This window comes from Salvia splendens, chromosome 20, assembly GCF_004379255.2.
Source record: "Salvia splendens isolate huo1 chromosome 20, SspV2, whole genome shotgun sequence".
Lineage (NCBI taxonomy): Eukaryota > Viridiplantae > Streptophyta > Magnoliopsida > Lamiales > Lamiaceae > Salvia > Salvia splendens.
The window spans coordinates 5637814-5709902 of record NC_056051.1 but is presented as its reverse complement, the minus strand read 5'-3'; the positions used below and the strand labels follow the sequence as shown (position 1 = coordinate 5709902).

General features: G+C 42.3%; 3 protein-coding genes and 1 long non-coding RNA gene across 6 annotated transcripts; all 4 read left to right on the top strand.

Moving 5' to 3' along the window:
• The first annotated feature begins 29691 nt into the window (after window positions 1-29691).
• Window positions 29692-34067, top strand: LOC121781353 (probable leucine-rich repeat receptor-like protein kinase At1g35710). The gene is made up of 6 exons (XM_042179096.1): window positions 29692-29710; window positions 29809-29880; window positions 30992-31135; window positions 31602-31673; window positions 31848-31994; window positions 32080-34067. The coding sequence occupies exons 1-6, from the start codon at window positions 29692-29694 to the stop codon at window positions 34065-34067; spliced, it is 2442 nt and encodes an 813-aa protein (XP_042035030.1).
• On the top strand, window positions 29843-48870 carry LOC121783029 (receptor kinase-like protein Xa21). 3 transcript variants are annotated; one of them, XM_042181066.1, is made up of 6 exons: window positions 44300-45107; window positions 45194-45331; window positions 45431-45502; window positions 45690-45747; window positions 45853-47838; window positions 47950-48870. In XM_042181066.1, exons 5-6 carry the CDS (start codon window positions 45897-45899, stop codon window positions 48093-48095), a joined length of 2088 nt encoding a protein of 695 aa, XP_042037000.1. In that variant the 5' UTR covers window positions 44300-45107; window positions 45194-45331; window positions 45431-45502; window positions 45690-45747; window positions 45853-45896; the 3' UTR covers window positions 48096-48870. The 3 variants fall into 3 exon arrangements, with proteins under 3 accessions (XP_042036999.1, XP_042037000.1, XP_042036998.1); XM_042181064.1 differs by having other exon boundaries at window positions 45690-47838; XM_042181065.1 differs by lacking the exons at window positions 44300-45107; window positions 45194-45331; window positions 45431-45502; window positions 45690-45747 and adding an exon at window positions 29843-29901 and having other exon boundaries at window positions 45769-47838.
• Window positions 44399-45761, top strand: LOC121781352 (receptor-like protein 34). Its single transcript, XM_042179095.1, has 4 exons — window positions 44399-45107; window positions 45194-45247; window positions 45431-45502; window positions 45748-45761. The coding sequence occupies exons 1-4, from the start codon at window positions 44399-44401 to the stop codon at window positions 45759-45761; spliced, it is 849 nt and encodes a 282-aa protein (XP_042035029.1).
• Window positions 48871-51964: 3094 nt separating the features above from the next.
• Window positions 51965-52921, top strand: LOC121781019. The gene is made up of 2 exons (XR_006046123.1): window positions 51965-52106; window positions 52202-52921. It is a non-coding gene; the product is annotated as an uncharacterized LOC121781019 (long non-coding RNA).
• The last annotated feature ends 19168 nt before the right edge of the window (window positions 52922-72089 follow it).

Below are 72089 nucleotides of genomic sequence, written 5' to 3'. Positions count from 1 at the left end.
CACCTCGGCCGACCGTCTCGGCCGCCTGGCTCGGCACCTCGGCCGACCGTCTCGGCCGCCTGGCTCGGCACCTCGGCCGCCTGGCTCGGCACCTCGGCCGACCGTCTCGTCCGCCTGGCTCGGCACCTGTCTCGGCACATGGCTCGGCCCTGGCTCGGCACGGCTCGGCACCTGTCTCGGCACATGGCTCGGCACCTGGCTCGGCACTGGCTCGGCGTCTGTCCCGGCGTCTGGCTCGGCACTGGCTCGATCATGTGTACACCCGTTTTTCCCCAACCAACGATTCTCAAACCCTATACGACAACCACACCACACATTCTACATCCCAAAACACACCCAAACACCTGGGATCAACCCTTCAACACTCTCCACCACACTGCCCTAGGCCGAACCCTAAAACTCTCGGCCAACACACACGAAACCCTCGAACCAAACGCTGATTCCTCCGAGCCATCTCTTGGCCAAACACACCCACAGACTTCACAAAAACGAAGCACTCAGACACACCCCCATTGCACACACATACATCACCCAGAACACACAACTCGCAGAACTGCGCAGTTTACTTGCGAAAATCATAATAAAATCATACGACCTCCAAAGAAGCTGAAATTTACACACCACACCCAAGACACATCCAAGTTTATACAGTTAAAATTTCGTATCAAAAGGAGATCTTTTGCTCAGTCGAAAAGGGGTCGGAACCCACTGTCAGTTATCACCGAAAACATGTTCAACACAAACACATAGCCACAAATCCTATTCGACATCTAAACCATCCAAAAACGTCCTACATGCATGTTTTTCGAAATTAACATGAGTTAGGGTATCGGGTTACCTTTCCCGGATAGTTCAACGTAATTCACACGCTTTACTTCTTTTTCCGACTCCGATTCACAACGAGAGTGCGTAACACCTTGAATAATCCACCATTCGATGAGAGGGAGTGAAAGAAAAAGATGAGAACCGAGAGGGAGAAAGGAGAGAAGCTTACCGATGAGAGAACCCTTCGAGAGAGATGAGAGATTGAGTGATGAGGGAGGGAGAGATTGAGAGAGAGTAGATAGCCACGGTTGTGAGGAGTGGGAGGAGGTTGAGAAATTAGTGGGAGAGGGGGGGGGGGGGGGGTTTCGAAAAAATAGAGGAAGAGGGAGAGGAAAAAAAGAATTTAGTTAATTAGGATTTTAATTCATGATTTATTAATTATCCCAATTATAAAATGCCTAGGTAAAATATATCCCATCCACAACAATAAAATAAATCAATTAAGATTTTCCACACCATGTTTTAAACAAGAAAACACAAAAAGATCAACCATTAATTAAAAGAATAAAAAAATTCAAAAAAAAAACATAAACATATTTTTTTTCGGATGTTACATATAATATGTGAGATAAAAAAGCTATCTATAAACTATGAAAGCAAATAAAATCCTAACCACTAGGGAAAGTAAATCAAAATATAATAACTAAATAATAAAACATAAAATAAGGTAAATAATTATACAGAGAAATTATTAGCTCCCTTCCGGAATAAAATAAAATATTAGGTCCCTATCAGGATTTTGCGAGTTGTTAGTTGATGAAGTTAATTGGAGAGAAAAAGAGGTAATGTAAGTATTAAATGAAGAGAGAAAAAGAATTGAATATTTAATTGGAGAGAAAAAATGGTAGGATATATTAATTGGAGGGAGAAACTTACCAAAAATAGAAATGTTTCAGTCGCCTTTGTTGGAACAAAAAGGAAAGCGTGTCATCTTAGCTGGGACGGAGGGAGTAATAAACACAAAGATTAATAATAACTCACTTCATCCCACATTCTTGAGTGACACGAGATTTTAGGAGGAATTGTTATGGAGAATAAGTAGAGAGGAAAAAGTAGTTAGAATATTTTAATTAGGAAAAAGTAGTTAGAATTTTTATAACTAAAAAGTTAACATCCTGGGTGGGATCTTGAATGGAAGAGAGGGATTACTTGCTTATTTGTTCACTTCAGGAGGGGGTCAAGATTCCGTTGTCGAGATCTAAAGATTTGTGGTCGAGATGAAGATCAAAGATCATGAAGTGGTGATTGAATCCAGTTTACGCTTAACGTGTAAATACATATATCGATTAATTATGTGATTATATGAATTAATTGCGGATGTTATTGTATCAAATATAAATGTTTAGATGTAAATCAAACAATCATCTTGAATAGATCTTCCGCTGTAAACCCCAACAGCAACGACAAAGAAGCTATAAACACACCATCACCATCAGTGCCAGCACCACCATTGCTGCCTGATGCCACCTCCACTCGATGCTTGACCCGATGAAACCAGTAAGGACCCTCAAGGGGCTAAAGATCGACGCTATTGTGAGTGCCCGTACTTTCTTAATTTCGTATTAAAACTTGTGTTATTTCAAAAATTCATGTTTGTTAGAAAAGGGAGGGAGTATAATGTAAATAAGGAGTTATATACTAGCAAGGCCTGCCATATAGTGCGTGCTGGGCCGACACAATAAGGCCAAGCCTGAAAACCGAACAAAAAAGAATCCTTGGACACGAACACAACCAAATAACGACAAAACACAAATGTAGACTAACATTATAATTTAAAATGAGATCACATTCTTGAATTCCAAACTCTTTAGTGAGACAAGGCAGGGAGTGAAAATCATGGCATTAAAGAAATACCCTGCATTTGCATCATTAAACATACCTACTCGTTGAATAGTTTTTGTCTTGTTGGAGTAGAAGATGAACCGATCTCCATTCAACAGCATCAAAATGTCGCCATCTTTGAAAACTTTGATAGGATAAACAAAATTTCCAACCGAACCACGATCAAATTCAAAACCAATAGTACTCAACTTGTATTCTATGGTCCAAGATTCCTCAACTCGGTATTCTTTCATCAACCAGATGATAATTTCATAGTCCTGTACGTAACAAATACATAGACAGTCCCTAAAAACAGTCAATTCAAAATAAAACCTCTCGTCTCCATCTACAAGAAGAGCTAGAGTTAGAGCTGGAGGAGGAGAGAAGATACTAAAACATTCTGTTTCGACATCGAAACAACAAAACAGATAGGAGGGTTGAATAAAATCAGTTACAATATAATGGAGGTTGCCATTATATTCCACGTGTCCATAATGAAATAATATGAAACCATAAGCGGCGCCGGGTTCAACTCGCCTCCATATTCCTGTTCCGATGGTGTATACTTGAAAATAGTCGTATTCAGAGGAAGCCCGACAGAAGCAGACCACCTTATGTTGCCCACTTATTTTGCTCACACAAAAAGCAACCATATAATCAAATAAGGTGTGTTGCTTAGGACAGCATAGCACGATATATTCACGAGTGAGAGGATTGCATACGCGAAGAGTTTCAGGATTATAGGTATATGAGTATAGAAGCAGCAATCCATTAGCAGCGGTACATTCCATTGCACTGATTCTGAAAGGGATATCGAAATCTGTGAGAGGAATGTAGTGAAGATCATGGCTCTCCAAATCGGCTTCGTCTTTGTCTTCGATCTCGAAAATCGTGCAACGAGATTGGTTCCTTGATGATTGGGCGAATTTTTGATGGTAATAAATGCAGGTAATAACTATAGATCACGACACAGAAAGTTACGTGGTTCGATTTACTGAGGTAAATCTACGTCCACGGGAAGAAAGGAGGGCAAATTTGTATTGCTTGATCTGGATTACAGCTTACAACACTGACTTGCTATATGAGATTCGATATCTAGAGAGCTCCTTCGTCTATCTGATCTAAGTTCTATTTATACATGTGAACCAAGATCGTGGCTTCCAGGTTGACAACTGCTTCATACCACTAAATAGATCGTGGGTGTGGTGGAGGTCGTGGAGGTCCTGCATGGGTCCACTATCCAAGATCGTGGCTTGCAGGTTGACAACTGCTTCATACCACTAAATAGATCGTGGGTGTAGTGGAGGTCGTTGAGGTCCTGCATGGGTCCACTATCTCCTTGTTCGGTCGAATACTGAGACCGAACTGCTGAACTTTGCCGATCAGCTTTGGCCGATCTGAGAGTAGAGCTTGATTGGTTCTTTTGCCGATCTGAGAGTAGAGCTTGATTGGTTCTTTTGCCGATCTGAGAGTAGAGCTTGATTGGTTGGCTTTTACCGAGCTGTAGGCTGCGACCGAACTCTTTGGTTGTGCCGAACCGAACTGAACTCTTTGGTCGTGCCGAACTGATACTCTTTCTTGGGTTTTGGGCTAATGGGCCGTCACTGCTATTGGGCTCGCCATTAGGGTTTAGTTGTTTAGTTCGTACCCCATCACTACCCCCCCCCGAAAAGCGAAGTGAATCACTTCGGCATTTTGGATGAGTGTAAGGGGGAGGCTGACGTCAGGGGACGTGCCATGCGCGTGTCTGCATTAAATGCGATAGCAAATCCGGCCGTTGAATCCAGAAAAAGGGGGATTTGAAACGGCGCTACGGATTTGAAAGGCCTCTGTGAATCTGATAAATATTACCATTTTCCATCATTGGAACACTTTTGCTATTGTTTCTTCTGCATTCTCTCTCTTTTGCGCAAAATTTCCTTCCGCTCCTTCAAGAATTTCTTCAGAACTTCTTCAGACTTTCAAAGAGTAAGAATCATGTCTTCTTCTTCTTCTTCTGAGTCAGGTAGCGGTAGGAAAGGGGGTAAAGGATCTTCTAGCCGGAAAGAGTCCGGGGAGAAGACCGTAGAATACTTTCACAGCATCTTGAGTAAGGACACTGTGATATCCCTACACGGAAAATATCTTCTTCCCGGGGGGAAGGTGGTGATTCCCGACGACGATCATAGGGCTAACTCGCCGCCGGAGGGTTATGCCACCGTTTACGAAGCCTGCTTAGAATGCGGGCTTCGTTTCCCTCTTCCCCCACCTTTTGTAGAGCTTCTTGATTTTTTCCAACTCCCTTTAGGTCAGGTGACTCCGAATTCTTGGAGGCACTTATCGGCCTTTGCTGCCGAACTGCGTAGGCTAGATAAGGATCTGTCTCTGAGGGCAATCCTTAATTTCTTCCAGTTTAAGAGGAAGGGATCTTGGTTTTACTTGATCCCTTTACAGCCCTTTAGAGCCTTTTGTAAAACCAAATGGCCGAAATGGCAAAATCGTTTCTTTTTTTATAATAGGACTTCGGCTTCGGACTTTTCCTGGAGAGGGCCGAAGTCCGTTATTCCTCATCCTCGGGTAGAACCGTTGGACGAGCTCGAGGCCGAGCTCAATAAGATTCCCATGATTAGGAAGCAGTACTTGGAGTCTGAGCTCGTCAAGAGCGACTTCGTGTTCGACTCCTCGTCTTCGGACGACGAGACTGAGGGTGAGGATTTCTTTTTTATGCATTACTGCCTTGACGACGAAAACTAACCTTGTTTTCTTGCTTTTTGGCAGTGAACTTGCTAAACAAGCTCGGTCGCAAATCCTCCGAATCTAAGGAACCGGAGAGGCCGAAAACCACCAGCTCGGCGTCTGATGCCGAGAAGAATCCGAAGAGGCAAAAGACCTCTTCGGATCCAAAGAAGCCGGAGTCGACTTCGGCAAATAGGAAGGCGAAGCTTCAGAAGCCCCCAAGAGCGCCAGAGAAAGACGTGGTCTTGGCGCCTCCTTCGGAACATATCTGTGAGCCCTTTTTATGGCCCACGGACTTCGCCGAGGTGAATTCTCTTCTTGATTTTCTGGCCTTGCTTTTTTCCTGTATTTTTTGTGGCCCCTCGGTTGACTTTTTCCTTTTTCCATTTTCAGAGGAACGATATGCTCAGCAAGCTCGTCGCAGTTGAACTCTCTAAAGCGTCCAGCGACTATGCTGAGATGCAGAGGAAGTTGACTGCTGCTCGTCACCAGGCCGAACAGGCTAGGGCAGACTTTGAGAAGGCAAGGGCTGCTAGGATCTCGGCTCAGGATGAGGCACAGCGGGCAAAAAACGAGCTCATTATCCAGAGAGAGCAGTCGAAACAGAGGGAGGCTGCTGCCGTGGTTGCCTAAGGGGAGGCTCTCCGTGCTTTCGCGGAGAAACTCTTTTTGAGCAATCAATTTTCGGCCTTTGTCGGTGATCTGCTGAAACTGATGACCGATAATGCTGAGCAGGGACCCGAAGTCGTCCTGCCGCTGTATGGCCGAGAAATTGCAGCTCGTCTCCAGAGTCTGCCGCTCCTTGACGAGCTCGCGTCTTCCTCGGTCCTGCTTTCTGCTGACCGAGTCCGTAATTGCCGAGCTGACCGGGACGAGAACATGGAGGCCATCTTTGCCTCCTTGGGACCTGTTTCACCCGCTCCAATTTTCCAAGGAGAGGGTAAGCAGGAAAACGAGGCCGGCAAGGAGACCGAGCAGCCGGATCGGCAGACCGGCGACGGGCAGGCCGAGCAGGAGGTGCAGCAGATCGGCTATGGGGGCGCCGAGCAGGCTGGGGGGAGTAGGGAGGCTGAGGCTGAAGCCGAGGTGGACAAGGAGGGAGAAGCTGAAACCCGGAGGGGAGCCGGAGATGAAACTGGCGGAGTATGATTTCGTCTCCCTTCTCTTAGTTTAGTTTCTTTCTTCCTTCTTGTAAAATGGCCTTGAAGCCCTCCTTGTGTAAAAATTTTTTTTCTTATGAATGAAAAAATTTTCTTTCTACACTCGTGTCTTCGTATAGCTTTTCTTGACCTCTTTTACTCCTGTTATGGTTTACTGCCTGCTCGGTAAGCTGAAATGCCGAACTGACCTAGCTGCTTTGTATTCTTTAACTCTAAGGAGCTGGAGGTACTTCACTGGAAGCGGCTATACTCTTCGGCTTTAAACGAAGCTGAGAAAAAAGCCATAGAGGACCAGATGAAGTATGACGAACTCTTGGCTCGTTCAGTGGAGCTGGAGTCCGACAATAAGGACTTAGAGTCCATAAGGAAGGATCTGGAGGCCGAGCTGGATATTGTCGTCGCTGAGAGGACTGCATATGAGGATTTCATCTGCGGACGCGGGGGAATGAGCATATCTGAAGTTCAGAATCAAGTTGATGAACTGTGGGAGGAGCTTCATGTACTCCAGAGGAACAATGCGCTGGAGAGCTCGGCTTGCCAACAAGTTGTGAAATCATTGCGGCGCTGGGCTTCTCGGTACGACATCATTCTTTCCCGGCGTCCTTCAATCGAGAGATTCCTTAGGCATTTCCCGCCAACAGATGCTCACACTCCAGCTCAAACCTCTGATCCACTTGCTCAAAATCCTACTCCAAATCAGCAACGAACTCAGGAGCAACCGGAAACGTCAAGACGAGAACGGACTGAAGTTCGTAGAGGAGCTGTGATTATGATTGAGCAAGATCAACAAATGCTTCGTGAAGAGACTCTTCGCCGCCGAGGTGCCAGAACTTCCCGGACTCAGGGAAGAGGTGGTAGATCGATCAGAGCAGCTCGTCCACCTACTTATTCTTCAACTGCTCGGAACGCCCGAACTCAGCATCATGAGGATTTTTCGGACAGGTGGCTCAACTTTAGCAACCGTGGACAGTAGAATAGTCCTTTGTAATAGCGTAACGCCTTCTCGTAGGGCAGCGGAGTTGTATGCCGAACAAGACTTAATAAATGAAATTTTTTTCATTTCGCTTCTATCACTGCGTACTTACAGTTCAGCGATTTTTTATTTCATTTACTGTACTCGTCCTCGGTCTTATGAAGTAAACTTCTTTGACCGGACTCGTCCTCGGTCTTATGAAGTAAACTTCTTTGACCGGACTCGTCTTTTGTCTTATGAAGTGAACTTCTTTGACCGGACTCGTCTTTGGTCTTATGAAGTAAACTTCTTTGACCGGACTCGTCTTTGGTCTTATGAAGTAAACTTCTTTGACCGGACTTGGTTTGTATCCTAATTTGGCGAGTTTTATCGCTCGGATCGGACTTTCCCTTTGTCCTAATTTGGCGAGTTTTATCGCTCGGATCGGACTTTCCCTTTGTCCTAATTTGGCGAGTTTTATCGCTCGGATCGGACTTTCCCTTTTTGCAGTTCGTTTCAGACGAACTGCTTGTTTCTTAAGCTGAATTGTGGAGTCTTGTATCTTCCTGAGAAGCTTGGACTCACAATTGTCTTTAATACATGTTCTAAAAAGGGGATCAGCCTTTAAAGAACAAGATACCTCAGTAACATTTGTAAGAGACGACACGCACATAGAGAGACAACGCACATAAAGACAAGTAAAAAAGACGAAAAAGGTTTTAAACTTTTATAAAACGACAAGCATGAAAAACAAGTAAAAAACAAAGAAAGCACATACCCCTAGGACCGAACTAGACACAAGACTGACTGACCGGACTGTCTCTTACAAATGGAACTTCTTGAGGTTGGAAATGTGCCATGTTCGGGGTACTTGTTCTCCTGACATGTGAGTCAATTTATAAGACCCTTTGCCGAGGACTTCTGACACCCGATATGGACCTTCCCATGTGGGTTCGAGTTTGCCCAGCTTTTCTGCTCGGCTTACTTCATTGTTTCTCAAGACGAGATCTCCCACTTGAAATTGCAGCTTTTTCACCCTTTGGTTATAATACCGGGCTACTTGCTCCTTGTACTTGGCTGCTTTTATGCAGGCCAATTCTCTTCTTTCTTCGGCAAGATCTAGTTCGGCTCTCAGTCCGTCCTCATTCAGTTCTGCTAAGAAATTAAGAGTTCGGGGACTGGGTATGCCGATCTCAACCGGAATCACGGCTTCAGTGCCGTACACCAGACTGTATGGAGTTTCACCGTTTGAGGTTTTTGGTGTAGTTCGGTAAGACCATAGGACTTGAGGAAGATTTTCTACCCATTGTCCTTTGGCTTGTTCTAACCGAGCTTTTAACCCTTTCACCAGAATACGGTTTGTTACTTCCGTTAGTCCGTTTGCTTGTGGGTGAGAGACCGAAGTGAACCGCTGTTGAATATTCAGCTCTTGGCACCAATTCTTGAATGTCCTGTCGGTGAACTGAGTCCCATTATCCGAAATGAGGATATGGGGTATGCCAAATCGGCAAACTATGTTCTTCCAGACAAAATCCAATGCCTTCGAGCTCGTTATCGTAGCTAATGGTTCAGCCTCCACCCACTTCGTGAAGTAATCCACGGCAACGATAAGGAATTTCATTTGCCGAGGAGCTTGTGGTAGTGGTCCTACTATGTCTATGCCCCATTGCATAAAAGGCCAAGGGCTTTGCATAGCACATAGATCGGTCTGCGGCATCCTTGGGATATTTGCATGGATTTGGCACTTCGTACATGTCTTGACGAGCTGCACTGCTTCTTGTACCAAAGTTGGCCAATAATATCCCCATCTCAGAACTTTTTTAGCTAAAGCTCTAGCTCCGATGTGGCTACCGCAAGATCCTTCATGAACTTCTCTAAGGATGTAGTCCATCTCTTCTGGTCCTACACATCGCAATAACGGTTGAAGGTAGGACTTTCTGTATAGGACTCCTTCATGAAGTTCATACCGAAGTGCTCGGCATGTGATTTTCCGAGCTTCTCTCTTATCCTCGGGCAGTTGTCCTTGATCTAGATACTGTAAGATCGGCGTCATCCAGTTCGGCGAGCTGGTTACTGAATGTACCTCAGCTTCATCAATGCTTCGGTGTAGTAATTCCTCCACCTTTGAGCTCGGATATGAGGCCAACTTTACTTAAAGTATCTGCTCGGCTGTTTTCCGCTCTGGGAATGCGGATTATCCGAAAATAAGAGAAACTTCAGCTAATGCTTTGCGCTTTGTCCAAGTATTTTTTCATCCTCTCATCTCGGGCTTCACTTGTACCCAGCATGTGATTCACTATGACTTGTGAATCACAATGGATTTTGAGAGATTTGACAAATAGACTTTGCGCTAATTGAAGTCCGGCAAGGAGGGCTTCGTATTCGGCTTCGTTATTAGTAGTTGGGAATAAGAACCGAAGTGAATAAGTTACCTCGTGTCCGTCGGGAGCGATAAGTAGAATACCAGCTCCACTTCCCGTCTTATTCGAAGCTCCATCTACGAATCCACTCCAGCAGTCCGGCGGTTCTACTTCGGATTCCTGGGGCTGTGTTAGTTCGTCATTGGCAGGATTTTTCTGTTCGGCAATAACAGGGATTGCTTGATCGAACTTTGCCTCTGCAAGAAAATCTGCCAAGGCTTGTCCCTTGATGGCTTTCCGAGGTAGATATTCTATTGAGTGTTCTCCCAGCTCTATGGCCCACTTGGCAATTCTGCCTGATGCTTCAGGCTTAGTCAAAACTTGCCGAAGTGGAAGATCGGTTAAGACGCATACCTTGTGAGCATAGAAATATGGCCGCAGTCTCCTTGCTGCATTTACTAATGCCAGAGCAATATTTTCCAGAGGTTGATACCTTGTTTCTGGACCTCTTAATGCTCGGCTTGTAAAGTAGATGGGAAGCTGCTTTAGGCCTTCTTCTCGTACAAGCACCGCGCTAATGGTTTGATCTGATGCCGCTAAGTATAAGAATATCACTTCGGCATCTGTTGGAGCAGAGAGAATAGGAAGCTCGGCTAAATAACTTTTGAGCTCGTCAAAAGCCTTTTTCTGCTCGACTCCCCACTCAAACTTTGGTGCCTTCTTCAACACATTGAAGAACGGCATTTGCTTTTCGGCTGCTTGGGAAAGGAATCTATTCAGTGCGGCTAGACATCCAGTTAGCCTTTGCACATCATGTATGGACTTCGGCGTTGCCATGTTCTGAACAACTTGAACTTTTAGCGGATTTGCCTCGAGTCCTTCCTTTGAAACCCAACAACCTAGAAACTTTCCCGAATCTACCAAAAAGGTACATTTTTGGGGATTGAGTTTGAGGTTGGCTTTTCGCATGCCTCTGACTCCGGCTGCTGTAATTGCTATGCTTGATGGTGCCGATCTGATTGCTCGGCACTTTTAAGCGCAATCTGCAAACACTCTTTTGCTCTCTTTTGATCACCTCGGATGACCGCTATCCCTCCTTTAGTGGGGATCTTGATGGTGAGGTGATAAGTAGAGCAAATGGCCCGAACTGTGTTGAGCCAGTCTCTTCCCAGTATAATGTTGTACGGGGACCGAGCTTTTACCACAAAGAACTCGATCATCGTACTGGAGCTTGTAGGCGCTCTTCCCACCGTAATCGGAAGGCTGATAATACCTTCAGGGCGGGTGTCCTCCTGGGCGAAACTTTTCAGAGGAAGCGGAGCCGGACTGAGGCGAGCTGGATCCACTTCCAGTTTATCGAAACATTCTTTAAAAAGAATGCTAACTGACGCTCCTGTATCCACGAACACTCTGTGGATCAGTTTGTTTGCCACTCCGGCTTGAATGACAATGGCGTCTTGATGAGGAGAGATGGCCGGGACGGGATCGGCATCTGAAAATGTAATCACTTCGTCCTGCTTCAGCCTTTTATGCGTTGGCTCCTCTCGATTGAAGCCTCTGCGCTCTGACTTCAGGGACGATTTAGTCTTCCCGGCTGGGAGAGCGTCAATAGTCTGGATTACTCCATCATATTGCGGCTCGTCATCGTCTTCGGGATCCTGTTGCCTTTTCGGATCCTGAGGAGCACAGTTCGCACCTCTCTGCTTCTTGTTCTTTTTCGGCTGCTTGCTTTGGTATTTTTTTAACGTCCCTGTTTTCACAAGAACATCAATACCTGCAGCCAAATGTCGGCACTCCTCGGTATCGTGACCGTGGTCTTGATGGAAGGAGCAATAATTATCCTGACTTCGGCGCGCGGCCGATTTCGTCATCCGCTTTGGCTTTTCGAACATATCGGAATGCAGTTCGAAAATTTCCGCTCTCGACTTGTTCAATGGTACGAACTGAGCGGGCGATTTCTCAAGATCGAGACGTGGTCCCAATCTGCCTTGTACCGGTGCCCTTTGAATTCTTTCAAAAGGAGTTCGGCGAGGAAGCCTCTGATCGCTATGATCGGGCTTCTTTTTGTCTCCTCTAGATGAGCTCTCTAAAGACCGTTTTCGACGGTCTGCCTCATCGGCACGAGAAAACTGGTCCGCAATGTCCCACATCTCTTGAGCTGTTTGCGGACTGCATTCAACGAGCTTCCTGTAGAGAGCTCCTGGCAGTATTCCATTTTGGAATGCCGAAATGACAAGTAGATCATTGAGATCATCTACTTGTAGGCATTCCTTGTGGAACCTCGTCATGAAGTCGCTAATTTTTTCATCGCGACCTTGACGAATAGAAAGCAGCTGAGCCGAAGTGATTCGGGCTTCCGCTTTCTGGAAGAATCTCCTATGAAAAGCATCCATTAGATCTCTGTAAGATCTAATGTTGCCTTGAGGGAGGCTATCAAACCACCTCCTTGCGTTCCCGATGAGCAGCTCGGGAAACAGCTTACACATGTGAACCTCATTGAGACCTTGGTTCGCCATATTATACTGATAGCGTCCCAAGAAATCATGAGGATCCACTAACCCGTCATAAGTCATTGACGGAGTTCGGTAATTCTGCGGCAACGGAGTTCGGGTGATATCATCCGAGAATGGAGTCTTCAGCGCTCCATACATGGCGAACCCGACATCTCTTCGGTATGGTGGAGATGGAGTTCTCCTGTGGTTCCGGTAACGAGGAGGAAGAGGAACATGTCGGTGGTGAGGATTCTTTCTCCGGGGAGATGCGACACTACTGCGGTAGTGACTTTCATGTCTGGATGGAGAGGGAGAATCCGCCGTTTTCGTCTCCGGCTTTTGGCCTGTTTGCAGGAATGTTAAAAATTCATCCTGCTTCTCGGCCAAAAACAACTTGACAGCCTCGTTCAAATCGGGCTGCTGGGAAGACTCGGTGCGACGACTTCTGGAGTGGCTTGTTCCTTCACCGTGAGAACTGGAGACAGATTTCTCACGAGGCTGTTTTCCAGACCTACGGGCTGGACTAGCTTCCTCATGGTTATCACGGACGGAAGCACGGGTATTATGTGATCTGGTATGCATTTTTTTGGTGGAAAAGGATCAGAAACTCGCTTTTATCACAGATTTGGTTCTCTGGTTCCCACAGACGGCGCCAGTGATGATTGGGCGAATTTTTGATGGTAATAAATGCAGGTAATAACTATAGATCACGACACAGAAAGTTACGTGGTTCGATTTACTGAGGTAAATCTACGTCCACGGGAAGAAAGGAGGGCAAATTTGTATTGCTTGATCTGGATTACAGCTTACAACACTGACTTGCTATATGAGATTCGATATCTAGAGAGCTCCTTTGTCTATCTGATCTAAGTTCTATTTATACATGTGAACCAAGATCGTGGCTTCCAGGTTGACAACTGCTTCATACCACTAAATAGATCGTGGGTGTGGTGGAGGTCGTGGAGGTCCTGCATGGGTCCACTATCCAAGATCGTGGCTTGCAGGTTGACAACTGCTTCATACCACTAAATAGATCGTGGGTGTAGTGGAGGTCGTGGAGGTCCTGCATGGGTCCACTATCTCCTTGTTCGGTCGAATACTGAGACCGAACTGCTGAACTTTGCCGATCAGCTTTGGCCGATCTGAGAGTAGAGCTTGATTGGTTCTTTTGCCGATCTGAGAGTAGAGCTTGATTGGTTCTTTTGCCGATCTGAGAGTAGAGCTTGATTGGTTGGCTTTTACCGAGCTGTAGGCTGCGACCGAACTCTTTGGTTGTGCCGAACCGAACTGAACTCTTTGGTCGTGCCGAACTGATACTCTTTCTTGGGTTTTGGGCTAATGGGCCGTCACTGCTATTGGGCTCGCCATTAGGGTTTAGTTGTTTAGTTCGTACCCCATCACTCCTCTTCAAGCAAACTAGGGCGGGAGGGGGTTTTATTTCGAAATAGTCGGAATCGAGCAGATTGAGCCATGATTTGCAAACACATTTGCTGATTGCAACGCTTCGGAATGGGAGGCGTGAGAGGATGTTGGTGGTGATTTCTGATGGCAGAATTTGGAAGAAATCACGCCCCATTAGTGGAGAACTCTTACACAATTAGAAGAGGCAGAGCAGCTGTGAATAAGAATTGGGGATTTAATAAATCATCTATGATGGCTAGATATCTTTCCTTTATATCATTCGTTTAAATCTTTCCGGTTAGTGTACAGAAAAGAAATCTCCATTATCTTTTTAATTATTTTATTAGTATGTAGATTATCTTAAGCTGACATTTTATGATTTAGAACGAGATTCGATTCTCTAATTTGAAACTCTTTAGAAAGAAAAGGTTAGGAGTCAAAATCATGGCGAAGGTAAGGCAATGCCATGTATCAACACACCCGTTAATTTTTTGTACATCTATAAAAATAAGTCAATTTCCATTAATTGAGAGGACTGACAAAAAAGCCCACAAGGCCCAGCCGGAAACCCCATAATAAAGAAACCTTGTACGCGAACACGACTAGGTAACGACAAAACACAAATGTAGACTAACACTACGATTTAGAATGAGATCGCATTCTCGAATTCGAAACTCTTTAGTGAGAAAAGGATAGGCGTGAAAGTTATGGCAAAAGTAAAGTAAAACCCTACTACTTGTTGAGTAGTTCTTGTTTTGTTGGAGTAGTAGATGAGTCGTCGTCTATGCAGCAACATCAAAATGTTTTCATCTTTGAAAACTCTTGGTCGAGCTCACGCAGAGACATCGGAGAACTTGCAAGCGCAACCCATCGAACCCCGATCCCCAACAGTGGATTGTAGGAAAACATGTGAAACATGTGGAATTTCCAAAAGTCTAGGCTTTTGGCCTTTCACTTACTTTTGGTTTATGGTGTCCCTTAATGCAAGACCTTTGAGGTGGCCTCCCCTATCCTATAAATAGGTGGAGCTTAGGAGAGTAGAAGACACCAACAACAACAAGCATTCTCTATCTCTAGCTCTCTACATCCTAGTTCACATATAGGAGCATTGTATAGCTCGATTCTCGGAACTCCATCAAGTTCGCCGGTGCCTAGCGGGTTTGAGGTGCTTCTACACACTAGGAGGAAGTCGTTTTATCTTTGGGGGCAATACGCCATTCCGTGAGCACTAGCTGGGGCGTAATTTGTCTTGCGGAAAGAGGGTTTTCCTCGACTCGACTTATAAAATTTGGTTTGCTTTATTTCCGTTGTAATTTCCATTCCTCTTTTGTTGCAAGTTTCCTTTCGATTGTAATAGTTAGAGTACCGCCTGTACACGGCTTGGGAATTTCTTCCCATTATTTCTAACAATCGCAATACAAATTAGTGTACTCTTCTAAGACAGGATTATACCAATTGAAGTTGGAGGAAACATGAGCACCAAAGCTGGAATGAAGAAACGAACAGTACCAATGTTCATGAGCTACGAAATGGTTAATTCCTTGAGATCTATTCTCTTGAGAATTGTGTTTATCGTTTGTCAGTTGACAAGCAAGACCAATTTTGACTTGGTAGTAATAATTGGGATGCAGGGGTTGTTGAATATACCAATGCACATATGGTTCAATATAATTGTGTACTTATTGTTAGAGACAATATTGTGCAAATTATTTGAACGTGTTGTTATAAACAACAAAGATCACGAGGTGATCGCAATGGTCTCCGATGTGAACCATGGTAACAATCCAAATGAATGGTTTGTTGATACAGGTGCCACATGTCATGTGTGCTCCGAAAGAAGCGTTTTTTCTACCTACAAATCTGTTGGAGGTAGAAAAGTACGTATGAGAAACCAAGCCTCTTCTAAGGTGGTTGGTGTGGGTAATGTGTTCCTAAAATTAGGATCTGGACCCTTAGGGATGTACTGCATGTCCCAGACATCCGAAATAATTTGGTGTCAGGCTCACTTCTAGTAAATCATGGATTTTCACTAGAATTTGAGTGTGAAAAGGTTATATTGACCAAGTATGAAAAGTTCATAGGTGAAGGTCACCTAGTGAATGGGCTTTTTGAGCTGAATGTTACGGTCATTCACCGTGGAAAATGAATAAGCAATAAGAAAAATGACACATCCTCTTATTTGCTTGAAAGCTCTGACTTATGGCACAATAGATTGGGACATGTAAATCTAAATGTTATAAAAAGATTAGTAAATCTTAATTTACTAAAAGTAGATAAATTTAACTCATAAGAAAGATGTGAAGTGTGTGTTGAAGCCAAAATGGCTAAACTGTCGTTCCATTCGGTAGAGCGAAGCACAAAACCTCTTGAATTGATCCATACAGACGTATGTGATTTGAAATTTGTGCAAACAAGAGGTGGTAAAAAGTACTTCATCACATTTATAGATGATTGCACAAGGTATTGTTACCTTTACTTATTAAGAAGTAAAGATGAGGCAATTGAAGCGTTTAAAGACTTCAAAAATGAAGCCGAAAATCAACTTAATTGTCGAATTAAGTGTGTTCGAAGTGATAGAGGTGGTGAGTATGTAGCTCCGTTTGCAGAATTATGTCATGCAAGTGGTATAATTCACCAAACCACAGCTCCATATTCTCCTCAATCAAATGGTGTTGCTGAACGCAAAAATCGAACACTAAAAGAGATGATCAATGCTTTGTTGATTAATTCAGGATTACCCTAGAACATGTGTGGGGAGGCTGTGTTAACAGCGAATCTTATCCTGAACAAAATTCCACTAAAAAATAGGGATGTAACTCCTTATGAGTTGTGGAAAGGGAAGAAACCTTCGTATTCATACCTCAAAGTGTGGGGGTGTTTAGCGAAGGTAGAAGTGCCACCTCCGAAATAAGTTGCAATAGGCCCTAAAACAGTCGATTGCATTTTTATTGGCCATGCACTTAATAGTAGTGCCTATCGTTTCCTAGTCCATAGGTCAGCTGTGCCTGGCGTGGCTGAAGGAACAACGATTGAGTCAAGGAATGCTATATTCTTTGAGAATGTTTACCCTTGTAAGAGGCAAGAGGATCGTTCTAGTGAAAGAATGATGGATGAATCCACTAGTTCTAATCCTCCAAAAAGGACGAGGTCAAGTCCTGAGGATGTTGAACCAAGACGTGGTAAAAGAGTTAAAGTTGCTAAGACATTTGGTCCCGACTTCATAACTTTTATGTTGGATGACGAACCAAAGTCAGTGGCGGAAGCTTTGTCTGGCCCAGACGCAGCGTGGTGGCAAGAAGCTATCAACAGTGAGATTGAATCCATCATGAGAAATAACACTTGGGTATTAGTAGACTTACCTGAAGGCTGTAAGACTTTAGGGTGCAAGTGGATTCTGAAAAGGAAATATAAGCCCGATGGTACTATAGATAAGTACAAAGCTCGCCTAGTTGTCCAAGGCTTTAAGCAGAAAGAAGGGCATGACTTTTTTGATACCTATTCACCTGTTACGAGAATCACTTCCATTCGGGTGCTTCTTGCGATTGCTGCTTTGCACAATCTTGAGATTCACCAAATGGATGTGAAAACTACGTTTCTGAATGGTGATCTGGAAGAAGAAATATATATGGAACAACCCGAAGGGTTTGTTGTGCCTGGGCAAGAGCGTAAAGTATGCAAACTGGTAAAGTCATTATATGGGTTGAAGCAAGCACCGTTACAATGGCATTTAAAATTTGACAACGTGATGTTGGCAAATGGTTTCACTATCAATGAGTGCGATAAGTGTGTTTACATTAAGAACACAGATAACGGTTTTGTTATTGTGTGTCTTTATGTAGATGATATGTTGATTACGGGCAGCAATAGTGCCATTATCAACGAAACCAAAAACATGTTGAAGAGAAATTTCGACATGAAAGATATGGGTTTAGCTGATGTGATTCTCGGAATCAAAATTAAAAGGAATCATGAGGGAATTGCTCTGACACAATCTCATTATATTGAGAAAGTGCTAAAGAAATTTCACTCATTCGATTGTGAGCCAGCTAAGACTCCATTGGAACCCAACGTGCATTTGAGTAAGCACACGGGTGAGCCTGTAGCTCAAGAAGAATATGCAAGGATCATAGGGAGTTTGATGTTTATCACAAACTGCACCCGACCAGATCTTGCGTGTACGGTGAATAAGCTGAGCCGATTTACGAGCAACCCAAGCAAGGAACATTGGAAAGCTCTGCGTAGGGTTTTGAGATACTTGAAGTATACTCTTAACTTTGAGCTGCAGTACACAAGATATCCCCAAGTACTTGAAGGGTATTGTGATGCAAATTGGATCTCTGATTCAAAAGACTCGTTCTCGACGAGTGGTTATGTGTTCATTGTTGGGGGTGGTGCTGTTTCGTGGAAATCAACGAAACAGACGTGTATTGCTCGTTCCACCATGGAATCTGAGTTTATTGCATTGGATAAAGCAGGGGAAGAAGCCGAGTGGCTCAGAAATTTCCTAGAATGTATTCCATATTGGAAGAAGCCAGTGCCGACAGTAGTGATATACTGTGATAGCCAAGCAGCTATAGGGAGAGCACATAGTGGCTTATACAACGGTAAGTCTCGACATATTCGTCGGCGACATAATACCGTCAGGCAATTGATCACAAGTGGTGTTATCACAGTTGACTATGTAAGGTCAGTTGATAACTTAGCGGATCCGTTAACAAAAGGTTTAAACCGTGATCAAATGCATAAATTGCTAAAAGGAATGGGACTGAAAACCACATCTTAAAAGATGATTATAGTGGTAACCCAACCATACGATTGGAGATCCCATGGGCTTGGTTCAATGGGAAAACGAAGCTATATGAATCTAGTTGTAACACTCGGAAGATTTTTAATCTTCGCCCATTCTTTAGAAAGCATTGAGTGTTGTAACCTGCATGTGGTAAGAGGCTAAGTTTTGACTTTTAATGATTCTTAGAAACCTCGAGGAGGTGGGTATTGCAGGATACCTAGAAAAGAATCACCTATGTAAGTGAAGAAGTGTGGGCCGCTTCAACATGTGAATCACTTATGAATCCAAAGTGGTGTTCCATGGCCAGTAAAGGACACAAACGTGAGAACTGATGAGTTTGTAAATAATATTGTGTCAATATTATTGTCTCGGTATACACTAAGGAGGAATGGTTCAAGGCATCACGTCCACCAGGCCGCCGGTATGCCCGATAGTGTTGACTATGGAAAGTTCAAAGCCCCAAGCTACTATTCCAAATGCAATATTTTTTCTCGAGAATTGAGCAAAGGGTCTGCATACATGCTTTCATGTCTTGTGTTGGTTTGAGCTGACAGAGCTCTAACCAATGTGGGAGATTGTAGGAAAACATGTGAAACATGTGGAATTTCCAAAAGTCTAGGCTTTTGGCCTTTTACTTACTTTTAGTTTATGGTGTCCCTTAATGCAAGACCTTTGAGGTGGCCTCCCCTATCCTATAAATAGGTGGAGCTTAGGAGAGTAGAAGACACCAACAACAACAAGCATTCTCTATCTCTAGCTCTCTACATCCTAGTTCACATATAGGAGCATTGCATAGCTCGATTCTCGGAACTCCATCAAGTTCGCCGGTGCCTAGCGGGTTTGAGGTGCTTCTACACGCTAGGAGGAAGTCGTTTTATCTTTGGGGGCAATACGCCATTCCGTGAGCACTAGCCGGGGCGTAATTTGTCTTGCGGAAAGAGGGTTTTCCTCGACTTGACTTATAAAATTTGGTTTGCTTTATTTCCGTTGTAATTTCCATTCCTCTTTTGTTGCAAGTTTCCTTTCGATTGTAATAGTTAGAGTACCGCCTGTACACGGCTTGGGAATTTCTTCCCATTATTTCTAACAAAACCCAACTTCGATTGATATAAAATCAATATAACTCAACTTGTACTCTATGGTCCAAGATTCCTCAACTCCATATTCTTTCATTACCCAGATGACGATTTCGTAGTCTTGTGAATAACAAATACACAGGCAGTCCTTAAAAACAGTCAACTCCTCATCTCCAGGAAAAGCGGGAGGAGGAGAGAAGAAGCTAAACCTTTCAGTTTCAACATCAAAAGCACAAATCAGAAAGGAGGGTTAACCAAATCATCTTCAACTCAATGAAGGTTGCCATTACATTCCGCGTGCCCATATGAGTAGAATTTCAAATCAGGAACTGAGGCTTCGACACGCCTCTACTTCCCTGTCCCGAGGGTGTATACTTGAAAATAGTCGGATTCATCATCCCGAACCATATAAACCACCTTATACTGGCCACTTATTTTGCTCATACAAAAATCAAAAGTGAGCGGATACTCGCGTGAGGCGTAGTTTATTGGACAGACGAGCCCGATGTATTCACGAGTGAGAGGATTGCATATGTAAACATGATTATCAGTATAATCCCTTTCGGGGTGAAAAAGAAGCAGTCCATTTGCAGCTGTGCATTCCATTGGTGTGCTTCCGAAAGGGGTTTCGAAATATGCGAGCGGAAGGTAGTGAAGATCGTGGCTCTCCAAATCGGCTTCGTCTTTGTCTTCGATTTCGAAGATCGTGCAACGAGATGGCTTCCTCTTCAAGCAAACTAGGGCGGGTGGGGTTTTTATATCGAAATAGTCGGAATCGAGCAGATTAAGCCATGATTTGCAAACGCATTTGCTGATTGCAACGCTTCGGAATGGGAGGCGTGAGAGGATGTCGGTGGTGATTTATGATGGCAGAATTTGGAAGAAATCACGCCCCATTAATGGAGAACTCAAACACACATGAAGTAGTCCTTTTTTTATGGTTCCGTCAAAAAACTAACGGTCAACGCTAATTGCACAGGGGCATGACCGTTAGTTTTTTGACGGAACCTGAAAAAAAGAACCAATCCGACAATGATTTACTTGTTATTGACCCGTTTTTCAAGAAGTGAATGTTTTTGACCAAATTTGTATTTTGGTCATATTTTTAGGACAAAAATTGACCTTTTACTCGATTATGTAATAACCAATTAGGATTGGTCATTATGCCCAATTTTAATTTGGTATTCACCACTCTTAGATAGAATCAATTTGGAGTTAGAAATTGATATGATAACGAACATGGTGTTGGATTTATTTGATTATCATTCTAATACGACTGTCTGTTGTTTTAGGTAGAGAAATGACGAGAGGATTCTTCGCGAATTTATTGACAGAAAACACGATTGATATCCTCTCAAGGCTCTCCGCCAGAGATGTTAATAGTTGCAAATGTGTTTGCAAGTCAGGGCTCGAGTTACTCAACTCTCAAGTTTCATCTTTCTAAATCAGTGCCGGGGTTGGCTGTGGTTCGGTCTGGTCTGGTCTGATTCGAAACGACACTGTTTCATCCACTTTGGATGCCATGTATCATCTCTGGCCGTCAATTATAATGCTTGTGGGACATAATGTGTACACAAAGATGCTTTAGGAAAGTAGATTGCTTTTTCTTTTGTTTCCTCTAACCAAATTTCAAATTTAATTGATCCTCTTCGTCTTCGTCTTCATCTTCATCTTCATCTTCATCTTCATCTTCATCTTCATCTGAGCTATCAAAAGATTCAAGCAACTAATGGAGACCTCTACCCCTCCCTTCTTTTTCGGTCTCGTGCTTTTGACATTAACCAGCGTTACACTGATCGCCTCCTCCTCCCCGTTTTCCAACTCAACTACTGATCAAGACGCTCTCCTTGCCTTCAAAAACGCCATCAAATTGGACCCTGATTCCATCCTGATCAGCAACTGGTCGACCAATGCTTCCATCTGTAGCTGGACTGGCGTCTCATGCAGCCTCGCCTACCAAAGGGTCACGGCCCTCAATTTCTCTGGCTTCCTCCTCCACGGAACCTGATGGTTTGGCGAATTTTTGATGGTGATGAATGCTGGAAAATACTGATCACGACACAGAGATTTACGTGGTTCGATTTACTGAGGTAAATCTACATCCACGGGAAGAAAAGAGGGCAGAGTTGTATTGCTTGATCTGTTTTCTACAGCTTACAATACAGACTTGCTATTTGATATTTGATCTCTAGAGAACTTCCTTAGAACTTAACCCTTTTCTATCTGATCTAAGTTCTATTTATACATAGAACTAAGATCGTGGCTTGCATCACCACTAATGATGGTTGTGGATGTCGTGGAGGTCATGGAGATTCTGCATGGGTCCACTATCTTGCATGAGATCCTGCATGAGTCCACTATCTCTGTACTTGGTCCACTATCCTGCATGAGTTGACTATCTTCCAGTTCGGTCGAATACTGAGACCGAACTGCTGAACTATTGCCGAGCAGCTTTAGCCGATCTGAGAGTAGAGCTTGACTGGTCGGCTTTTACCGAGCTGTAGGCTAGGGCCGAACTCTTTGGTAATGCCGAACTGGTACTCTTCCTTGGGCTTTGGGCTGATGGGCCGTCACTGCTGTTGGGCTTGTTTAGTCCGTACCCCATCACTACCCCCCCCGAAAGACGAAGTGAATCACTTCGGCGAAGCGAGTCACTTCGGCATTCTGGATAAAGGTACGGGGGAGGCTGACGTCAGGGGACGTGCCTTGCGCGTGACTGCATTAAATGCGACAGTAAAATCCGGCCGTTGAATCCTAAAAAGGTGGGATTCGAAACGGTGCGATGATTTTGAAATCTTCTCCGAATCTGATAAATACGTCCTTTCTTCATCAGTTGAACACTTTTGCTATAGCTTCTTCTGCACTCTATCTCCTTTGCGTAAAAATTTCCTTCCGCTTTCAAGAATTTCTTCAGAATTTCTTCAGATTTTGCAAAGAGTAAGGACCATGTCTTCTTCTTCTTCTGAGTCAGGTAGCGGTAGGAAAGGGGATAAGGGGTCTTCTAGCCGGAAGGAATCCGGGGAGAAGACCGTAGAGTATTTTCACAGCATCTTGAGTAAGGATACTGTGATATCCTTACACGAAAAATATTTTTTTCCTGGGGGGAAGGTTGCGATTCCCGACGACCTTCATAGGGCTGACTCGCCGCCGGAGGGTTACGCCACCGTTTATGAAGCCAGCTTGGAATGCGGGCTTCGTTTCCCTCTTCCCCCTGCTTTTGTAGAGCTGCTAGATTTTTTTCAACTCCCTTTAGGTCAGGTGACTCCGAACTCTTGGAGGCACTTATCGGCCTTTGCTGCCGAACTGCGTAGGCTAGACAAGGATCTGTCTCTGAGGGCAATCCTTAATTTCTTCCAGTTTAAGCGGAAAGGATCTTGGTTTTACTTGATCCCTTTACAGCCTTTTAGGGCCTTCTGCAAAACCAAGTGGCCGAAATGGCAAAACCGCTTCTTTTTTTATAATAGGACAGCGGCTCCGGGCTTTCCTTGGAGAGGGCCGAAGTCCGTGATTCCTCATCCTCGGTTAGAACCGTTGGACGAGCTCGAGGGCGAGCTCAATAAGATTCCTATGATTAGGAAGCAGTACCTGGAGTCTGAGTTCGTCAAGGGCGACTTCGTGTTCGACTCCTCGTCTTCGGATGAAGAGACCGAGGGTGAGGAATTCTTTTTTGTGCCTTACTGCTTTTGTGGCGAAAACTAACTTTGCTTTCATGCTTTTTGGCAGTGTATATGCTGAATAAGATTAGCCGCAAATCCTCCGAGCTTAAGGAGCTGGAGAAAGAGAAGGCTACCAGCTCGGCGCCTGATGCCGAGAAGAATCCGAAGAGGCGAAAGACCTCTTCGGATCCAAAGAAACCGGAGTCGACTTCAGCAAGTAGGAAGGGGAAGACCCAGAAGCCCCCAAGAGCGCCGGAGAAAGACGTGGTCTTGGCGCCTCCTTCGGAACATATCTGTGAGCCGTTTTTATGGCCCACGGACTTCGCCGAGGTGAATTCTCTTCTTGATTCTTTGGCTTTGCTTCTTTCCTGTATTTTTGGTGCCCTCTGTTGACTTTTTTCTTTATCCATTTTCAGAGGAACGATATGCTCTCCAAGCTCGTCGCCGTCGAACTCTCCAAAGCGTCCAATGACTATGCTGAGATGCAGAGGAAGTTGGCGGCTGCTTGTCATCGGGCCGAACAGGCTGAGGCCAACTTTGAGAAGGCCAGAGCTGCTAGGATTTCGGCCCAGGATGAAGCTCAGTTTGCCAAAAACCAGCTCGTCATCCAGCGAGAGCAGACGAAACGGAGGGATGCTGCTGCCGTGGTTGCCCAAGGGGAGGTTCTCCGTGCTTTCGCGGAGAAACTCTTTCTGAGCAACCAATTTTCAGCCTTTGTCGGTGATCTGCTGAAACTGATGACTGATAAAGCCGAGCAGGGTCCCGAAGTCATCCTGCCGCTGTACGGCCGAGAGATAGCAGCTCGGCTTCAGAGTCTGCCGGTGCTTGAGGAGCTTGCTTCGTCCTCGGTCCTGCTTTCTGCAGACCAAGTTTGTAGTTGCCGAGCTGACCGCGATGAGAACATGGAGGCTATCTTTGCTTCCATAGGGTCAGTTTCACCCGCTCCAATTTTCCATGGAGAGGGTGAGACCGAGCAGCATGAGCGGCAGACCGGCGATGAGCAGGCCGAGCAGGAGGCGCAGCAGATCGGCTACGGTAGCGCCGAGCAGGCTGGGGAGAGCAGGGAGGCCGAGGCTGAAGCTGAAGCAGTCAAGGAGAAGGAAGCTGAACCTCACCGAGAAGGCGGAGACGAAGCTGGCGGAGTATGATTTCGTCTCCCTTCTCTTAGTTTAGTTTCTTCCTTCTTGTAAAACGGCCTTGAAGCCCTTGTGTAGAAAATTTTTTTTCTTATGAATGAAAAAATTCTTCTTTCTGCTCTTGTGTCTTCGTATAGCCTTTCGTACTCTCTTTTACTCCTGTTGTGGTTTACTACCTGCTCAGTAATCTGAACTGCCGAACTGACATAGCTGCTTTATATTCTGAACTCTTAAGGAGCTGGAGGTACTTCACTGGAAGCGGCTGTACTCTTCGGCTTTAGACGAAGCTGAGAAAAGAGCTATAGCTGACCAGATGAAGAATGACGAACTCTTGGCTCGTTCAATGAAGCTGGAGGCCGATAATAAGGACTTAGAGTCCGAAAAGAAGGATCTGGAGGCCGAGCTGAACACTGCCGTCGCTGAGAGGACTGCGTATGAGGATTTCATCTGCAGGCGTGGGGGAATGACCATCTCTGAAGTTCAGGAACGAGTTGACGAACTGTGGGAGGAATATCATGTACTCCGGAGGAACAATGCGCTGGAGAGCTCGGCTTGCCAACAAGTCGTGAAATCATTGCGGCGCTGGGCTTCTCGGTACGACATAGTTCTTTCCCGGCGTCCCTCAATTGAGAGATTCCTCAGGCATTTCCCGCCAACAGATGCTAGTACTCCAGCTCAAACCTCTGATTCACTTGCTCAAAACCCTACTCCAAGTCAGCAACGAACTCAGGGACAACCAGAGACGTCAAGTCGAGGACGGACTGAAGTTCGCAGAGGAGCTGTGGTTATGAGTGAGCAAGATCGGCAAATGCTTCGTGAAGAGACTCTTCGCCGCCGAGGTGCTAGGGCTTCTCGGGCTCAGGGAAGAGGCGGTAGGTCGATTAGAGCATCTCGTCGACCTGCTTATTCTTCAGCTGCCGAGAACGCCCGAACTCGGCTTCACGAGGATTTTGTGAATAGATGGCTCAACTTTAGCAACCCTGGACAGTAGAATAGTCCTTTGTAATAGCGTAACGCCATCTCGTAGGGTAGCGGAGTTGTGTGCCGAACAAGATTTGAAAAATGAAATTTTGTTTTCGCTTCTAACACTGTGTATTTACAGCTTAGCGAAAAAATTTCATCGTACTTGTCCTCGGTCTTATGAAGTAAACTTCTTTGACCGGACTTGGTCCTTGGTCTTATGAAATAAACTTCTTTGACCGGACTCGTCTTTGGTCTGATGAAATAAACATCTTGACCGGACTCGTCTTTGGTCTGATGAAATAAACATCTTTGACCGGACTCGTCTTTGGTCTGATGAAATAAACATCTTTGACCGGACTCGTCTTTGGTCTGATGAAATAAACATCTTTGACCGGACTCATCTTTGGTCTGATGAAATAAACATCTTTGACCGGACTCGTCTTTGGTCTGATGAAATAAACATCTTTGACCGGACTCGTCTTTGGTCTGATGAAATAAACATCTTTGACCGGACTAAGCTTGTGTCCTAATTTGGCGAGTTTTATCGCTTGGATCGGACTTTCCCTTGTCCTAATTCGGCGAGTTTTATCGCGTGGATCGGACTTTCCCTTGTCCTAATTCGGCGAGTTTTATCGCGTGGATCGGACTATCCATTTGTTGCAGTTCGTTTCAGACGAACTGCTTGTTTTTTAAGCCGAATTGTGGTCTTGTATCTTCTTCAGAAGCTTGGACTCACAATTGTTGGCTTATTGTTGCAGTTCGTTTCAGACGAACTGCTTGTTTCTTAAGCCGAATTGTGGTCTTGTATCCTCTTTAGAAGCTTGGACTCACAATCGTAGGCTTATTGTTGCAGTTCGTTTCAGACGAACTGCTTGTTTCTTAAGCCGAATTGTGGTCTTGTATCCTCTTTAGAAGCTTGGACTCACAATCGTAGGCTTATTGTTGCAGTTCGTTTCAGACGAACTGCTTGTTTCTTAAGCCGAATTGTGGTCTTGTATCCTCTTTAGAAGCTTGGACTCACAATCGTAGGCTTATATATGTTCTAAAAAGGGGATCAGCCTTCGAAGAACAAGATACCTCAGCAACATTTGTAAGAGACGACACGTACATAGACAAAACACACCTAGACAAATAAAAAGCACATAGAGACAAAAACGCACATAGCCTTAGGACCGAACTAGACACAAGACTGACAGACCGGACTGTCTCTTACAAATGGAACTTTTTGAGGTTGGAAACGTACCATGTTCGGGGTACTTGTGCTCCTGACACGTGAGTCAATTTGTAAGACCCTTTGCCGAGGACTTCTGACACCCGATATGGACCTTCCCATGTGGGTTCGAGTTCGCCCAGCTTTTCTGCTCGGCTTACTTCGTTGTTTCTCAAGACGAGATCTCCCACTTGAAATTGCAGCTTTTTCACCCTTTGGTTATAATACCGGGCTACTTGCTCCTTGTACTTGGCTGCTTTTATGCAGGCCAATTCTCTTCTTTCTTCGGCAAGATCTAGTTCGGCTCTCAGTCCGTCACCATTCATTTCTGAGGAGAAATTGAGTTCGGGGACTGGGTATGCCGATCTCAAACGGAATCACGGCTTCAGTGCCGTACACCATCGAGTTCGGCTCCGGTGTGACTTCGGTCATTTCGCCTGCCTCTGACTCCGGCTGCTGTGATTGCTATGCTTGATGGTGCCGATCTGATTGCTCGGCACTTTTAAGCGCAATCTGCGAACACACTTGCTCTTTTTCGATCACCTCGGATGACCGCTATCCCTCCTTTGGTGGGGAAGGTGTTCGGCGAGGAAGCCTCTGATCGCTATGATCGGGCTTCTTTTTGTCTTCTCTAGATGAGCTGTCTAAAGACCGTTTTCGACGGTCTGCCTCATCGGCACGAGAAAACTTGTCCGCAATGTCCCACATCTCTCGAGCTGTTTGCGGACTGCATTCCACGAGCTTTCTGTAGAGAGCTCCGGGCAGGATTCCATTTTGGAATGCCGAAATGACAAGTAGATCATTGAGATTATCTACTTGTAGGCATTCCTTATGGAATCTCGTCAGGAAGTCGCTGATCTTTTCGTCGCGACCTTGACGTATAGAAAGCAGCTGAGCCGAAGTAATTCGGGCTTCCGCTTTCTGAAAGAACCTCCTTCTGGCGTTCCCGATGAGCAGCTCGGGGAACAGCTTGCACATATGGACCTCATTGAGACCCTGGTTCGCCATATTATATTGATAGCATCCCAAGAAGTCATGAGGATCCACTAGCCCGTCATAAGTCATTGACGGTGTCCGGTAGTTCCGCGGCAAAGGAGTTCGGGTGATATCGTCCGAGAACGGAGTCTTTAATGCTCCGTACATGGCGAACCCGACATCTCTTCGGTATGGAGGAGATGGAGATCTCCTGTGATTTCGGCACCGAGGAGGGACAGGAACATGTCGGGGTGGAGGATTCTTCTTCCTGGAGGACACGGCACTACTGCGGTAGTGACTTTCATGTCTGGAGGAGGAGGGAGAATCCACCGTTTTCATCTTCGGCTGTTGGCTCTTTTGCAGGAAGGCTAAGAACTCATCCTGCTTTTCAGCCAAGAACAGCTTGACAGCCTCATTCAAATCAGGCTGCTGGGAAGACTCGGTGTGTGGACCTTTTGAGCGGCTTGTTCCTTCATCGTGAAAACTGGAAGTAGCTGTCTCCCGAGGCTGTTTTCCGGACCTGCGGGCTGGACTAGCTTCCTCATGGTTTTCACGAACGGTATTACGGGTAGTGTGTGATCTGGTATGCATTTTTTTGGGGTGGAAAAAGGGTCAAAAATTCGCTTTATCACAAATTTGGTTCTCTGTTTCCCACAGACGGCGCCAGTGATGGTTTGGCGAATTTTTGATGGTGATGAATGCTGGAAAATACTGATCACGACACAGAGATTTACGTGGTTCGATTTACTGAGGTAAATCTACATCCACGGGAAGAAAAGAGGGCAGAGTTGTATTGCTTGATCTGTTTTCTACAGCTTACAATACAGACTTGCTATTTGATATTTGATCTCTAGAGAACTTCCTTAGAACTTAACCCTTTTCTATCTGATCTAAGTTCTATTTATACATAGAACTAAGATCGTGGCTTGCATCACCACTAATGATGGTTGTGGATGTCGTGGAGGTCATGGAGATCCTGCATGGGTCCACTATCTTGCATGAGATCCTGCATGAGTCCACTATCTCTGTACTTGGTCCACTATCCTGCATGAGTTGACTATCTTCCAGTTCGGTCGAATACTGAGACCGAACTGCTGAACTATTGCCGAGCAGCTTTAGCCGATCTGAGAGTAGAGCTTGACTGGTCGGCTTTTACCGAGCTGTAGGCTAGGGCCGAACTCTTTGGTAATGCCGAACTGGTACTCTTCCTTGGGCTTTGGGCTGATGGGCCGTCACTGCTGTTGGGCTTGTTTAGTCCGTACCCCATCAGAACCATCTCTGCACATCTTGGAAACTTAACGTTGCTTCAGTCTCTGGACATGAGCTCCAACAATTTCACAGGCTCTATACCCTCAGAGCTGTCCAACATCCAAATGCTGCAGACTTTGAACTTAGCGAGGAATCAGCTCGAGGGAGGTCTACCGAGTGGAGTCTTCACCAACATGTCTGCGTTGGTAGAGATCAACCTCAGGTCTAACAACCTATCGGGAGAGCTCCCAAGTGATATATGCAGCAACGCTCCGAAACTCAAGAGGTTACTTCTGAGCGAAAATAAAATTGTTGGAAAAATCCCGAAGAGTATATGCAAGTGCAGAGAGATGGAAGATTTGCGAATATCCTCTAACAAACTCACTGGCAACATACCAACTGAAATCGGGAACTTGACGAAGCTTACTTATTTAAGCATGTTTTCAAACCATTTGGAAGGTGTCATCATCTCTTCTTATTTGAAATTACTATCATGTTTAGTTAAATATTCATTAACTTTTAGAAATAATGATTCTAATTGAGCAGGAGAAATTCCTTCATCTGTCTTCAACATTTCTTCTCTGGAATTTGTGTACCTTGGTGACAACATTCTTACTAGAAGTGTCCCCATTTTCAACAGTTTAACCAGGCTTCAAATATTGTATCTTGACAGCAACTTGATAGGTAATTAATTAACAACTTGAGAGTACATATCTGTTATATGTAGATGTTATAATTTATAAGTCTTCTTTTTGGTTAACTATGTTGTACTTGTATTTGTAGGTGGCATACCGAAAGAAATTGGATATCTCACCTCCTTGCAGCATCTAAAACTTAATAACAACAAATTAACAGGTATATTAACATGTTGACTAAAGGAGAGAAAGCAAATTTCCAGAATCTAAAAATCTAATGGTCCGGATTTTAGTTTGTACGCATAATAGGACCCTTCCAACTTTAGCCCCTTTTAGGTACTTTACTAGACTTCATTACATGCTATTTTACTAAAAAGTTTTATATGCTATTCAGGTTACATACCAAAGCAAATTGGGAACCTTACTATGCTGAGAACATTATATATTGATTCCAACAATTTGACAGGTATGTATCTCTAAAGAAAACATTAATTGAAGTATGCAAGTTAAATTACTTATTAATGAAAAATGAAAACCCTTCTTAATAGTATCCAAACTTAATACTTCCACCATCAATCATCAAATGACTCACTTTGTTTCGTCTCAAATTTTAAGAGTTAATGGAATGTGTGATTTATATAAACTTTATGGAATAATAGAACGTGAGAATAATGTGTTAGTGACGTGTGAGGTCCACTTACTATAAATGGAAAATAGTAGTAAATTGGTCATTTAGTTGTGAAGCTCCACTTATTCTATTCTCTCTATGGAGGAATAGAGGTAGTAATTACTTCCACAACCCTAGTTGTTACTAAGAATATGGATGTACTCCCTCCGTGGCATAAGTTGACTCAGACTCAGGGTTAAAAAAATGTGGTGGAAATGAATTGAAAAGGTTAATTGAATGTAGATCGTACTTTTATTATATGGAGTACTAATTTTATAATCAAATGAAAATGAGAAGAGTTAGTGGAATGTAGAGTAAAAGCAAATATGGCTATTAGTCATATATGGATGAAAATGGAAGTCACGCCGAGATGAAGGGAGTAACTAATTGCGCACACTAGAGGTTAAATTTAAAAATTTTCATACTCGATCTCTCCGATTTTTTTTGCATACTTAATGTCAAGCTACAAAATAAAAAAATTCGTAAGTAATTTTGTCAATTTTACTAATTAGGTTACATACCAAATCAAATCGGGGACTTGTCTTCACTACAAGGACTGGATCTTTCTTCGAATAAGTTGGCGGGTATGTTTATAAATTTTTACATTGTTAGTTTACTACATTACACATTCACAATAAACATTCCTAATTAATGTATAGTATTTATAAATTATTCATATATTTCATGCATCGAACTTTGAACAGTGTTCCAAAAATAATGATTCTGAAATATACTAAAAAAAAATACAGATTTTATCTCTTTCAGCATTATTCTCTCTATTACTTTTATGTTATATTATAGTTTCAAAGGAGATCAAAACTATGAGGACATAGAAAAGATTTCATCATCGCAGGGAGCTTTCACGTTGATTAAACGATTTTATTTGACCTTATTTTCCATATTTTGATAGGAAACATTTCGTCTTCTATCTTCAACGTTTCCTCATTGGAATTCATATACCTCGGCGACAATAATCTGTCTGGAAGCCTACCAGCGAATTTGGACAATTTACTCAACCTCCAAGTGTTGTCTGTTAAAAGCAACAACATAATAGGTGCATTCTACAACTTGTAAATTACATATCCATTTTTCTACTATTCACCAAAATGTTCAAAGGAAATTACATATTGTAATTCTAATATTCCATAAGCTTATGAATCTAAAACTTTCCAACAACTACTTGGTATATAGTACCTTGGATCTTGAACAGTTGTCATAGCCTTTCACAATATACTACTCCCTCGGTCCCATATTAATGTCACACTTTCTTTTTTAGTTTATCACACCACATTTCCTCTTTTGAAAAAAATTTCTTCTCACATCAATTATAAAATTATATTTTCTCTCACCCCTTAACACACAAAATAACATCTCCTAAAATCTCGTGTCATCTCCCAAGTGTGACATCTACTATGGGACAAATGGAGTACCAATTAATGAAACCAGATTGTTTTTGTTTTTTCATGTATACATACCTCAAATGTTCTTTCCATATTTAAGTCTATCAATGTTCAACACAGGTTCCATACCGAAGCAAGTTGGTAACCTCACTTCATTACTATTTCTAGATTTGGGTGACAATAAGTTGACAGGTATGTTTACATATGATTCAATATATAGTTCTTGTCATAAACTGTAATTTATCAATCCCTATATTTTCTTGCATCCTTTAATTATCCATACCTCTATGTTAAAGGAAGGTGACCCTGAAAAATACAAAAAACAAGTCTTTACCATATCAAATTTGAATTATTATTGTCCGATAGGTGAATTGCCGAAAGAGCTTGGAAATCTAGCAGAGCTCGAGTTATTAGCCACACCCTTCAACGATTTCTTGACCGGTCCCATCCACTTTTCCATATTCAACTTATCAAATTTGACGATACTCGATCTTCAACAGAATCACTTTTCTGGTACTCTTCCCTACAAGCATGTGGCTCTCACTTGTAAATCTCCAACAACTTTATTTGTATTACTATAACATATTCACACTGGCAGGTGAAATTCCGACCTCTATCATCAATGCTTCTCAGATAATCGCTATAGAATTGAACAGAAACTCATTCACTGGTCCCATTCCCGACTTCGGTAATCTAAGACAGCTTGAAGACCTTCGCCTTTGGGAAAATAATCTGACTGGAGCAGAATTGCCAAATCAAGAACTGGGATTTCTGTCTTCTTTAACAAACTGCCCAAATTTGAATTGGTTGGATATTAGTAACAATCCGATGATGAATGGTATCCTTCCGGCTTCCATTGGGAACTTATCTACTTCTCTTGTGACCTTTTCAGCATCCAACTGCAGCATCAGAGGCATTATTCCTCCAGAAATTGGAAATTTGAGGAATTTGCAGGCCTTGGATTTATCCAAGAATCAACTCACAGGATCCATCCCAACCACAATTGGAAATTTGAGGAATTTGCAGGCCTTGGATTTATCCAAGAATCAACTCACAAGATCCATCCCAACCACAATGGGGAAACTGAATCTACTTGGAAAATTATATCTTTATGATAACCAGCTACAAGGATATATCCCTCATCAGCTTTGCCAAAACAGTACTTTGGTGGAGTTAGAATTGAGTCTTAATGAGCTCACTGGTTCAATACCTGATTGTTTGGGAGATATTAAATCCCTCCAAAGAGTCTCTTTTGCCTCAAACAAGATGAATTCTACACTCCCTTCCAACTTTTTAAATCTTCCAAAGCTCATAGATCTCGACTTGTTCTCAAACTATTTGAGTGGTCAAATTCCTGATCAAATAGCAAGTTTAATTGCTATCACCTATCTTGACTTGTCCTTTAATAAGTTTTCAGGCTCTGTTCCCAAATCGATTGGCAACTGCGAGAATCTGGTATACCTAGGTTTATCAAACAACAGTTTTGAAGGAGTGCTTCCACAGAGTTTAGGGAACATCAAGAAATTGGAGGTCTTGAATTTAAACCAGAACGACTTTCAGGGAATCATTCCGACTACATTTTCAAAGGGTTGTAGTCTTAAGTCACTCAACTTGAATGATAATAAGTTGGAAGGAACACTACCCCAATCCCTCTACAACTGTCAAAGTCTGCAGGTTCTTGATATTGGAAACAACAGAATACAAGACACCTTTCCAGTTTGGATGGAAAATCTCACTGATTTTCGGGTCCTCATATTGAGATCTAACAACTTTAGTGGTACCATTTCTTCTCTCACTTCAAAGCCTAGGCTTCCATTCTCCAACCTACAAGTTTTTGATATATCCCATAATGCATTCATTGGTAACCTGCCCTATCGATATCTGATGAATTTCAAAGCGATGATGAAAGTACAAAAGAATCATCGAGTATTTTATACAGAGTCATTCATATTGACAGTGAAAGGTTTGGACCTAGAATATGAGAGAATTCTGACAACAACAATCGACATGTCATCCAACAGATTTTCAGGCAGTATCCCAAACTCCATTGGAAGTTTGAATTCCTTGATATCTTTGAATCTGTCTCACAACTGCCTCACAGGAGGTATACCTGCATCTCTTGGAAACATCACAGAACTCGAGTCGTTGGACCTGTCTTCAAACCAATTGGAAGGGAAAATTCCAACAGAGCTTACAAAACTCACATTTCTTTCTACGGTGAACTTTTCCATGAATAATCTTTCAGGGAAGATACCTCAATCCAGTGGCCAGTTTCCCACATTTGACAATAAATCCTATGTTGGAAATTCTGGACTATGTGGATTTCCATTAACACGGAAATGTGAAGAGCCTTTGCCTTCAGAGATGCTGGAAGAAGGTGATCATGATTATGGTATTCTAGAGGGATTCTGTTGGCAGGCAGTTGTTTCTGGGTATGGATGTGGATTCGTAATCGGTGTGACTGTGGGTTGTGTGATTCTTGGGTATGGAAGGCCTAAATGGTTGTTGGAATGGATCTACAGATTTTACAGGATAAAGATGAGAAGCAGTAGAGGAAATGTGACACCACAAAGAAGAAGAAGATAAAAAGGTTGAGCCTTTGATGTTGAATAATGGGTATTGTTGTTTTCTACTCCCATTTATTTGTGTAATGTTGAATTGTCTAGGTCATGTTGCAAGTTCAAGACTCATAGAATACTATATGATAATTTGGCATCCATTATCAATCATGACTTGGCTTATTAAACTGCTATGACTTCTTCAGTGTGCTCAACATCATTTACTATAAAGAGGCAACCAGCAACTAAAACCACCAACTTAGGCCTCTTCCGGTTTTTACAGTGACTTCAAAATAGTCGCAGTGTTACGAACTTTTCTAGGTTGTGCAAATTTTCCACCTGACACGACCGTACTCATTCCAAACACATTTAACCACCTCATGCAACACCCATGACGGCAAAGCTCTAGAACCTCAGATCCATCCAGAAGTCTTGTGCGATCTCGCGCACAAGCCTCTAGAATGGAAACTTACAGACAAGAAGCTCTCGACTTCTAGCGTTTTGCAGAGAATTCAAGAGCTTCTACCCCCACACCTCCATCTACAAGGGGCACAACCAACTAGTCCACAATTCAAAATCCCTAAAAACAGAAAACCAAACTTACCTCTGGACTAACACCTTCACCCCTTTAATAACTCAGTTTTCAGGTCAACAGTCATCCATAATCATTCTCCCAACACACCATAACACAAATACAGATTAATTAAAGTAATTAAAAACAGTTTTCGAAACCAAAAAGGTCCCCCAAATTGTCGTCGGTAGATTTTTATTTACCTTCTACCAATCCATTTTAAAACCTATTACCACAATTTCAATTTAGTACAAAAAAAATCAACTGGACACATTCAAGCCTGTGATGCAAAAATCTGCACTTAAATCCTTCAAATATTTCTGTCATTTCCCATAAACTTCAAGATTTAATCTTTGTTTCACCATTGATACTTCATACTTAGCCCATCACATTGCAAAATTTAAGCAAAACAGAGCAAAACTCTAGGGGGAATTCTCATTATTAATTTTTAAATTCTCTACCTAAGTGAGAGTTCTTCCGATTTATCCCTTAATTTCGTGTTTAGAAGGTGCTAGAGACGAATTAAATCGAATTGTTACCTTGCTTTGTGCAAATTGAAGGTGGAAAACTTGGGCCTTCAACTTGAAATTTCCAACTGAAAATGTGAAGAGGGAGATGTGGATGAGAAATAGACACAGGATGTGTACTGTAACACTTCTTTTACCTTTTCTTAAGAGCATCCACAATTATTTTTGCCCGATCATAGCCCAGCAACAAACTCATCATGCCACATCATCAGCGTTAAAAATTCTCATACCATATTATCAGGACAAGCAAATATCCCAGCAATAGCCTAGCCACATCACTCATAATTGTATAAAACAAATAATAATTGACAATCACACAAAATACGGAATTAAATTTACAACACAGATACGGGAAATTCAATAATATTATTTAAATTTAAAAAAAATACATTAATTTATAAAAAAATTACATTATTTAAAAAAAACCCGACCTAAGCCTTACTCCTCGTCTCCGTCAGCATAACCCCCCGGCATACTCCCCCCGGCTGCCATCCCAGGCATCATCTGCTCACTAATTTTTTCAACTCACTTTCCATTACATTTCTTAAAATTCGTGCCCGATCAAAATATGACATAGTTTAAGGAACGGAGGGAGTTATAAATTCTATTTCGTTATTTTTAAAATTTATTAAAATAAAACACGATGTAATGATGATGTGCAACTATTTATGGTATGGCACTTCAATATGTAGTGTCAAAGATAAACTGAATGCATATTCGATCTTAGCTTCTAAAGGTTCAAACCGCCAGCAACATTTTTCAAGCGAGTCATTCTTTCAAACTGTTGGTGTGCGATGTATCGAGAAGCCTGGGAGTAGCAGATTTGGGCCCGGAAGCACAATTAATTGGGCCTTGCAGATATCCTAAAGAATTGGGCCTCATAAATCGACATTTACGGTCATAACTTTTGATAAATAAGTCACATAATATTTCAGTATAATATTACTGTGTCACTATCAATTAGTAATTCAAATTAGTATAATATTAATATTAATATCACTATCAACGAAATATTTCATTCATATCATTGCTTTTTAAATAATTGCTTTTACTAGATCTTTCATTAATTTAGTGTACGTGGCCCGCTTTAATACCAAATAAAAAATACTCTCCAGTCCCAACTTAAATGAGACGTTTCTGTTTTGCATCCTCGCTAGAGGGGCGGCTTGGCCTACTTAGGAATCGTCCCTGAATACGGTAATAGCAACATCATAAGGCAAATCACGAACACTAAAATCATAGAACCTCAAATCTACACCAACACAAATGTAGACTCAAATTATGCACTAAAACAAGATCACATTTCCGAATCCGAAATTCATGCGAGAGACAAGGCTTTTGGGTATCAGCGGTACTCCAGGATCGATTATAAAAAACACAAATTTATTATGCTCGACACAATGGTGCACGAAACACCAACTACACAACACTACAACACTTTTGACACACCCCAAAATACACTCTTGGAGGACACACCTCACAAGACACCACCCCTATCTCTACGAGGACACACCTCGCACACTAACTCTCGTACACACTCTACGCACACTTAGCTCTCTATTTGTGTACACATTACTACGAAACACCTAATGCCTATTTATAGGCAATCTATGTCGGTTAAGAACCGACTTCACCAAACTAGATTTGGAATTCTAGTCTTCTAACTATTCTAATTTTATATTCCTAATTCCTATTTCTTAAGACTAAGAATTCTAGTCTTCTAACTATTCTATTTTTAATTTTTATATTCCTAATTCCTATTTCTTAAGACTATGTCGGTAGATTCAACTAGATTATTCTAGTTAATTGTTATCTACTAAATTCTAGGTTCTTCTCCAAAGTCGGTGGAGTCCTTATACTCAATAAAGGCTAGGAGTGAAAATCAGGTTCGTAACAGAATCCTTTGCAGATGCATCCTTAAACATACCAACATATTGAATAGTTTTTGTTAGATAAACACACCATTCGAAACTAGCAGTACTCAACTTGCACTCAATGGTCCAAGATTCCTCGACTTGGTATTATTTCATCAACCAGTTGACAATTTTGCCATAACACATGTAAGAATAACACAGGCAGTCACTCAAAACATACAAACCCCCATCTATAACATCATCTCCCGCTGGAGGAAAGGAGAAGATGCTAAAACATTCTGTTTCAACACACAAATCGAAATGTTTCGAGTCAAATCATATACTCTCGAGTAGAGCCTGCCATTACTCTCAAGGGGCCTCCATGTTCCAGTTCCGAGGGTGTATACATGATAACGACAGTTGGTATCATCGATACAGACCACCTTATATTGCTCACTTATTTAAATGGGCGGACCCATGTAGACAAAGGGTGGGGCTTAGCCCTTAATGAATTGTTTTTTTTTGACATTTTTTAATAAATTTTTATAATTTATTCGTATTTTATACCTATATTTATACTAAAGCCCTTATTAATCACATAAATTACCTAGAAAAACATTTTCAAACTATATTTTGAAAATATAGCCCTTACTAATGTTTATTTCTGCGTCCGCCCCTCACTCCAAATCCATAACTCAACGAAAGAAACGTTAGGTCTTTCTTGTGAAAGCAGAGCTCGGTATATTCTCGAGTGATCAGATTGTATAAATGAAGAGTACCTTACTTTGTGGATAATTGAAACATAGAGAGCTGTACAGAAGAAGCAATCCATTAGCAGAGATAGCTTTAATTTATTCAAAGTATGCGTGAGGGATATCGAAATCTGTGAGCGAAATGTAGTGAAGATCATGGCTCTCTAGATCAGCTTCGTCTTCGATTTCAAAAATCGTGCACCGAGCTGAGTTCCACCTCACCGGCATCAAACAGACTAGGGCGGGTGGTGTTTTGGTTTGGGATTTGAGAAAATCATCGGATTCGAGCAGACTGAGCCATGGTTTGCAAACGCATTTGCTAATGGCAACACTTCGGATAGGGAGCAGTGAGAGGATGTTGGCTGTTATTTGCAATGGTAGATTTGTGAACAAATTAATCTCCATCAGATTTAGACTGAATCACTGCTCAAACACAAAGAAAAAAGAAGTGGAAACGGAAGAGATGTGTAAATTTTGTGAATAGGAATTGAGTCTTTCTGATACGAACCTTACTTTAGTTTAGATATATTATGGATTTGCATATCTTTTGTTATATTTGTTTCTTGTTCATTAAGTTAGGGTAGTAGTTCTATTGTTATAAATATGTTTTGTTAGGCATTCAACCAATGAATGAAATCAGTATTTCGCCCAACTTGGCTTGAATCACAAAACTCTAATTCTCTATCGCTTCCGACGAGAACCTCTCTCGCACCCAGCACCCCCTCTGCCGGACGTCTTCGCCAAAACCTCTTAGGCGCTCGACGACCACGGCTTCAGTTTCTTGACTGGGTGGAATTCAAACCTTAAGGAAGGCTACCCTTAACACTTTCCTACCCCTTTTATAGATTGGATCACATATTCGGATTTAGATAAAAAAAATAATTAAATATGACACATGATTACAAAGAATTAAGATAGTACTCCCTCCTTTTATCATTTAAAGAGTCATTATATAGATTTTAAAAATTATATGACTTCGGAAAGAAAACTATGTGGTTCACTTACAAAAAGTAAAAAAAGGTAAAATCAATCTTTAAATCGTGGACCTCTCAAAATGATAAAATAGATTGTTAAATCGTGAACGAAGAAAGTATGAGATGGATGAAAAGAATTAATAATTTACATTATTTGTCGTACTATTGTGAAAATAGAAAAATACTCTATGGAGTTTGATATTTTCAAAATAGTTGAGCATACCAGCAGTCGTCAAATTAATACTGCATAGCAACCAACTAACCACGCAACAATTATTTCTCAACATTATTATTATTATTATTATTATTATTATTATTATTATTATTATTATTATTATGTACAAAGGAGTCCATAGGTCCATATTCAATATTCATAGACATAACATTCAATTTGATAGTGGTAGGTAATGATGAAGCACAGATCAACACTAATATATTTGATATTTCTCCTTTATTCAATAGGTGAAGTTTAATAACAATTATTAATCCACTTTTCAAAAAAGGGAAAAAAATTGATGGAGGTAGACCAATGCCATGGTTTGCAAATGCACTTTTAAAAATTATTACTCGCAATATTTATTGATTTTAGACATAAATATATTATATTTAAAAATAATAATGATAATAATTACTACTGTTAGTTTCATTATTATTATTATACAAAAATTATTTACACGATACTATCATCTAAAGTGGAAGTTGAATAGTTTTGTGTGATAGATCAAAATGACAAAGGAAATTATTGTTTGAGAACGGAAAGAGTAGATATCTGGAGGGATGATCTAGGCTAGGGGTGAGCAAAAAAACCGGAAATCGAATATCCGAACCGAACCAAACCGAAATTTTGAAATTCGTTTCGGTTATTTCGGTTTTTCGGTTCGGTTTTGAAAATACAAAAATTTCGGTTTTTCAGTTCGGTTCGGGCGAAGAAAAAAACCGAAAAATCGAATTATATATATTCTATTAATTTAATATATTATATAATATATAATATATAGTATATTCTTTTAATAAATTCTACTATATTATATATATTATATGTATTATTAATTTTATATTATATATAAATATTCTATTAGTATATATAAAATAAAATAAATTACACACATATATATATTAATATTATATTTATTTTTCGGGTTTTTCGGTTTTTTCGTTTTTCTTCGGGTTTTTCGCTTTTTTAAGTTCGGTTTTTGATTTTTCGGTATTTCGGGTTCGGTTCGGTTTGGATATTGAACTAAATTCGGTTTTGACAAAAACCGAACCGAAACCCGAATGCACACCCCTAGATCTAGCGTTTGGAATGGAGAGCCATAAAATTAAAATTGAACTTTGACGATATAGTAAGTGTGAGTTTTAAAATTGTGAAATATTATTGCCATCATTGAAAATAAATTTTCAATTTTTTGACATATACGTTTACAAATTTCCATATGTTTAGCTAAGAAGTTTACATTTATAATGTAAATATATAGTGCGTGTTGGGCCGAACCAATAAGGCCAAGCCTGAAAACCACACAATGAAGAATTTGTTGGACACGAACACAACCAAATAATGACAAAACACAAAATGTAGACTAACATTATGATTTAGAATGAGAAAACATTCTCGGATTCGAAACTCTTTAGTGAGAAAAGGCTAGGAGTGAAAATCATTTCACTAAAGAAATACCCTGCATTTGCATCATTAAACATACCTACTCGTTGAATAGTTTTTGTCTTGTTGGAGTAGAAGATGAACCGATATCCGTTCAACAACATCAAAATGTCGCCATCTTTGAAAACTTTGATAGGATGAACAAAATTTACAACCTGGCCAAAATCAAAATCAAAACCAATAGTACTTAACTTGTATTCTATGGTCCAAGATTCCTCAACTCGGTATTCTTTCATCAACCAGATGATAATTTCATAGTCATGTACGTAACAAATACATAGACAGTCCCTAAAAACAGTCAATTCAAAATAAAACTTCTCGTCTCCATCTACAAGAAGAGCTGGAGTTAGAGCTGGAGGAGGAGAGAAGATGCTAAAACATTCTGTTTCGACATTGAAACAACAAAACAGACAGAAGGGTTGAACAAAATCAGTTACAATATAATGGAGGTTGCCATTATATTCCACGTGTCCATAATGAAATAATATGAAACCATAAGCGGCGCCGGGTTCAACTCGCCTCCATGTTCCTGTTCCGATGGTGTATACTTGAAAATAGTCGTATTCAGAGGAGGCCCGACAGAAGCAGACCACCTTATATTGCCCACTTATTTTGCTCACACAAAAAGCAACCATATAATCAAATAAGGTGTGTTGATTAGGACAGCAGAGCACCATGTATTCACGAGTGAGAGGATTGCATACGCGAAGAGTTTCAGGATTATAGGTATACGAGTATAGAAGAAGCAATCCATTAGCAGTGGTACATTCCATTGCACTGATTCTGAAAGGGATATCGAAATCTGTGAGAGGAATGTAGTGACGATCATGGCTCTCCAAACCGGCTTCGTCTTTGTCTTCGATCTCGAAAATCGTGCAACGAGATTGGTTCCTCTTCAAGCAAACTAGGGCGGGAGGGGGTTTTATTTTGAAATAGTCGGGATCGAGCAGATTGAGCCATGATTTGCAAACGCATTTGCTGATTGCAACGCTTCGGAATGGGAGGCATGAGAGTATGTCGATGGTGATTTCTGATGGCAGAATTTGGAAGAAATCAAGCCCCATTAGTGGAGAACTCATACACAAGTAGAAGAGACAGAGCAACTGTGAATAAGAATTGGGGATTTAATAAATCAAATTATGAATCTATCATGGCCAAATATCTTTTCTTTATATCATTCCGTTTAAATCTTTCCTGTTAGGGTACGGAAAAGAAATCTCCAGTATCTTTTTAATTATTTTATTAGTATGTAGATTATCTTAAGTTGACATTTTATGATTTAGAACGAGATTCGATTCTCTAATTTGAAACTCTTTAGAAAGAAAAGGTTAGGAGTCAAAATCATGGCGAAGGTAAGGCAATGCCATGTATCAACACACCCGTTTTTGTACATCTATAAAAACAAGTCAATTTCCATTAATTGAGAGGACTGACGAAAAAGCCCACAAGGCCAGCCGGAAAACCCATAATAAAGAAACCTTGTACGCGAACACGAACTACAAAACACAAATGTAGACTAACACTACGATTTAGAATGAGATCACATTCTCGAATTCGAAACTCTTTAGTGAGAAAAGGATAGGCGTGAGAGTTATGGCAAAGGTAAAGTAAAACCCTGCTACTTGTTGAGTAGGTCTTGTTTTGTTGGAGTAGTAGATGAGTCGTCGTCTATGCAGCAACATCAAAATGTCGCCATCTTTGAAAACTTTGATAGGATAAACCCAACTCCGATTGATATAAAAAACAGATGACGATTTCGTAGTCTTGTGAATAACAAATAAACAGGAAGTCCTTAAAAACAGTCAACTCCTCATCTCCAGGAAAAGCGGGAGGAGGAGAGAAGAAGCTAAAACATTCAGTTTCAACATAGAAGCACAAATCAGAAAGGAGGGTTAACCAAATCATCTCCTACTCAATGAAGGTTGCCATTACATTCCGCGTGCCCATATGAGTAGAATTTCAAATCAGGAACTGAGGCTTCGACACGCCTCTACTTCCCTGTCCCGAGGGTGTATACTTGAAAATAGTCGGATTCATCATCCCGAACCATATAAACCAACCTTATACTGGCCACTTATTTTGCTCATACAAAAATCAAAAGTAAGCGGACACTCGAGTGAGGCGTATTTTATTGGACAGACGAGCCCGATATATTCACGAGTGAGAGGATTGCATATGTAAACATGATTATCAGTATAATCTCTTTCGGGGTGAAAAAGAAGCAGTCCATTACCAGCTGTGCATTCCATTGGTGTGCTTCCGAAAGGGGGGGTTTCGAAATATGTGAGCGGAAGGTAGTGAAGATCGTGGCTCTCTAAATCGACTTCGTCTTTGTCTTCGATTTCGAAGATCGTGCAACGAGATGGCTTCCTCTTCAAGCAAACTAGGGCGAAATAGTCGGAATCGAGCATATTGAGCCATGATTTGCAAACGCATTTGCTGATTGCAACGCTTCGGAATGGGAGGCGTGAGATGATGTTGGTGGTGATTTATGATGGCCGAATTTGGAAGAAATCACGCCCCATTAATGGAGAACTCAAACACACAGGAAGTAGTCCTTTTTTATGGTTTCGTCAAAAAACTAACGTTCAATCCTAATTGGACAGGGGCATGACCGTTAACGGAACCTATAAAAAACCACTCCGACAATGATTTCGAGTGTTATGGACCCGTTTTTCAAGAAGTGAATGTTTTTGACCAAATTCGTATATGTTTTGGACAAAAATTGACCTTTTTACTCGATTATGTAATAACCAATTAGGATTGGTCATTATGCCCAATTTTAATTTGGTATTCACCACTCTTAGATAGAATCAATTTGGAGTTAGAAATTGATATGATAACGAACATGGTGTTGGATTTATTTGATTATCATTCTAATACGACTGTCTGTTGTTTTAGGTAGAGAAATGACGAGAGGATTCTTCGTGAATTTACCGACAGAAAACACGATTGATATCCTTTCACGGCTCTCCGCCAGAGATGTTATTAGTTGCAAATGTGTTTGCAAGTCAGGGCTCGAGTTACTCAACTCTCGCGAGTTTGCCAAGTCTCATCTTTCTAAATCAGTGCCAGGGTTGGCTGTGGTTCGGTCTGGTGTGGAGTCTAACTGGTACGAAATCTTTGAATTTCAAGACAGCCTTGACCTTGAGCACCATAATCTCCGCTACAGTTTGGTCACCAAGTCTGTTTTCCCTCGTGCTGAAGCGCTTCGGGGTTCAGCTAATGGGTTGGTTTTTATGACGGGTGACACTCCTTGTGATCTTTATGTATGCAACCCTGTAACACGAGACTTTATCAAGCTTTGTCCGTATCCTAACTCTCTCGACTCTTAGTCTAATATAGTTGTGTTTGGATTTGGAGTGACCAAAATTAATGGTCATCAAGAAAGATGCTGAGCTTTGTGGAGATTATGTGCTTGTTTCCCCTATTAAGGTTTTCAAAAATGAACTATGAGGTTTGAACAGAATGTAGGTAGTATATTTGCTCTAATATGCTCAGACTTCGTGCTACTGCTTGATGCTTTTTTGGTTACAATGATTATATCCTAATTTAAGCATGTATTGCCTTATTTACTATTATTGTCTTATGATATATACTAGCTTTTTTTTTCATGAAACTGACGTCGTTGCAATAAGATGGGAAGTTTATATTTTTTTCCTTCCATCTGATTCGAAACGACACCGTTTCATCCACTGTGGATGCCATGTATCATCTCTGGCTGTCAATTGTACTTTTTTTGGTGCCGAAAATTGGTCTAGGATTAAGAATTCACTGATACATATTTATTGAATCAAAAATTTATGCAGGTCAATAGACTAAAATAGATTTACTGATATTGTGATAAAGTAAATCATAGCAAAGATATAATGCTTGTCCTTGTGGGACATAATGTGTACACAAAGATGCTTTAGGAAAGTAGATTGCTTTTTCTTTTGTTTCCACTAACCAACTTTCAAATTTAATTGATCCTCTTCGTCTTCATCTTCATCTTCATCTGAGCTATCGAAAGATTCAAGCAACTAATGGAGACCTCTACCCCTCCCTTCTTTTTCGCTCTCGTGCTTTTGACATTAACCAGCGTTACACTGATCGCCTCCTCCTCCCCGTTTTCCAACTCAACTACTGATCAAGACGCTCTCCTTGCCTTCAAAAACACCACCAAATTGGACCCTGATTCCATCCTGATCAGCAACTGGTCGACCAATGCTTCCATCTGTAGCTGGACTGGCGTCTCATGCAGCCTCGCCTACCAAAGGGTCACGGCCCTCAATTTCTCCGGCTTCCTCCTCCACGGAACCATCTCTGCACATCTTGGAAACTTAACGTTCCTTCAGTCTCTGGACAAGAGTTCCAACAATTTCACAGGCTCCATACCCTCAGAGCTCTCCAACATCCAAATGCTGCAGACTTTGAACTTAGCGAGCAATCAGCTCGAGGGAGGTCTACCGAGTGGAGTCTTCACCAACATATCTGCGTTGGTAGAGATCAACCTCAGGTCTAACAACCTATCGGGAGAGCTCCCAAGTGATATATGCAGCAACACTCCGAAACTCAAGAGGTTACATCTGAGCGGAAATAAAATTGTTGGAAAAATCCCGAAGAGTATATGCAAGTGCAGAGAGATGGAAGATTTGCGAATATCATCTAACAAACTCACTGGCAACATACCAACTGAAATCGGGAACTTGACGAAGCTTACTTATTTAAGCATGTTTTCAAACCATTTGGAAGGTATCATCATCTCTTCTCATTTGAAATTACTATCATGTTTAGTAAAATATTCATTAACTTTTAGAAAAATGATTCTAATTGAGCAGGAGAAATTCCTTCATCTGTCTTCAACATTTCTTCTCTGGAATTTGTGTACCTTGGTGACAACATTCTTACTAGAAGTGTCCCCATTTTCAACAGTTTAACCAGGCTTTAAATATTGTATCTTGACAGCAACTTGATAGGTAATTAATTAACAACTTGAGAGTACATATCTATTATATGTAGATGTTATATTTTAGAAGTCTTCTTTTTGGCTAACTATGTTGTACTTGTATTTGTAGGTGGCATACCCAAAGAAATTGGATATCTCACCTCCTTGCAGCATCTAAAACTTAATAACAACAAATTAACAGGTATATTAACATGTTGACTAAAGGAGAGAAAACAAATTTCCAGAATCTAAAATCTAATGGTCCGGATTTTAGTTTGTACGCGTAATAGGACCCTTCCAACTTGAGCCCCTTTTAGATATTTTATTAGACTTCATCACATGCTATTTTACTAAAAAGTTTTATATGCTATTCCGGTCACATACCAAAGCAAATTGGGAACCTTACTCTGCTGAGAACATTATATATTGATTCCAACAATTTGACAGGTATGTATCTCTAAAGAAAACATTAATTGAAGCATGCAAGTTACATTACTTATTAATGAAATTTGTTACTGAATATGAATTACTTGATGAATGGTGAAATACCAGAAGAGCTTGGTAATCTCAAAAACATCACACTTATTCATGCATACATGAATGCTTTGAGTGGTTCCATCCCACATTCCATATTTAATCTCTCAACATTAAAGGTATTATCTCTTCTGCTCAATCATCTCTCCGGCAGTCTTCCTCCAAACATAGGCCTCTCACTTGTCAATCTCCAAGAGCTACACTTATCTTCCAATAGACTCACCGGAGAAATCCCAACCACTATCAGCAATGCTTCCATGCTTACTTGGTTGCAGTTGAATAATAACTCATTCACTGGCTCCATTCCCCACTTTGATAACTTAAGGTCCCTCCAAGTTATTCGACTTTGGGGAAATAATCTGACGGGAGCTGACTCTCCGGATCAAGAACTCACATTTCTCTCTTCACTAACTAACTGCCCAAATTTGGAGTACTTGGAGTTATCACTTAATCCGCGGATGAATGGTGTCCTCCCGCCTTCGGTTGGGAACTTATCTGCTTCTCTCATCACTTTTCAAGCATCTAACTGCAACATCCGAGGAGTTATTCCTTCTGCTTTTGGAAATTTGAGCAATTTACAAACTTTGGATTTATCTACGAATAATCTCACAAGATTCATCCCGGCAACAATGGGGAAGTTGAAGCAACTGGGGAAGTTAGTCCTCTATAATAACCGGCTGGGCGGATATATCCCTCGTGATCTTTGTCTAATGAGTAATTTGATGAACTTGGGCTTGCATGCCAACATGCTCGTAGGTCCGATACCAGAATGTTTGGGGGAAGTTAAATCTCTAAGAATGGTCATTATGAGCTCGAACAAGCTGAGTTCCACTCTCCCTTCGGAAATCTTTGGTCTTGCAGACCTCATATATTTGGACTTGTCTTCGAACAATCTGAGTGGTCAACTTCCGTATATTGGAAGGTTGAAGGCTATTAACCAGTTAGACTTATCCGCTAACGAGTTTTCAGGTTCTATTCCTGAATCGATTGGCGGATGTGAGTCACTTGTGTACCTAAATTTGTCGAAAAATGCGTTTAATGGTTCCATCCCTCAGTCATTGGGAGAGGCCAAAGGATTGAGTAAATTGGATCTGTCTTATAATCACCTGTATGGTTCGATACCCGAGTCACTGGAAAAGCTCAAGCTTGAGAAGTTGAATGTGTCTTATAATGATCTGGAAGGGGAAATACCAGATGAAGGTTGTTTTTCTGAGTTTGATGCTCTTTCATTTCTCAACAACTTTAAGCTATGTGGCTCGGAGAGATTTCAAGTGCCATCTTGTCCGAAGAATCATCCAAAATCAAAGGTTGTTGCTCTTGTAATGAAATTTGTTGTTCCACCCTTTGTTGCATTCTTGTTTGTGGTGGTTGGTTTACTCATTCTGATAAGGAGATGGAGGCGGCCACGAGACAAACCGCCTCCTACGGAAAATTCATCAAAACTTAGGAGCTGGAAAGTAGTTTCGGAGAAAGAACTAGAGCAGGGAACAAGTTCTTTTAGTGACACGAATCTTCTTGGTAAAGGAAGCATCGGTAAAGTCTTCAAAGCAACACTAGCAGATGGGACAGAAGTTGCGGTGAAAGTGTTCAACTTAAAAGTAGAAAGAGCCATCAGTATCTTTGAAACTGAGAGTCATATATTGAGCACTATTCGACATAGAAACTTGGTAAAGATACTTGGTTGTTGCAGTAACCCTGAATTCAAAGCCTTGATTCTTACATATATGCCGAATGGAAGCTTGGAGAAATGGCTGCATTCGGACAAGAATTGTCTTGATCTGGTGCAAAGACTACAAGTAGCAATAGATGTGGCGTTAGGTTTGGAATATCTTCATCATGACCATACGTACCCTGTAGTTCACTGTGATATAAAGCCAGGCAATGTGTTGCTCGATGCAGATATGACTGCTCATGTTGGGGATTTTGGTATCGCCAAGCTCTTCGGCCACGACGAGGCTGCAGTTCACACTATAGCCATGGGAACTATTGGTTATGCAGCACCAGGTGATGCTTAATTTATAAAATCCTGTATTTCACTTTCTTTATTATGAACTGATTACAATCATTTATGTTTTTATGATGATTGGAGTTGAACGTGTGAATTACAATTTGTAGAGTTTGGATCAGATGGAATGGTATCTACAATGGGAGATGTATACAGTTATGGGATACTGTTGTTGGAGATGTTCACAAGCAAGAAGCTGACAGATGAAATGTTCAACGGCGAAATGAGAATCAAGGAGTGGTGGGTAAAGCATTAAACGAAAATGCAATAAGCGTAGTTGTGGCCTCTGTTTTGGTATCAATAGAATATTTCTCTGCAAAGATAGAATGTGTGACATCTGTTTTCGAATTGGCGATGAAATGTTTGGCCTTTTTACCACATCTCTGCTCCTGCTATTGATCGACTTGTTGTGAATGTGAAGTTGAATGTTTTGAGGGGCTGCCTCTGTTTGTCTTACACGCGAGGTTATAAAATAGTCATCTGGTTGATGAAGGAATACCGAGTCGGGGAATCTTGGACCATAGAGGGCAAGATTAGTGTTTATATTGATATTGATTTTGGTTATGATTTTGATTGGCATGATATGACTGTTTATCCAATCAAACTTTTCAAAAATGGTGACGTTTTGATGTTGTTTGAAGACAAGTGCCTCATCTACTACTCTCACGAGACAAGGACTACTCAACAAGTCGGTATGCTTACGGATGGAAATCTAGAGGATGCGGATGAGGATGACGTTATCTTTGCCATGATTTACACTCCAAGCCTTTTCTCACTTAGGAAATTCGGATTTGAGAATGTGACGTCATTCTAGTGTCTACATTTGTGTTTTGTTGTTATATGGCCGTGTTCGTGCCAACCTGGCACGCACTATATGTCTAGCCTAGCTACTTTTGTCTTTTGTCGTATCAGATGGTGTCAACATGAATTAAATTGTGTTGTTAACTTGTTATCATGTTGGTTTTTGCAAGGGATGTGTATGTGATAATGTTCAAGGTTTTCTTATCATGTGGTGTTCGAGTTTGACCTTATAATGTTGCCTTTTGTGATCGTGTTGGGCTATTATATAATATCGTGGGAGAATCTGCATAGTAGAGCATATCTAGATGAGGAATGTAGGGATTGCATTTTTCACTTCAACATCATACCCGAGAACATCCCTCTTAAACGAGAAGAGCGAAGGTTTCTTATTTTGGCCTTGCGAAGATCGTTAACCTTAAAGACCACCGGTATAGAACCCTAACTAGCGTGCGAGGCTACTTGGCTCCAAAGTGGCTTGCCAACCTCTCCATCACCTCCAAATCCTTGTATAGCTTTGGAATGGTGTTGCTCGAGATTGTGAGCTGGATGATGAACTTCGGAATGGTGCTGCTCTTGGATCATGAGATTGACATGGAACAAGTGATCAGGGCAGTTGTTGTGCGCTTTTGGTGCATCCAAGAACATCCCTCGCAGCACCGATGATGGGGAAGGGATCATGGAGATCCAACTTCCTAAAAGTAGTGTTAGTAATGTTTAGGAGATTATGTTCCTCACTTCCTAAAATAGAAATTTTGTATTTTTAAGAAATGAACTAAAATGGAAATAGTTTCTATTTTGAAGGAAGGTAGTATATACATATTGTGGGGCACCAGGGTCCTGTTAGGTTGAGATTTTTTTAGCTTAATTGAGAATTGAGATGCATTTTCAGCCACTCATCCACAAAATTTTCGAAACGTAACTATATGTCAACTAGGGGGTATTGTCGTCATTTCATCCACAAAAATAAAAGTTGAAATGTCAACAACTTATATTTCAATTATATTGAAATGTTAACAATGCAAAAACAAAGTTGAAATGTCAACAACTTATATTTCAATTATATTGAAATGTTAACAATGCAAAAACATACACATCATGTCAATAACTTATAGCAAAATGTCAATAACATGTCAACAACATGATGCGAATCCACAAGTCTCGCATCATTTTATCAACCCCACCAAGGGCATTCATCGACCAATGACGAGGGCAATGACAAAGAAGATGCAAGAAGCTTTAAGCACATTCATCCGTGGAATAAGCTCATCCGAAGAGAGTGCTCGAGTAGGGGACGAACGGAAGCTGAAAATGGTACTCAAGGCCTCGTGGGAGGAGGGAACGGAAGCTGACAGTTTTTGGCCGCGAACTCCAGAGAGTTCGCTCGACCGGGCTTTTTGCATAAGTAAAAACGCCCGACCGGGCTTTTTGCGCGACTTGCGTTTTTGGACTCTTTTTGTCTTTCTTTTTTAGAACTTTTAGTCTCTTGTATAAATACCCATGTCTAGGGTTTTTGTGGCAGACTTTGAATGATATTGAAAGAACAAAGACTCCATTTGTGAGCGCCCATCTTCATTTTTGAAGATTTATCAAAATCCCTTGTGGTTGCATTCCAATCTATTGCCGGGCTTAGATTGAATGTTAAGGTATGCTTTACTAGTTCTTGTGTTGCTAGTTTTGTGGAGCCATTAGATTCTTGTTTTGGTGAAAGTTGCATTGGGTTGTCTTCATTGTTTTGTACGGGCTCAAGCAAGATCTACGCGCATGGAATTCCAGAATTAATGAGTATTTTCTGAAGAATGACTTTGTGAAGTGCCCTTTTGAACATGCCCTATACTTGAAGAAGGATGCAGCAGGTAACATATTATTTGTTTGCCTATATGTTGATGATCTAATCTTTACTGGAAATTGTGAAGAAATGTTTCATAAATTCAAGATGAGCATGATCAAGGAGTTCGAGATGACGGACATTGGTTTGATGGCACATTTCCTGGGAATTGAGGTAGTGCAAAATGAAGATAGGATATTTATTTCTCAAAGCTCATTTGCAAAACAAATCTTGGAGAAATTTGAAATGGTGTCCTGCAATCCTGTTAACACTCCGGTGGCGATCGGTCAAGAATTGAGGAAGCATGATAGTGAAGCAGAGGTGGATCCAACTTACTTCAAAAGCCTCGTTGGAAGTCTACGATATCTAACGTGCACTAGGCCTGATATTCTCTATGGAGTTGGATTAATCAGAAGATACATGGAAACGCCGTCACAGTCTCATTTGAATGCGGCCAAGAGGATTTTACGCTATATTAAAGGTACGCTGAATGAAGGTATACTTTATCCCTCTAATCAAGAAGTTAAGCTCGTTGCTTATTCGGATAGCGATTGGGGAAGAGACTTGGATGAAAGATAGAGCACTACCGGCTACTGTTTTTATATTAGAGATGTTGTCTTTACTTGGTCGTCAAAGAAGCAAGCTATAGTGACACTCTCAACATGTGAAGCTGAGTATGTTGCAGCAAGTTCAACGGTGTGCTATTGCATTTGGTTGAGAAATTTATTAACTTTTCTGGGATTCGCGCAACAAGGCCCGACGGAGATACGTGTTGATAATAAGTCTGCAATAGCACTTGCGAAGAACCCAGTGTTCCACGAAAGAAGTATTTATATTGAAACTCATTATCATTTTATTCGGGAGCACGTGAACCAAAATGATGTGCAGTTAGTATACTGCAAGTCACAGGATCAGATTGCAGACATATTTACGAAGCCGCTAAAGAACGATGTTTTTAGGAGATAGAAATTTATGCTTGGCATGAAGATCTTGAAGAATTGAGTTTAAGGGAGGATGTTGATTTCTAAACTCAATTACTTAAAAATTAAGAATAGCTTTGTTGGAGATGATGAGAAGTGATGAAGTAGGTGCATCACCTAGTTATTATACGTGGATGAATTGTGTTTTTCATGGCTAAAAGGAAGCCACAATTGCATTACGTGTAAGGCGGTGGAGTATGTGGTCATTATATGATGTCTTCCTAATTAAACTAATTAGGACACGTAGCATGGATGTGTTAGCTATACTATCAACTTTATTTACGTATAAATAGGAGTCCTTGGTGTTCATTGTAATTATCAATCAAGAAAGAAAAGAGAACTAAGTTAAGAGAGAAAGAGTCGTAGCTCAAGTTAGAAAGAAAGTGAGAGTTTTTGTAGTGCTGAAGCACTTTTGAGTGTATTTTGTAATCTTTTGTGAGAAGCTTATCAATATTTATCCTCCATATTTCATCCTTGTTGAGTGCTCCTATATTTTGTGTGTCAAATATCCAAGAGATTCAAGCGCCGATCGCCGCCACAGCTCCGATTCCTTCTCTCGCATGATTTTCTTTGCGAATTCACAAACCTCATCGATTTTCCCCCTTAGCTTCTTCTCCTTCCCCAAACCTTCGCCTCCTACTTCTCCGAAACCGCCGCTGAGGTAGATGATTCAATTGATGAAAAAATTGATCAATTTCGGAATTGAATCGGTAATAATCGTTCCTCAACAAGAAGTAATTTTACTGTTCGTTACAGGATTCATGAGATTGAACAGAGCATTGCGATTCAGATATATGCTATAATACGTAGACGAAACATGAAAAGCAATAAAAAGTCAATGAATAGCCAGAAAGGGGACTAGCTTACGAGAGTAATGGAGAAATTCGAGCTGCCGGTGGGGGAGGGTGGCGCAGACGAAGATGCGCTGCCGGAAAAGGAGAGCAATTGAGCGCGAACGTTGATCGTGGAGTGGGTGGGTATTAGGGTTTGATCGGAAGATCCCCTTTGATCGATAAAACATCTCATTTAATAAAAATGAAATTACCATTATACCATTTCATAATAATTAATCTAAAAATTATGTTTATGTGGCCAATTTTGGACAACTCATTTAATAAAAATGAGATGCATTATATTCTCAATTAGACTAAAAAATCTCAATTGATCACAACCCGTAGCCACCATATATAATAGAATCATTTTTGCTAGAGTGATTTCAAGTTTTGATATTTTACCCGTAGCCAGGCATTTTAAAAATCGGAACGAATATTTAAGTCTTTTTGAATAGGAAAATCGATTTTGCGAATGTGAAAGGACCGATGTTTGACTCGATTTGGCATCCGTGATGTCCAGGAGGAGGATAGGAATGACTATAGAGTAAATTGTAAACCATTATTGACTCATTAACTTGTCATCAGTTTGTAGTCTGGTTGTTGGCGAGTTAAACAATAAGACCAAACACGCATTTACTAAAAACACTGTTTATTGGTTGTTGTCCGTGTTTGGTCTTATTGGCGTTTCTTGATTTTGCTCGAAAATCGACGTTGTATTCTTGTCAAGGAGCTAATCTAAACAGTTTTAACTCGTTTCAAGGAGCTTGTCTAAACAGTTTTTACTCATATTTAGGAGCTATCTTAGATAGTTTTAGCTCGTATCCAGGAGCCATCTTAGATAGTTTTAACTCATATCTAGGAGCCATTTAGACAGTTTTGACTCTTGTCGATGAGCTAATTCTGACAGTTTTGACTCTTGTCGAGGAGCTAATTTGACAGTTTTGACTCTTGTCGAGAAGCTTATCTAGACAGTTTTTGCTCGTATGTAGGAGCCAATTTAAGACTATTCTCGATCCATTCCAGCTCAAATTATGAGCCCATTAAGCTTCACCAGTATTCACGTATTACTTCTCGCCCTCTTGGCGACTCCATCTTTTCCGGCAGGGTATTGTCTCTCCCCCTCTGCCGGATAATTCTTTGATTGCTTTACCTTTTCGGGTTGTCTTGCTACCAATCTTTCCGGACTCCACCGACATGTGTGCTGCGCCTTTGCAACTTACTCGCCCTCTCATTATCGGTCATCTTTGGCCTTCACGACCATTATAGATTTGGAGATGAGCTGTTCGGTCGCATTCTTCCTTGAGAGACAATACCCTGCCGGAAAAGATGGAGTCGCCAAGAGGGCGAGAAGTAATACGTGAATACTAGTGAAGCTTAATGGGCTCATAGTTTGAGCTGGAATGGACCGAGAATGGTTTTAAATTGGCTCCTAGATACGAGCAATTAGCTCCTCGACAAGAGTCAAAACTGTCAGAATTAGCTCCTCGACAAGAGTCAAAACTGTCTAAATGACTCCTAGATATGAGTTAAAACTATCTAAGATGGCTCCTGGATACGAGCTAAAACTATCTAAGATAGCTCTTAAATATGAGTAAAAACTGTTTAGACAAGCTCCTTGACACGAGTTAAAACTGTTTAGATTGGCTCCTTGACACGAGTTAAAACTGTTTAGATTAGCTCCTTGACACGAGTTAAAACCGTCAACGAAAAATTGAAGAACTCCTTGAAACGAGTTTAAACTTTCAATGATGAATGAAGAGCTCCTTGAAACGAGTCTAAACTTTCAATGAAGAAAAAATAACTCTTTGATACGAGTATAAACTATCAATGATGAATTGAAGAATCTCTATGATACGAGCATAAACTGTCAATGGAAATTGAAGAACTCTTAAATACGAGTATAAACTATTTATCTAACTAAAGATCGTGGAAGTTAAGTGTCGAAAAACTCGATACTGAACTTGAGGGGGAGTGTTGGAATAAGGAAATGAATTGATTGAAGAACAAGAAGGCGATTGATGAAATTATGGCAAGAATATTGAAAGAAATCAATTAAAGATTATGGAAAATCAAATAAAAGGATATTAGTATAATTAGAATATATTTTTCATGTATAGCTAGAAGTAGAGTCTATAAAAGGTTGTGTAACCATTGAGAGAATTAACCTAAGTCATTCACAATGTAGTCTTTAAAGTTCTCCACATCTTTTACTTTCTGCAATAATCTTTTATTTTCCGCATTATATTTTCTAACACATGGGCTTTTGGCAATACTTCCTCCATGCCCAAGAATCGGACGGCAGAGGTTCATTCAGATTTCGATGTCCTTGGTCGAGATTCTGCAGTTTCAGCATCAGGCAACCAGAAAGTATGTTGAGATTCTGTTTATTGGTTGCACTATAAAAAAGTCGGCAATTTCCAAGCACCAGATGTGCTCGGAAACGTCAAAAAGTGCTCGGAAATAACCATATACCGAGCATATATCGAGCACAAGATGTGCTCTGCATATGGCTCGTCGGAAACATTTCTGAGGAAGTTCCGAGCGCGGCCATGAAAAGTGTCCGGGCACCGTGTGTGTGCTAGGAAATTTGCTAACTCTAATTAGTACTCGAAATTCTCCTAACTGGAATTGTGCGACTACTTATTTGTGCTCGGATATTTGCAAAAATTCAATCTAAAGGGGTTTATTATTATTATTATTATTATTATTATTATTATTATTTATGAAATTAATATAATAAACTATAATGTAATGAAATAATAATAGCAAAATCCAAAAATTGCATAAAACATAATAACATTGTTTTACACTTTAAAGGAAGTTAGCTGATTAGGCAGTTCAAACTATATTGTTTCACTTCAAATGGACTTCATAACACTTGCCTCTTGTCAATTGGTTGAACTTTTCACCGAGGATCTTCAGCTGGTCTTGCAACGACGCTGTTTTCTGGTCCGACTCCTCACGCACTTTCGCAAGTTCGGCCTGCATCACAAGCTGCATTCTCTCTTGCACCTCATTTGTAACCTCAACCCTGACTTGTTTACGTAACTCCTGGACTCGTTGCTCGACCTCATCTGAGTCCGCAGCTTGATACGAGGCCCCCGACAACGGCCACAGCAACAGAGCAGCACGCAGAACCGAAGGCCGCAGCAACAGAGCAGCACGAGCAGCACGCAGAGCCAGAGCTGGAGACGGCGCCCCCGGACCCAACGCCGAGGATGAGTGGCCGAGGGGAAGAGATGTCGACGTCAAAGAGATCCTTGAGGCCTAGAGACTAGCTTAAGCCTCCAAGCAAGTTCAAGAAGTAGCCGTGTGTTTTGATGATTTCTTTCCTTTTATGTTTTAGTGATTTTTGGAACATTAATTTAATTACTGTTGAGTCGGGCCTGATTTATAAGCCCCGTTCGGGTTTTCTTTGCGGTTCTTTCCCGGATGCATTAGGATACGTCGAACCGCCCTAGGGTAGCCCTATGATTGAAATATTTTCCCTAAACCTATCTTGTGCTACAAGCAAAATACTTTCGTCTCTTTTGTTGTGGAGTGGAAGACGTCCACAATCCAGCAAAATTCGTGAACAATCCCGCGAGGTTGTCGTGGGGATTGATCGCCATTCCGTCGAGAAGGAAGATAACAAAGCCGTTGCGGAGCACGTCCGTAACATCTGGTGCTTTCATCCCGGTAAGTCAACACCTACCTTGTCACGAAATTGATGGCGGAGGATTTTCCGCATGCGGAGTCCTCGTCGGCGCTGCAATTGGGGCCGGCGCGACAGAGGAACCCAGGCGACGTCGAGGGTAGGCAACAGACAATTGACCCAGTCACGTTAGGGTTGGGTTTGCGCAGTTGAACGCTGACTCCACTTAGTTTAACACAAGAAATTCCCGCAAGTGTATGGGGCTAGTGTAGCACAAAGTAAGCAAGAGTATCGTATCCCACAGAGACAAATTGTATAAACTCAAGTACCACGGACCGATTTTAACTACTATCTAGATGATTCAAAGGTTTGGTTTGATTCTTGGAAAAACAATTAAGCATAAACAAGTTAAAAACACGCGACAAAGGATAGGTTTCAAATAAGAGAAAGAAGTAGAGCTTTAGATCCAACTACAACGAACACAAAGTGAACAATTCAACAACTTCGATTACCCAATTGAAGTCTCTAGGATTACTAGGAAAGCCGCTAGTCTAGGTATCTCTCGATTACTCAAAACTAGGTTCAAGCCCTCACTCTAGAATCCCTTCTCTCGAATGCAAATTATCTAGGTGTTGTTCATTCTTTTATCAATCCTAATTAGGTATCTCTCGATTACTCAAAACTAGGTTAACAAACTCAATTGGTAGCTAAGCAATTGAATTGAAAGAGCACAAGAATGAAACAAAGAAATCACAAGAGCATAGGTAATCAAAAGTCCTTAAATTAATCAAAAGCGTTCATTGTAGTCTTCACTAAAACTCTACAAGGGATTTAGCTACTCATATTCAATGCAAATTCACAAGATAAATCCATGGAAAGTGAACTAAACATAAGAAAACTAATAAAGATACTCCCAACGGTGGATTGAGTGGGCAAATCGTCTTCGTCTTCAACCTTCTTGATGAATCGGACTCTTTGTCGCTTTAATCTGCTCTCCAATGTGAAAACTGCTCTTGGGGGCGTGTCTATTCTATCTTGGGCACGAAAAACTAGCTCTCCTTTTATACCCGGGGCGGAAATAATAGCAATTAACTCTCGCAGAACACATCGCCCGGCCGGGCGATTTTAAGTCGCCTAAACGCCCGGTCGGGCGATCTCTCGATGGCTCTGATTCTTTCACATCGCCCGGTCGGGCAATTCTTCTGAGGCAGAACGCCCGGTCGGGCAAACTCTCTGGATTCGTTCTTCCTTTGCACAAACGCCCGAGCCGGGCGTTTCTCTTGTACATGAACGCCCGGTCGGGCATTTCTTCTGTAATCCAGCTTCAAGCTCGTTTTCAAGTAATTTTCACCTGTTTTATCCCCAAACACTAGACAAACTCATCAAAACACTTAAGTAGTGGACAATGGATGCAAACTCAAGTAATATGCTACAAAACATTGAAGTATTCACGTTAAACATCCAAAATACTTGCTACACTTTCAAGCTTCCTTTCCTTGCCGGCCTTGGTGAAGTCCATGTTCATTTGCCTCACCGCCCAATATGATGAGTGCTTCAATTCAACCGGGAGATGAGATGATTTCCCAAATACCAATTGGTAGGGTGACATCCCGATCGGCGTCTTGTAGGCCGTCCTATACGCCCATAAAGCATCATCAAGCTTGAGAGCCCAATCTTTACGGTTGGAGTTGACACTCTTTTGCAATATTTGTTTGATCTCTCTATTGGCCAACTCGGTTTGACCATTGGCTTGTGGGTGATAAGGAGTTGTCACCCGGTGTTTCACTCCATGTCTTGCTAAGACCGCCTCTAGCCACCTATTGCGAAAATGAGACCCTCCATCACTTATGATAGCCCGTGGTGCGCCGAATCGCGTGAATATGTTCTTTTGAACGAATTTAATCACCACCTTTGAATCATTGGTTTGGGTAGGAATGGCCTCCACCCACCTTGACACATAGTCAACGGCTAGAAGGATGTACTGAAACCCACTAGATGGAGGAAAGGGCCCCATGAAGTCAATGCCCCACACATCAAACAACTCGACTTCAACAATTGTCATCATTGGCATCTCCTTCTTCTTAGAAATACCCCCCATTCTCTGGCACTCGTTGCATCTTCTCACGTAGTCTTGGCAATCTTTGGTGATGGTTGGCCAAAATAGACCACTTTGGAGCACTTTCATAGCAGTCCGGTTAGCTCCAAAATGCCCCCCACTAGGTGCGGTGTGGCAATGCATAATAACGGACTCCCACTCCTCTTGAGGGACACATCTTCTAATCACCATGTCGGCGCATCTTCTAAAAAGACAAGGCTCGTCCCAAAAATAGAACTTCACGTCATGGAAGAACTTCTTCTTTTGATAATCCTCAAGTCCTTCGGGAATCACCTTAGCAACAAGATAGTTCACAATATTGGCATAACATGCCACTTGACCCTTGGCCACATAAAACAAGTGCTCATCCGGGAATTCTTCATTGATGGCCAACTTCAACTTCTCATCTTCATTCATATGCTCTAACCTTGACAAGTGGTCCGCCACCACATTCTTACATCCTCTTCGGTCTCGGATCTCCAAATCAAACTCTTGAAGGAGCAAGATCCACCTAATTAGCCTTGGCTTTGCGTCTTGCTTCGCAAAGAGGTGCCGGATTGCGGCGTGATCTGTGAAAACAATGGTCTTGGCCCCTATGAGATAAGGTCGGAACTTGTCAAAGGAGTAGACCACTGCTAACATTTCCTTCTCAGTAGCTTGAGCAGGGTCCAACGTCCGACTTGCATAATAAATCACCCGGAATAGCTTATCTCTCTTCTCAGAAATGGCATATATAATACCTGCATCTAACCACTTTATCACCTTCTTCCTCACCACATTCTGCATAATAGGGTTAAGTCTCCTTTGGTTTTGGACCTTAGGCTTATAACCCTCCTCAAGATGGATCCTATGCATACAAACTGTTGGACTTATTCCCTTCAAGTCCGATATTGACCACCCAATTGCCCCTTTGTATTTCCTAAGAACCCTCAATACTTTATCCAATTCAGAATTTGAGAGGGATGATGATACAATTACCGGAAGGGTGTCATTTTCTCCCAAAAACGCATACTGCAAATGTGGAGGTAGTGGTTTCAACTCCTCTTTCATGTCTCTCTCTTCCTTCTTGCCATCTTCTTCTTCATCCCTAAGAGGTAGGAACTGTTGACGGTGTGATCTGGGGATCTCCTTCCCTGAATCTAACGCACCTACGAACTCAATTAATTCAAGGTTAGTATTCAACAACTCAGGAAGATGGGAAGAATAAATTGAATTAAAAATACTCCTTTCTAGTTGATCTTGAGAAGAGTTGATGTAGGTCATCCTCCTAACACACTCATCCACCACGGTCACTACATTGCAATGCTGCAAGCTTCCCCCTGTGTCTGTATCATGCCTCTTCAAGGCCTCATAGATAGAAAAGGTCACACTTTCACCATTGAAACGAAATGTGAGCTCTCCATTATCAACATCGATCAAGGCCTTCCCCGTGGCTAGGAAAGGTCTTCCTAAAATGAGAGGTACAGCTTTGTCCTCCTCCATGTCCAATATCACAAAATCAGCTGGGAGAACAAACTCATTCACCTTCACCAATATATCCTCCGCAATGCCCATTGGATAGGACACAGATCTATCAGCCATCTGCAGCGTGATAGTGGTGGGCTTCAAAGGACCAATCTTCATCTTGTTATATAAGGACAATGGCATGAGGTTGATGCTTGTTCCAAGGTCACATAGGGCATTCCCCACAAAGCAGTCTCCAATCGTGCACTCAATAGTAAAACTCCCTGGATCCTTCATCTTGGCCGGAAGCTTCCTTTGCAAAATTGCACTACAATTCTCCGTCAAATTGACGGTCTCATGTTGTCCCCATTTCTTCTTCTTTGAGACCGCATCCTTGAGAAATTTAACATACCCCGGCATTTGCTGAAGTGCCTCAATAAGTGGGATGTTAATCTGTACTTTCTTGAAGATGTCCCAGAATCTGGAGAACTGTTCATCGTTCTTCTTCTTTTGCAACACTTGGGGAAATGGTACTCTAACCTCTGATGGCTTGACTGGTGTGCCCACCTCGAGTTGAACTGCGGGCGGTGATGTTTTAGGTTCCTCCGCTTCTACTTCTTCCAATAGTACACTCTCGGGCTCAACTGTAGGCTTTGGTGGGATTTCTGGCATAGAAGGACCCTCATAACTCTTCCCGCTCCTCAAATGAATTGCCTTGCAATCTTTGGGGTTTACTTTTGGTTGTCCTGGGAACTGCCCTGGCGTATGCTGACTGCTCACAGCTTGAGCAATCTGACTCATTTGCGTCTCTAAGCTCTTCATATGCACTGCCATGTTGTGCATATCATTCTCAACCTTCTCTAGCCTTTGATTGGAATGCTCCATGTTCTTGTGTGACTGTGTCATGAATGCATTCAATATGTCCTCTGAACTTTTCTTCTGCGGCTCAGTGATCATTCCTTGAGACACGGTGAACCCCGGTGGTGGCTGAAGGGCATTGTTGGAGTTCCCATACGATAGGTTAGGATGCGCCTTGTTCCCAAAATGGTTGTAACCTCCACCCCCTTGATTGGGGCGGGAGTTGTTATAGTATCTATTTCCCCCTTGGTGTATGTAGTTCACATCCTCTACACCCTCTTGCTGCTCCTGCACAGCCGGTCCCATCCCCATGAGATCTATCTTCTTGTGGAGGAGTTCCATCTGTTTAAACATGTTGTCCATATGGCTGCTCTCTGCGGCGGAGGCCCTGTGTACTCTACTCCTCTCGTTGTTCCAGCCTTCATCATTAGATGTCACTCTCTCAATTACTTCCATGGCCTCTGCTTCTCCTTTCTTCAGCAATGATCCTCCTGCGCTCAAATTTAGTTCCCGCTTTGCTTCAGGCAGACACCCCCTATAGAATGCTAGGACTTGATGCGTCGGATTCAGCCCATGATTGGGGCACCTCTTCATCAGCCCCTTGAATCTTTCCCAAGCTCCTCGGATACTCTCTTGGGGAGTCATCTCAAACGAAATAATCTCAGACTGCCTCTTCAACGCCTCACTCGGTGGGTAGTATTTTTCTAAAAACTTCTCAACCATGGCATCCCACGTGCGAATGGAGTTAGGCTCCATACTGTCCAGGCAATCCTTGGCATCATCCTCCAGAGAAAAAGGGAACACCCTTAATCTGATCTGCTCATCTGTGACTCCATTTATTTTCGTCGTGTTGCAGATCTGGATGAATTTAGTGAGGTGCTTGTTAGGATCCTCTGTGGGTCGGCCTCTAAAAGCATTGTTTTTCGCCATCTGAAGTAGTCCTCTCCTGAGTTCAAACGTGTTGGCATTAACATTGTTGCCAACGGGTGGGTTTGCTACCCCATGATAGGCATATATGTTCTGGACAGGTACCACGTTTTGCCTTTGATTTAACTGTCTTTGCAGGTCTTCGAGTTGTTGTTGAAGCTGAGCATTCGTTGGAGGAGGTGGTGGAACATCATTCCCCTCTACGTTCTCCATCGAAATAGGAGAATGTGGCTCAAACTGAATAGGGGAGTGAACTGGTGACGGAGTAGGTGACGGTGATTCTTGAACTGGTGAAGGTGATCGTCTCTTGACCGGAGAAGAGACTCGGATCCTTTGATTTAGCATTCTCAAAACGTTTCTCCTTCTGTTGGATGCTTCGATCTCAAGATCGATAGGCTCTAAAGGTAGACCCCTAGAGCGTGTGTGCATACAACCTGAAACAAGAAAACTCAATGTGAGAGCTCAAAAATAGAATAAAAATTAAAGCAATAAAGTCTAAACTAGTAATCTCTATCTTCACCACGATATTGAGCTAAATTAACACAAATTGTCCCCGGCAACGGTGCCAAAAACTTGACTCCACTTATTTTAACACAAGAAATTCCCGCAAGTGTACGGGGCTAGTGTAGCACAAAGTAAGCAAGAGTATCGTATCCCACAGAGACAAATTGTATAAACTCAAGTACCACGGACCGATTTTAACTACTATCTAGATGATTCAAAGGTTTGGTTTGATTCTTGGAAAAACAATTAAGCATAAACAAGTTAAAAACACGCGACAAAGGATAGGTTTCAAATAAGAGAAAGAAGTAGAGCTTTAGATCCAACTACAACGAACACAAAGTGAACAATTCAACAACTTCGATTACCCAATTGAAGTCTCTAGGATTACTAGGAAAGCCGCTAGTCTAGGCTAAGCCCTCTCTCGAGTGCACCCAACCCGTTGATTAACCATTAATATTGAAGTCTCATTCTAATACTTCACAATTAACTCCTTAAAACAAAAGGCTCAAGCCCTCACTCTAGAATCCCTTCTCTCGAATGCAAATTATCTAGGTGTTGTTCATTCTTTTATCAATCCTAATTAGGTATCTCTCGATTACTCAAAACTAGGTTAACAAACTCAATTGGTAGCTAAGCAATTGAATTGAAAGAGCACAAGAATGAAACAAAGAAATCACAAGAGCATAGGTAATCAAAAGTCCTTAAATTAATCAAAAGCGTTCATTGTAGTCTTCACTAAAACTCTACAAGGGATTTAGCTACTCATATTCAATGCAAATTCACAAGATAAATCCATGGAAAGTGAACTAAACATAAGAAAACTAATAAAGATACTCCCAAAGGTGGATTGAGTGGGCAAATCGTCTTCGTCTTCAACCTTCTTGATGAATCGGACTCTTTGTCGCTTTAATCTGCTCTCCAATGTGAAAACTGCTCTTGGGGGCGTGTCTATTCTATCTTGGGCACGAAAACCTAGCTCTCCTTTTATACCCGGGGCGGAAATAATAGCAATTAACTCTCGCAGAACACATCGCCCGGCCGGGCGATTTTAAGTCGCCTAAACGCCCGGTCGGGCGATCTCTCGATGGCTCTGATTCTTTCACATCGCCCGGTCGGGCGATTCTTCCGAGGCAGAATGCCCGGTCGGGCAAACTCTCTGGATTCATTCTTCCTTTGCACAAACGCCCGAGCCGGGCGTTTCTCTTGTACATGAACGCCCGGTCGGGCATTTCTTCTGTAATCCAGCTTCAAGCTCGTTTTCAAGTAATTTTCACCCGTTTTATCCCCAAACACTAGACAAACTCATCAAAACACTTAAGTAGTGGATAATGGATGCAAACTCAAGTAATATGCTACAAAACATTGAAGTATTCACGTTAAACATCCAAAATACTTGCTACACTACGAGTTTATCAAATGCGCATTTTGATACGATGGATTGTCGGGTCGACAACTTGGAACGACGACCGACGCCTCAGGAAGAGGGCCATGAGGTCGAATGGGATGACGCCGACCACGCGTGGGAGAAGTACCGCGGGAATGGTCAGAGCGCCGTGAGGAGTATGACCGTCCCTACCGCCATCTGGGTCGGGGCCGTGGTCGCCCTTATCGGGGTGGTCGCGGAGATCGTTTTGGGGAGGGATTGATCCCGGGCCGAGGGAGCCACCCTGGTCAGCGCCGTGGTGATGCGGGGAATAGAACGGGTCACCGTCGGGATAATTGGGACCTACCACAGAGACACGAAGATTGGGACGATGAGGCATACGAGGAGCGCGGGGTAACCTGCTGGGACCCGCCCCAAAATCGGGAGCGTTTTAACCGCTAGGGTCTGATTATTCATCCGGCGTGAAGATGGACGCGCCACACTTTAATGGGGCGAACGCGCCAAATTGGATCTCTCGTGTGCAATTCTACTTTGATCACAAGCGGGTTCCGGAGGCTGAGCGCTTGCATTATGTAGTAATGCTATTCGACCCTCCCGCTTCAGAGTGGATATTTAATTATCGAGAGACGAATGGTTTTGTTACTTGGCCAGATTTTTTGGAGGACGTCAGGCATCGATTTGACCCCCAAAGCTTCAGGAACTACACGGGTTTGTTCGCCAAGCTGGTTCAGACGTCCACCGTGGCTGACTATCACGCAACGTTCGAACGGTATCTCAATCGGGTGACCGATTTATCGGAGTAAGCCTTGATTCCAATCTTTATTCAAGGGCTGAAGCAACCTCTGCAAGGAAAAGTCAAATTACAGAACCCGGATTCGTTGGCGGAGGTAATGGCTTTAGCGTTGCGTTTAGCCGCTACACACGAGGAACGACCGCAACACACGTCGTCGTACCAGCGTCGTCCGTGGCCCGGCAAGGAGCAAAGGGGCACCCCGGTCCCTGTTTCTAACCAAGCCGCCGTGCCCCATCTACAGGATTCGCTGGTCTGGGAGGCGGAAAAATCACGGGCATACCCAATCAGGGTGTCGAATGCGGAAAAATTGGAGCGAGCTCGCCGAGGATTCTGTTATCATTGCCCCGAAAAGTGGGTTGCAGGCCACGTTTGTAAGGTCAAGTTGCTTTGCTATATGGATGACGAGGTGGACAACCCGCACGAGGACAGTGCAGGAGAGCAGGTTCCCGAGGAGGAATTAATTACTGCGGACTTATCGCACCTTAACGCCTTGGATGGCCGGGGAAGCTCCAAACCATTTATTGTACAGGGGACGCTGGGGGAGACCACCGTGCGAGTATTGATTGACACAGGGGCGACACTCGACTTCCTCCATCCGAGAATTGCGGAGAGACTCCAATTAGAACTAACTCCACTTAGACCGTTCCGGGTGCTGGTGGGCAACGACGTATCTCTGCTTTGTACCCATATTTCGCGGGGCACGAAGCTAACTCTGCAGGGTAGTGTATTTGTGGTGGATCTCCATATTCTCGCTCACCATGGACCGGATGTGATTTTGGGGATAAACTGGTTGGAATCGCTGGGGAAAGTGTCGGCAGATTTTGTCAGGAAAACGTTAGAATTTACTCAAGGGGATCGGACAGTGTTTTTGCAGGGATTGATGTCGGGCCTGAAATAGATTTCACTACACTCGTTGTACACGTTAACGACGCAGCCGACAGACCACGAGTTCTATGAAATCATGCCGATCGACAGTGCACCTGAGACGGTGGCTGCCGAGGGCCTGAGGGTTTTCCGCCTGACCTGCCAACAGAAGTGCTGGAGGTATTGACGGTGCACCGAGCGGTGTTTGAGCAGCCCCGCGGCATCCCCCCGACCCGCCTATTCGATCACCGGATTCATCTTTTACCAGGGACAAGGCCGGTTAAGGTTCGACCTTACCGGTACCCCTACTTCCAAAAGACCGAAATTGAGAAGCAAGTGTGCGATATGTTGGAACAGGGCATTATTCGACACAGTCACAACCCTTTCTCGTTCCCGGTATTGTTGATCCACAAAAAGGACGGCAGTTTTTGCTTTTGCATTGATTACCGTGCCCTCAATAAGGCAACCTTACCGGATCACTTTCTCATACCTACCGCGGAGGAACTTTTTGACGAATTGGGCAGTGCAAAGTATTTTACAAAGTTAGATCTTCGCTCGGGTTATCATCAAATTCGGATGAGTGAGGATGACATCTTTAAGACAGCCTTCAGGACTCATGACGGCCATTTCGAGTTTCTCGTGATGCCTTTCGGCCTTACAAATGCACCTTCCACTTTTCAGGCGGCTATGAATGCTATTTTCCAGTCGCTACTCAGACAGTGTGTTATTGTCTTCTTCGATGATATCTTGATTTACAGCCCGTCCCTCGATTTGCATGGCCGGCATTTGGAGGCAGTCCTGCAACTGCTCCACGAGAATAACTTCTTCATCAAACTTTCCAAATGTTCGTTTTGTAGTGTGTCGGTGGAGTATTTGGGGCACATCATTGACGACGGCAAACTCAAAGCTGACCCGACCAAAATAGAGGCAAGGACGGCATGGCCTACGCCGAGGACAGTGAAACAGCTACGGGGCTTCTTGGGTTTGACGGGCTATTATCGCTGTTTCGTCGCTCACTATGCGATGATAGCCGCACCGTTGACGGATTTGCTTAAAAAGGAGGCTTTTCGATGGTCAACCGAGGCCGAGACCGCCTTCGCAGCTCTGACGGCGATGACCTCGACACCGGTCCTACACCGAATTTCAGCTTGCCTTTTTGTGTCGAAATAGATGCCTGTGAGGTGGGAATTGGCGCAGTGCTAATGCAGCTCGATCACCCGATTGCGTTCTTTAGTAAGAAATTGGGACCTCGCAGGAGGGTAGCATCGACGTATCATAAGGAATTATATGCTATTGTGGAGGCCGTGCAAAAGTGGCGACAATATTTATTGGGGCGCGAGTTCATTATTCGCACAGATCAGAGGAGCCTAAAGGAATTGTTGCAACAGGTGGTCCAGACACCGGACCAACAGCTTTATGTCCGGAAACTTATGCGGTACAAATTTGTGATCGAATATAAGCGTGGAGTCACAAATAAGGCAGCAGACGCATTGTCCCGCCAACACGACACACCGGGGGTACAGACCGACGAGACCCAGGGATACTCCTCACGGCACGGACACGGCGGCTGTGCCCGACGTCCAGCTACTCGTAGCCCTCGCCAGACCCGTGCCGGATGTAATGCGAGTTCTGCAAGAGGAGACCGCATCACTACCCGATTTGGTCGAACTGACAGCTAGGATCAAGTCTGGCGACGCCCCCCACACTTGTCGTGGGCAGATGGCCTCATATATTATCATCGCAGGGTGCTCGTGAGTGCGGAGTCCAAGACGAGGTGGACGTTGCTGCAAGAGCATCACTGCTCGCTGACTGCGGGGCACCCGTGCTACGAGAGGACGTTCCGTCTTTTGGAGGCAGGTTTTTATTGGCCAAAAATACGCAAAGACGTGGTGACATTTGTGAATGAATGTGTGGTGTGTCAGTCCACGAAATACTCGACGCGCAAGCCGGTAGGGTTATTGCAGCCGCTCCCGGTTCCATCGCAGGTTTGGGAGGATATCTCGATGGATTTCATCACCGGGCTTCCACCATCCCGCGGGTATACGGCCATCATGGTGGTAGTGGATAGGCTTTCAAAGTATGCTCACTTTGCCCCCCTTCCCACCAAATTCGACGCCCTCCGAGTAGCGCAACTTTTTGTGAATACGGTGGTCCGGCACCACGGTTTCCCTAAGACCTTGGTTTCGGATAGAGATTCGGTGTTCCTTAACGCAACCTGGGAGGAAATGATGCGGTTGAGTGGCACCGAACTTCATTTTTCTACGGCTTATCATCCGCAGTCGGACGGGCAGACGGAGGTCCGTAATCGGGGTTTGGAGCAATATTTACGGGCGTTTGTATCCGATAAGCCCTTGAGATGGACGAACTTTCTACCTTGGCGGAGCTAGCTCTCAATTGTTTTCATCACTCCGCGTTGGGCACGTTGCCTTATCGCGCCTTGTATGGGAGAGAGCCACCTTCACTGGTCGCGTCACCTCCATCGGCAAAGACGCCACCCAACGTGGCTGATATTATCAAGCAGCGAGGGGAGTTATTGATCACCCTTCGCCGAAACCTCCTGCGGGCACAGCAGCGGATGGCAGAGGTGGCGAACCGGCACCGACGCCACGTGGAGTTTGAAGTCGGGGATGTAGTTTGGCTGAAGCTGCAACCTTACCGGCAACACTCGATTGCGAAGCCACTATCGGCTAAGCTAGCCCCGAGGTTCTATGGCCCCTTCGAAGTGTTAGAGAGGGTTGGCCCGGTAGCTTACAAATTGCGCCTCCCAGATGGAAGTAGAGTTCACAATGTGTTTCACGTGAGCTTGTTGCGGGAATTTGTGGTGGGGGACGGTGATGTCGACGGGGTAAAACTACCTCCGGAGTTTGTTGGGGATAGGCCGGTGGTGCGACCGGTGGCCATATTGGAGGAACGTGTTAGTTGGCGCGAGGGACGACCAGAAAAGCCGTGCCTGGTGCAGTGGGAAGATGATGCGCCCACGCCGACGTGGGAGCTGGTCGAGGCGATTGGTAGGCAGTTCCCGGAAGTTCGCCTTGTGGACAAGGCAATTCTTAACGGAGGGGGGGTTGATACGAGGCCACCGACAACGGCCGCAGCAACAGAGCAGCACGCAGAACCGGAGGCCGCAGCAATAGAGCAGCACGAGTAGCACGCAGAGCCGGAGCTGGAGACGGCGCCCCCGGAGCCAACGCCGAGGGTGAGTGGCCGAGGGGAAGAGATGTCGACGTCAAAGAGATCCTTGAGGCCTAGAGACAAGCTCAAGCCTCCAAGCAAGTTCAAGAAGTAGCCGTGTGTTTTGATGATTTCTTTCCTTTTATGTTTTAGTGATTTTTGGAACATTAATTTAATTACTGTTGAGTCGGGCCTAATTTATAAGCCTCGTTCGGGTTTTCTTTGCGGTTCTTTCCCGGATGCATTAGGATACGCCGAACCGCCCTAGGGTCCTTAGTATAAAATAGGGTATTTCATCAACACATTAATTTATGATTGAAATATTTTCCCTAAACCTATCTTGTGCAACAAGCAAAATACTTTTGTCTCTTTTGTTGTGGAGTGGAAGACGTCCACAATCCAGCAAAATTCGTGAACAATCCCGCGAGGTTGTCGTGGGGATTGATCGCCATTCCGTCGAGAAGGAAGATAACAGAGCCGTTGCGGAGCACGTCCGTAACACAGCTGCAGTGGTGTATGAGCTAGTAGCAAACGGGAAATATATGCTCGTTGCTTGTCCGGCACCAGGGACCTGTTTCCTCTTCTTCACCTTCCCAAAATGATCGGCAAAGATTGCATCGTAATCAATATTTTCAACCCTTTGTGACAGTAATGCATCAGCCTTTGCATAAACTTGCTCCTTCAAAAAACAAACACATATATACTAATTTAGTATATGTCTGGTTTCAACAAGCAGTCAAATTTGAGTTTATGAGCAGCACACCATAAATTAAGTGAAATAAGATCAGGTTTCTCCTTTCACATTTCATCAATTAATCAATGATCCATCAAATGATTCATACATGCTACGTTTCAACATTGTTATCGGGTCGTGTCAACAAAAATTAAATCACATTGTTATCGTGTTTGTTTTCGTGCTAAGACTTTTCTTATCGGGTTTCCTTACGGCCTGATTTCACTCCTAGCCTTTTCTCACTCATAAATTTCGAATTCGAGCATGTGATATCGTTTTAGTTCATAATTTTGGTCTACATTTGTATGGAAGGTTTCGAATTCACGGATGTGATATCTTAATCAAATCACGATTATAATTGTTTTATAATAGATAAATCTCCTAAATTATTTTCATATATTCCATTATTTGTTTTATTAAATATTCCTTCCAATTTTGATTAAATTTCTAAAAATTTTATGTATATTTTTTGAAATATATTCTATGATTAAATTTCTAAAAATTTTATGTATATTTTTTGAAATATATCCTACAAACTAGTACTCTTGCTCCTATAAAAAAACCACGTCACTATACCCAAATCTTCTAAATCATTTAGTCAAGATTTGATTAAGATTTAAGAAAGAAATATCATTAAATCAAGTCAATAATATCACCAAATCATGTAATTAAATCATGCCTAATATTTTGTCTGAGGTTTGTGTAATTTTACTTAATCCTTGTGCATAAAAAAGTGGCTCATTTCAGGAAGAACCCTGATTCTTAATTTTCTTAATATCTGTTGTTAATGGAGCTTAATTACTTCACAAATCTGCCATCAGAAATCACCACCGAAATCCTGTAACGCCTCTCTAGCGGAATCCTTGTAATCAGCAAATCCGTTTGCAAACCATGGCACGATCTTTTGGAATCCGATGATTTCGTCAAATCCAAAATCAAAACTCCACCTGCCTTGGTTCGATTGATGTCGAGCCGATGGTGGAAGTCAACTCGGTGCATGATTTTCGAGATTGAAGACGTAGACGATTTGGAGAGCCATGATCTTCACTACCATTGGCTCACTAATTTCAAGATCAAAGGGGACTAAAGGAAGGTTTCAGAGTACGAAAGGGATGTGTGACTGCTAATGGATTGCTTCTTATTTACTCAAGATTTAGAAACCCTTTTTACATATGCAATCCGATCACTCGTGAGTATACCGAGCTCTACTGCCCTGTGAGACCGGATCATGTGATGCGATTTGGATTTGGTTTCAGCGAAATAAGTCAGCAATATAATGTGATCTGTATCAATACGTTCCCTAAATCCGACCTTCATTATGTGTACACCCTCGGAACAGGAACATGGAGGGGCCTTGAAGGCGGCACGCTTTCTGGTTTCGAATTCGATCCAGTTGGGTGCACAGTATGTCATGGCAACCTCCATTGGATAGTAGTTGACACGAGTCATATCCAATGGATTTGTGGTTTTGACCTTGATACAGAACATTTTAGCTTCTTCTCCCTACCTCTTGCGGGAATTAGATATGGGGAACTATCTGTTTTAAGAGACCACCTGTGTTATTCTTATTACAATGTACGCCAACAGGAAATTCTCATATGGATGATGAAGAAATACCAAGTCAATGAATCTTGGACCATAGAGTACAAGATGAGTACTACTAGTTTTGATACTAGATTTGATAGGCATTATATACCTGTTGAAGTAATTAAACTTTTTAAAGATGGTGATATTTTGATGTTGCTGCCCCATTCTGTTCTAGTCTACTACTCCAACAAGATTAGAACCATCCGACAAGTTAATATGTTGAAGGATGCAGATGAAAGGAAGGGTTATCCCCTGATTTTCAACCCTAGCCTTCTCTCACTCAAGAATTTCGGATTCGAGAATGTGATCTCGTTTTAGTCCATAATTTTAGTCTGCATTTGTGTGTTTGCATCGAAGGTTTGTTTGTTTTTGTAGTTTTTGGGTTCTAAGGTTTTTTTGTCTTTGGCGTTTGGCCTTGTCGTGTCGAATAGAAATTGTAGTTTAATTTATCCATTTGAATGAATTCATTGGGATATCATACACAGAGTTGTTACTGTAGGGATCAGACTAGGGTCGGATTCACTATAAACCAAGACCTCTTTGTTCTTCAGTAGAGAGCTCAGTCAAACTCTAACCACACGACTGATTTACAATTCAAGATTTACAAGAAACTTGAATACAGAAATAACAATCTAGCTATTACAACTAGAATAGAGTTGTTCTCACTTCTTAAGGCCTCCTGTACCTGCACGCTCAAGTAACTTGTCAGTAACAAAAGAAAGATCCTCTCGGATCTAAGACAGTTACACAAGAACAAGAACTATGCAGGAAAAACACAAGAAAGACAGATCTATGGCTCAGCCACCCGCCGATGACACAAGCCTGTTCTCCAAAACACAGATCCAAGTGAGCACGACTGAATCTACCAGTGATTAACCTCACACTCTAGATTACAGCACCAACAGACTCCTCAACACCAGATCTACCACCTCCGAGAACAAACTCACACGAAAACACTCACACACAAAACCCTAGTTTCCACCAACGTGTCAGCAACCGAAGTGGTTGCCTTCTCTGGCACTGTAGCAAGATCTACAACACTTTCAACCGTGCAAGATCACAGAGAAACCGTCGGAGAACCGTCGGAGAAGGAAGCAGAAAGAGAGAAGGAGAGAGTGCTTGAGAGTTTAGAGAGAGAGAGAGAGTGTGTGTAAAAGAATAATGAATCCTCTCACATAACAAGCACACACCACAATTCAATGGCTGAGAGCCATGATCCGGGTGGGAGTACACGTGGCTGCATCCGGAGTGGAAGGCATAAGTTTTTTGGGCCAAGCCCAAATCAACAACACATGGGCTACAGATAAAACCAGCCCAAATGAAAGTCCATCACCAATACAGTTACAATAGTGTAATTATGAGACTTCTATTTCTCTTTTTATGAGTCGTTATGAGTAATATTTTTGGATTACAATCTAGCTAGTTCAAATGATGATTTAGAGAAATTTAGTTTGAAAGACAGTTTGCCTTTAACCGATAAGCAGGAAGTAGTACTATAGAGTATACGGTTAACTTTATATTATTGATCATTTTAATAAAATTTAGTAGATCCACAAAAAAAAACTTTTCAAAATACCCAGCTAATTGAATTTTACACTCTTACCTTTCTATTGTGTTACATACATAGTTATAGGGTTGTGATCAAATGATAACCTGTATTTAGGGTGATAACCATAATAACCTATCATTTTATATTTTTATGGACGAAATATATCATTTTTGTTAAAAATGATGTTTATACTCAATAAAATGATATTTTTTCTGCAGGTATAAAATGATACTTGATATCAATACAATGATATTCGGTTAGTATAAAAT

Bases quoted from the DNA above. Each gene is read 5' to 3' on its own strand.
- LOC121781353 (XM_042179096.1), top strand. The intron at 29,881-30,991 runs GTATGTATCTCT...ATATTTTGATAG, and splicing joins TGATTCCAACAATTTGACAG to GAAACATTTCGTCTTCTATC. The intron at 31,136-31,601 runs GTGCATTCTACA...TGTTCAACACAG, and splicing joins TAAAAGCAACAACATAATAG to GTTCCATACCGAAGCAAGTT.
- LOC121781352 (XM_042179095.1), top strand. From the start codon at position 44,399: ATGGAGACCTCTACCCCTCCCTTCTTTTTCGCTCTCGTGCTTTTGACA. The intron at 45,108-45,193 runs GTATCATCATCT...CTAATTGAGCAG, and splicing joins GTTTTCAAACCATTTGGAAG to GAGAAATTCCTTCATCTGTC. The intron at 45,248-45,430 runs GTGACAACATTC...TTGTATTTGTAG, and splicing joins TCTGGAATTTGTGTACCTTG to GTGGCATACCCAAAGAAATT.
- LOC121783029 (XM_042181065.1), top strand. From the start codon at position 45,822: ATGAATTACTTGATGAATGGTGAAATACCAGAAGAGCTTGGTAATCTC. The intron at 47,839-47,949 runs GTGATGCTTAAT...TACAATTTGTAG, and splicing joins TATTGGTTATGCAGCACCAG to AGTTTGGATCAGATGGAATG.